General features: G+C 40.7%; 1 protein-coding gene across 1 annotated transcript; it reads right to left on the bottom strand.

Moving 5' to 3' along the window:
* Positions 1–21,017: 21,017 nt before the first annotated feature.
* Ptgs2 (prostaglandin-endoperoxide synthase 2) lies at positions 21,018–29,242 on the bottom strand. The gene is made up of 10 exons (XM_048431009.3): positions 29,045–29,242; positions 28,178–28,294; positions 27,941–28,084; positions 27,185–27,328; positions 26,456–26,637; positions 25,460–25,543; positions 25,091–25,337; positions 24,626–24,912; positions 24,104–24,251; positions 21,018–23,856 (listed from the first exon to the last, which is right to left on the bottom strand). The coding sequence occupies exons 1-10, from the start codon at positions 29,094–29,096 to the stop codon at positions 23,447–23,449; spliced, it is 1,815 nt and encodes a 604-aa protein (XP_048286966.1). The 5' UTR covers positions 29,097–29,242; the 3' UTR covers positions 21,018–23,446.
* Positions 29,243–72,089: the final 42,847 nt, after the last annotated feature.

Consider the following 72,089-nt stretch of genomic DNA (forward strand, 5'->3'; position numbering starts at 1 on the left):
TAAAAGTGGACATTCAGGCTCTGTCTTTCTCTCTCTCGTACCCTGCTGTTTTCAGACAGGCCTGTACACTGCTCTCTTTCCCCTTTCCCATTCCTTCTGTTAATAAACCTTTTACAGTGGGTTTTTTTATGTATCTTGTGATCCATTCTCACCATGCTCCTGGAAATAACACTTCCACCTTTCCTTCCTTCATTCCTTCCTCTCTCTCTTTCTCCTTCCTTCCTTCCTTCCTTCCTTCTTTCCTTCTTTCCTTCCTTTTATTCTTTCTTTCAAGACAGTATCTTCCTATATAGACTCTGTTGGTCTGGAATTTATTATATATACCAGGTTGGCCTTGAATTCACAGAAATCTGCCTGCCTCTGCCTCTTGGGTGCTGGGCTAAAGGCCCAATGGTTTGACTTCTTAATAGATTTATAGGATCAGGGCAGATGTATTAAATTGTATAGAATCAGGTCAGATTTTATTAAATTGGTGCCTAAAAAATGCAATTCTTAAAGGTCAGACAGAGTTCTACTCTACCCCAGAGCTGTGTAACAATATTGTAGACAGCTTGACACAGTTTTATTGGTTGGGTCCCCTCTATATTAGCACCACACTATAAATAACTTGACTAACTGGTCAGATAAAAATTACCTCTTTCTTAGCAACATGATGTATATTCTCTAAGGTAACATAATCTCATTGATATTTTAGAAGCAACATTTAAGCTGTAGCTTTCTTTCACATTTACTCTTATTTTTAAGGTTTCTAGACCCTTCATTTCTTATCCCTTAATTGACTTCTTCAGGTAAGTATGGATGTTATAGCTGTATTCTATAGATAGGTAGGTATGTACTTCATTTTTACATTTTGGCATAAATTATCTGTAGAAGAAGAGAGCCGCTTGTTGGTTCCTGGCCACTCGGCTAGCTTAGACCCAAAATCATCACACAGAAACCATATTATTTAAATCACTTCTTGGCTCATTAGCTCTATCTTCTCACTGGCTAACTTTTGTATATTAATTTAACCCATATTTATTAATCTGTGTATCGCCACATAACAGTGGCTTACCAACTAAAGTTTCCAGCTTCTGTCTCTGGAGGCTTCATGGCTTCTCTCTGACTCTGCCTTTCTTGCTCCCAGCATTCCATTTAGTTTTCCCTGCCTACCTAAGTTCTGCCCTATCAACAGGCCAAGGCAATCTCTTTATTTCACCAATGGTATTCACAGCATACAGAGGGAAATCCCACATCAATTATCACTGTATGTGTTTTATGCTGATAACACCTTATACTCAACTAGCTCATTTAATTTCTCTAGTTGCTCATAAATTTTCAAGTCAGTATCACCTCAAGTTCTACAAAACAAAGTAAGTATTAGGAAATAGCCTTTGCTACTAACACCTAAATTCTCTCTCCCTTTCTCTCTCTCTCTCTCTCTCTCTCTCTCTCTCTCTCTCTCTCCCTCTCTCTCCACTCTCTCTTTGCCAGAATTAAACTCAGGAGTCTATGCAGTCTAAGGAAGTGTTCTTCCACTGAGCCATATCCCAGCACTCATAGTTAGATCTTTTCCCATTACTTGTCATTTCTCACAATGTGAGGGTGTTAGCTAACAATTTTGACTGACAAAATCTTAAATTATACTGTCATGTACTTGCTGCTATATGACTTCCTGTCTCTTGATCCTATGTCATGACACATTTGACTATCCTAACCCCATCCAAAGAAGACATCTGAAAAATTGTTGCACATGAGGTGGGTTTGTTCAATTTTTGATTCAAATTTTGTAGGTTCTTATAAATTTTGCAATATTTATTTTTATTATTATTGATAAAAACTATTGGTTCTAACTGTAGGCAATATCAACCAATCTTCTGAACCACGTTGGGTGATTGTGTGATACAATAAGAAATAATATAATATGGAACTTGTGCTATAGTTTGTGCTATACTTTTCACTTTGGAACCTCTGAAAATGTATGGTGACCAGCAGTTGCAGGGAAGGGGTTGTCTCAGGTAGTATCATGAATGGGCTGTGAGTCAGAAAGACCAATGCATGGACAGAGGCTAAGGACTCTTCATCTCATTTCTCAGGTTCTGGAATGCAAAGATGGATTGAAGCCTGGATTGGCCAGCAATGGCCAAGGATGTTACTAATTAGTATGACAAAGTGTCCATAAACTCCTGAAAGGACAGGGCTTGTAGAGCTTTTAGATTACTGGAAAACCCCAACCTCACAGAGTTTGTTCATCAAGACCTTTTCAAATTTCCCCCTACCTGTTATGCCTTATGCAAGACAGCAAGGTAGTGGTTTACCAGGGTTGCCTGTCTTACTTTCCTCAAAAGAGGACCAAATCAAAGCAAAAGTAAAATGTAAGCAAACAATAAACAACTTGTAACATGAGGGTCGGCTTGTTGGGGTTTCTGTCCCACTACCCCATAGCTGGCAAGCCCCAAAGAAAATCACACAGAGATCTCTATAAGTTATAAAGCTGATTGGCCCATTAGGTCAGGCTACATATTAGCTCTTGTAGCTTATATTAACCCATTGTTCTGATCTATGTTAGCCATGTGCCTCAGTACCTATTTCAGTGGGGCAGATCACATCCTGCTGCTTTGGTGATCTGGGCAGGAGTGGGAGGAATCAACTTCGTCCTTCCCAGAATTCTCCTTTCTCATTGCATCATTTCTACTTCCTGTCTGGTTTTCCCACCTATACTTCCTGCCTGGCCAATCAGCGTTTATTTAAAACATGATTGACAGAATATAGACAATTCTCCCGCACCAACAGCTAAACAATAGCATCACTAGGGCTGCGTCAGTAGCGTGTTTGTAGCAGCCAACTCAACCTTGGAGGGGATCTGACAGGCCATAGATTACACAAAGAGTGAAAAGAGAAGGCCTAAGAGCTGAAAGAACAGAACTGCTTGGCGTCTGTCAGCAGACATCTTACCTTACATGTGTAAAACTGAGCTGCAGTACTGTGGAGGGCTCAGTGTTCCTACTTAAGTTTCCAGGTCAACAACAACGAGAAAATTGGTTCTGCGCTCCCTGGCCAAGAAGGTATAAAATAGCTGGGTGTGCATACCTGAAGTCCCAGCACATGGCAGGTACAGGCAGGAATTATCAGGAATTCGGGGTCATTCTTAGCTACATGGTGAATTTGAGGTAAAACTCTATCCCTGTTACTGCTGATTTCCTTTCAGAGCTGGAGAATCCATTCTACCTTGCTTCTTAACAACAAAATAACACACACACACACACACATACACACACTATCCAGAAAGGAAAGAATGTCACTGAAAGTACCATAAAGGAAATGTATTTTCACAGCTAAAACACACACAACTGTTATTGACTTGGAACATTTTACTGTCCAAATGAGCCAGAATCCTGGAAAGCTGATATTATTTCGTGGTATTGTGTTAAAGTGAATACATTCTGCTCACGTAAGTAAACTTGTATATGCATCCATAGTTAGCATTTTGTTCATTCCTCAACTAAACTAGGAGTCAATAAGAGTTGTGCAGTTCTAGCTGAACAGGATTTGTGACAGTCCTGCTTCAGTGTCCTGAATGCTGGGCTTATCCCACCATGACGTGTTCCTTTTATAATCTTCAAATTTTTGTGTGTTGTTTTGACTAGAGAAGAATATTTTGTATTATTTACATATTTATGTTTATGAGTATTTTCAATTATTATTATGAAAACCATGTTCTTTTATGAAAATATATTCTATGTCTTATCCTATACGAAAACAAAAAGAGTCACCAGGCATGCTGGGACATGCCTTTAGTCCTAGCATTCAGGAGTCAGAGGCAGGGAATCTTTGTAAGTTTGACGGCATTGTGATCTATATAGTGAGTTCCAGGACAGTCGGGGTTATCCCATGGCGGGACTCGGTCTCAAAACAAAATAAAGCAATGGCAGTAGTTGTCCACATTTGAAATCTCAACACTTAGGAGGCTGACACAAGAGGATTTCCAGTTTTAGGTCATCATGGGCTACAGTGTGACTTTCCCATTCTCTCTCTCTCTCTCTCTCTCCCTCTCTCTCTCTCTCTCTCTCTCTCTCTCTCTCTCTCTGTGTGTGTGTGTGTGTAGGTGTGTGTGTATGTGTGAGAGAGAGAATGTTCTAGTTTGAGTGGTATAGCGTGTATAGAACATATGTAGAATATACAGATACACTTCAGGCTCACCGCTGGTTCAGAAAGCTAGACAGCTTAAAAGTATCTTTTGTTTTCATGTCTATTATCTCACAATGCAAACAGACAAAACACGATTTCTGTTGGCCTTGGTTGGTCTCGAACTCACAGAGATCTGCCTGTTTCTGCTTTCTAAGTGAGAAGAATTAAGGCATGCATCACCATGCCCAGCTGGAAACAAAAAGGACTTTTAAGACGCAGATCAGTGTGTCTAGAAATCATTCCATAAAAAAATGTTTGTTAAACTTACTCATTTCATCTTCCTCATGCATTTTTCTGTAAAAATAAACTTTTTTCCAGACATTTTAAGACTCTGGGTGTCTCATTCTAGCCCTGACATAGGAACACTGCCGCTCTTCAGCTTTTAGTCACAAATGCTGCGGCATCACGGTGACTCACATGACTGTATTTAGAACGCTGTTATAGCAGTGCCTTGAAAGGCAAGCCGAATGATGTTACTCCTTACCTACACTATACTCTTTATCCCAGCTGATTGCAGGCCTCTTCAAGAGTACACTAAGAATAGTAAAGGGTCCTGAAGCTGGAAAGCCCAGTGGTGTGCGAAGTACCAAGGAATCCTATTGCAGAGAAAGCAAAAGCCCATCTGTTATAGTCTCTCTCCCTAGGCTCAGCAAATCTGCGCTCTCCCTGCGTGTTCTCATGACCTCTTCTCTCTGGGTGTTTAGTTAAAGAAAGAGGAGGTAGAAGGAGAGCAATGTGTCGGGAGAGAAGATGAATGAACCAGGACTCTCTAGAGTCCCTGTGGGACTCTTATGATTACATCAAATATTTCCTTAGATGTCCAAATAGGCACAACACAGACTAGAATTTACACATAAGTTTTAGGAGTACATAAGCATTTATATAACCACATCACTTCGAGTTTTGTAAAATGAAAATAGAACGGTATTCCAGTGTAGTGGGAAAGACCTGTGATATTAGCTCTTAGAAGGTAGAGACTGGAGAAGACAAGATTCCATAGCATGTCTCAAAACAAACAACCATTCAACCAAAAAAACAGACAAAAACAGCAACAACAACAAAATAGGAAAACAAAACAAAACACCCCACCCCCCAAAGCAACCATACCAGCAGAAGAAAACTAGAGATGATTTTGACTTTTCATGCCTCTGACGTAGTTTGATTGAAACCATTCAAATCAAATGAAAATGATGGATTTATAGTAAACTTATGTAGTGACTTCTCGATTAAAAACTTTTTCTATGACATTCTTAATTTCTGTCTGTACATAATTCTTTTTTTTTTCTGTTATTGATCGCCTTTCAGTGCTGGGGCAGCCTTGTGGCCTTAGCTGCATCATGTGGACTATAATGAAGTCTCATGACAATATCCGAGCTGTTTGGCCAGATGTGTGCCTTCTAGCAGTTCTCATAGACTAAGACAGCAGAGGTTTGGTGGAGTGCTGGGCTTGCTCCTATCATACCAACCAATACCAGCGATTGAAGCAGAGGCGTTAGGACAGCCTCTGGACAAAGTCAAGGACAGCCAGGGCCACATGAAGAAAAGCTGTCTCAAAAGTTATCTCTGACCCTTACCCCCAGTCCACCCCTCCTCGCCTTCTGTATTCACTCAGAAAGGGCCAGGTCTCCCATGGGCATCAACAAAGCAAGGCACATAAAGCTGCTGTAAGACCAAGCGTCTCCACCTGTATTCAAGCTGGGCAAGGCAAGCCAGCATGAGGAAAAGGTTCTCAAGAGCCAGCCAAAGCACCAGGAACAGCCTTTTTCCCAATGCCAGAATCCCACAAATAGATCAAGTTATACAACTGTCACATATATGCAGAGGGCCTAGGTAGAGGAACAACTACAAATTCTCCTCTGTCCTCCACAAGTACACAAATGTTTGCACACATTCAAAATAGTAATTTTCACATTTTTTAAAAAAATATCAATTTGCCTTTGGTTATAGTTTGAAACAGAAAAAAAAAGAAAGAAAACAGCTGCCTTTAACGTGACAAAGCCTCTAGGATTACAGTCTGCATTATTATTTGCTCCCAACTTTTGTTTACCTTTTTCTAGTGCGATCAAATATTAGACAAACAATTCAACTCATTTAAGAAATTGGATTGAAATGGAATTGAAATAAAGATTTTTAGAAGTTGTCTGTTGTAGTTTCCTAACCACAGAAAAAGAACTTGCTTTTTTTTTTTTCACACCTCCTGCCCCAGCTTAGCCTTGAAAGAGCTCTGTAGCTGAGGATGACCTCAGGAAAATCAGCCTCTGATTTTCCTAGCTTCACTAGGATTGGGTCTTGGGTTACAGGTCTGCACCATACCAGCTTTTGAGCTGTGCTGACGATGAAACCCAGGGCTTGCTATGTGCTAAGGAAGACACTACCAACGGAGCTATGTCCCCATTTTGTATAAGATGGGGAGCATGGGTGTTATATTTACTGCTCTGCTGGTAATGCCTAGAAACCAGGGCAAACCAGGTTGTCTAACTGTGAAGTCCAAGAGCTGGGTGCCCAGTGTGCTGCCAGGTCTTGCTCATTTGAGTGATCGGGACCGTGCTTGCTTTAGAGTCTGAATTGCCCTAGAGACCCATGACTGCCTCATTATTACTATGTCTCTAGTGATTTCAAACAGTACTCCAAATTGCTAAACATAAATACTAGTTCCACTCTAAATTAACCTATTTATGGAAATTCATTTTAAGAATACTTATGGCATATATCACTCAATATGTGAATGAAGAGAATTAAAATAAAAAAAGAATATGCATGTCAATTGATATGGTTTAAAACTACCTCAATTTTTTTTTTTTTTTTGAGTCACGGTGCAGTCTGTCAACCTCTACCTAACCCCCCCTTCTGCTTCTACTGGCACCTGCACCAGACAGGATTGTTCAAACTGTCTCTTTCAAGCAGGATTTCCTCCAAACTGATTAGCATTTCAAAAATCTCAGCAGTGAAAGTATTATTTAGTATAGATAGATCAAGTCTAAATAAAATATGGCATGGTAATGTTAGAGAAATTTTGCATTTTGAGGAGGAGGTTTCAGGGTGTGGACGAAAGGAGCATTCTTGCCCCATGCATCATCACCACCTTTTTTCTCTGCTTTAGGAGCAAGATTGTTTACCCATTGGCCCCTTTTCTTAGCTTCTTTCAGAATACTACGTCAGTTCAAGACACTCCCTTGGGAGCGTGCAGAGCATCCCCCACCCTGTGTTTGTGAATGTCGTCATCATGAACAGCGTTATGGTCAACAGCCAGGGACTAGTCACGCAATAGTGCTACCACATCACAATAGGGAAGGTGAAAGACAAGGGAGCTCCATCCCCACAGAGGCCACGAGATGGGAAATCCTGAGGTAGGGAGGTGGCGCCGGAGGTTTGTGTGCCATGGCTGCCAAACGCTGGCTGTTTTTATTTGTGATAATCTAGGAAAGAAACTGGAATGTGAACTGGAGCTGGCTGGTTCCTCTTTCTTAATTTGCGAAACAATGATTCATTCCTGGAGTTCTTCCTGGGCATTTGACTTTTACATAATTTTAGCATTGATTTTTCAAAGCAAATGTACATGGAACTCTGCAATGAGTTGTACTTTGTTTAAAATACTGCCTGGGGATCCTAACGCGCAATTTCAATTCCAGTGTTTCGGAGACTGAGGCAGAATGATTGCCTTGAGGCGAAGGTCAGCATAGGCTACAAAGTGAGGTCCAGGACAGTCTGTGCTACTAAAAGCCTGTCTCAAAGAACAAGCCACAAGAGCTGGTAAGGCGGCTTGGAGGGCAGAGTGCTTTGAATGAAAATGGCACCCATTCGCTCATGGGGAGGAGCACTATTAGGAGGTGTTACCTTGTGGGTGTAAATGTGGCCTTGTCAAAAGTGTCATTGGGGGGTAGACTTTGGAGTTTCAAATACTCAAGCCAGGCCCAGTGTCTTTGTCTTCCTGCTGCCTGTGGATCCAGATGCAGAGCTCTGGTCTCCCTCTCCATCACCGTTTCTGCCTGTGCCCTGCCATGAGAATAATGGACTAAACCTCTGAACGTGAGCCAGTCCCAATTAAATGTTTTCCTTTATAAGAGATGTCATGATCATGGTGTCTCTTCACAGCAATAAAACCCTAACTAAGACATTGGGTAAGTACACTTGTCACCAATTCTGACAACCTGAATCCAACGTCCAGAACCCACATGAAAGAAGAAGAAAGAGAATCAACTCTGGCAAATTGCAGCACACACACACATACACACACACATACACACACACACACACACACCACAAACCACGCCATACACACACATGTGCACATACACATATACACACACAAACACATACACATCATACATATATACCACATACACATATACACACCACACACACATATACATACCGCACAATATACATATCACACACACACATATATACCATACACACATATACACACCACACACACACAACCACACACAGATAAAATGAAAACTTAAAAAATTAAGTGCAAATCAAAAAAAAACTAATGCAAGTTGCAAAATTTAATATAAAAAGCTTAGTAGCAAAATTTTTAATACAAAAATTAAGATAATAATGTTAACTATAGCAAAAACAAGTCTGATCTCTCCTAGGATCTGATTGAGTTTAATGAGGGGAGAGTCTTTCTAAAGTGATTCTAATTTCTTGGATTAAATGTCAGAGTGATGTATACTGTTGATCTTAAGCTCATTCCTTTTCCTGTATCTTTGACCTTTGGCTTAGTGCTGCAAAAGTCAGTCTTTCCATGAGAGGGAGGGAAAGATCTCTAAGGAGGGGCAGAGGAGAGAAATGAATCTGTGAGCAAAAGGAAGAACTACTTATGGGGAGAGGAAGGGACAAGAAAGAAAGATAAATACGGATGGGAGAAGGAAATATAGAAGGGTATGAGTTAAAGTATAGTGACATATGTAAAAAATGCTGTAATGAAACTCCTTGCTTTGTATGCTAACTTTAAAAAAATAATGAGGGGTAGGCGCATCCCGGCTGAAGGCAGTTCCTGGGTCTTAAAGGCCTCCCTGAGGACAGGTGGACCAGGGGCCAGCTCAGCCACATTCCTGACCAGCAGGGGCCCTGACTTCTAGCAGAGGGCCATCGGAGGGGTGAGTTTGCTTCGGGCCGTGGCAGGGTCCTGGTGAGGAGGAGCTTGGGCATTCCCCGACCCCATAGACGCCCAGGTCACCCTGCAGTACTGGCTCCCCCCTCCCGCCTGCCATCCCAGCTCCAATCCAGGTATGAATTCCTATATTTCTCCCTTCCCCCTGGGGCCATAAAATTTCCCCAGCTCAGCTGCCTTGCAAGCTGAGCCTGCATTGTAAGCGCATCCCGGAAAGAGGGAGTACCTGTACTTCAATAGCCTGCCTGAGGAAAGGTGGGCATTCTGTCAGTGAAGTCCCTGCCCAAGAAGGGAACCTGACCCAGTAACAGAAGTTCCAATAGAGAACATTTGAAGTAAGAGATGGGCAGACGCCAAGGCAAGACCTCATCCAACAATCTGAAAAACAACATGAAAACACCAGATCCCAAGGACCCTACAATAGAAGGACTTGAACACCTTAACCCAGAAGAAGTGGAAAAAAGTGCCATTATGAGAGCAATAGAGTCCCTTAAACAGGATATGAATAACTCCCTTAAAGAATTGGATGAGAAATATAACAAAAAGTTTGAAGAAATAAGTAAATCTGTGAATGAGACCCTGAGAAACCAAGAAAAAACAATCAAACAAGTAAAGGAAACAGTGCAAGAATTGAAAACTGAAATGGAGGCAATGAAGAAAACACAAACGGAGAACCGACTGGATATGGAAAACCTAGGTAAACGAACGGAGACTACAGAATCAAGCATAACCAATAGAATACAAGAGATAGAAGAACGAATCTCGGAATCTGAAGATACCATAGAGAAAATAAATGCTCTGGTCAAAGAAAACAGCAAATCCAACAAATTCTCTTCACAAAACATTCAGGAAATCTGGGACACAATAAAAAAACCAAATCTAAGAATAATAGGGATTGAAGAAGGAGAAGAACTGCAGATTAAAGGCCCAGAAAATATATTCAACAAAATTATAGAAGAAAACTTTCCCAACCTAAAGAACGATATTCCTATGAAGGTTCAAGAAGCATACAGAACACCGAATAGACTGGATCAGAAAAAAACATCCCCTCGCCATATAATAATCAAAACACAAAACATAAATATTAAAGAAAAAATTTTAAGAGCTGCAAAGGAAAAAGGTCAAGTAACTTATAAAGGTAAACCTATCAGGCTTACACCGGATTTCTCTATAGAAACCATGAAAGCCAGAAGATCCTGGATAGAGGTACTGCAGAAACTAAGAGACCATGGATGCAAACCTAGACTACTATACCCAGCCAAGCTATTGTTCACTATCAACGGAGAAAACAAAATATTCCAGGATAAAAACAAATTTAAACAATACGTAGCTACTAATCCAGCCTTACAGAGAATATTAGAAGGAAAATCACTACCGAAGGAATCCAACATTCCCAACACGGCCTACAATAACTCGAACATCTAGCGACCATTCACAAGCACAAATCAAAGAAGAAAAACACATACACTCTACTACCTAAAAAAAAAAAATGACCGGAGTCAACAACCACTGGTCATTAATATCACTTAATATCAATGGACTCAATTCACCTATAAAGAGGCACAGACTTAGAGATTGGATACGAAAACAGGATCCAACATTCTGCTGTTTACAAGAAACACACCTCAACCACAAAGACAGACACCTACTCAGAGTAAAGGGTTGGGAAAAGGTTTTCCAAGCAAATGGACCTAAGAAACAAGCAGGTGTGGCCATTCTAATATCTAACAAAATTGACTTCAAACTAAAATCAATCAGAAGAAATGGAGATGGACATTTCATACTCATAACTGGAACAATTCATCAGGAGGAAGTCTCAATCCTGAATATCTATGCTCCTAATATAAAGGCACCCACATATGTAAAAGAAACTCTTCTAGAACTCAAGGCAGTCATCAAACCACACACACTAATAGTAGGAGACTTCAACACTCCTCTCTCACCAATGGACAGGTCAATCAGACAGAAACCAAACAGAGAATTAAGAGATTTATTGGAGGTATTGAAACAAATGGACTTAACAGACATCTATAGAACACTCCACCCAAATAGGAAAGAATATACCTTTTTCTCTGCAGCTCATGGAACCTTCTCGAAAATTGACCACATACTTGGTAACAAAGCAAACTTCCACAGATACAAAAAAATATTAGTAGCCACCTGTGTCTTGTCAGATCACCACGAACTAAAATTAGAATTCAACAACAATGCTTCCCCCAGGAAGCCAACAAACTCATGGAAGTTGAACAGTCAACTACTAAATCACCCCTGGGTCAAGGAAGAAATAAAGAAAGAAATTAAACTCTTCCTTGAATTTAATGAAAACAAAGACACAACATACTCAAACCTATGGGACACTATGAAAGCAGTGCTACGAGGAAAGTTCATAGCACTAAGTGCCCAATTAAAGAAAACGGAGAAAACACCCATTGGAGACTTAACAGCACACTTGAAAGCTCTAGAAAAAAAAGAAGCTGATTCACCCAGGAGGTCTAGAAGACTGGAAGTAATCAAACTGAGGGCTGAAATCAACAAAATAGAAACACAGAAAACAATCCAAAGAATCAATGAATCAAAAAGCTGGTTCTTGGAGAAAATCAACAAGATTGACAAACCCCTATCCAAATTAATCAAACGGCAGAGAGAGAACATGCAAATTAATAAGATCAGAAATGAAAAGGGGGACATAACCACAGACACAGAGGAAATTCAGAGAATCATTAGATCTTACTATGGAAGTTTATATGCCTCAAAGTTGGAAAATGTAAAAGAAATGGACATTTTTTTTAGATAAGTACCATATACCAAAGTTTAACCAAGAACGGGTGAACAATCTAAATAGACCTGTTAGTCGCGAAGAATTAGAAGCTGTTATCAAAAATCTCCCTACCAAAAAAAGCCCAGGACCAGATGATTTCAATGCAGAATTCTACCAGAACTTTCAGGAAGAGCTAATACCTATACTCCTTAACGCATTCCACAATATAGAAACAGAAGAGTCATTGCCTAACTCCTTTTATGAAGTTACAGTTACCCTAATACCAAAACCACACAAAGACACAACCAAGAAAGAGAATTACAGGCCAATCTCACTCATGAACATCGACATGAAAATTCTCAATAAAATACTGGCAAACTGAATCCAACAACACATTAGAAAAATTATCCATTATGATCAAGTCGGCTTCATTCCAGAGATGCAGGGCTGGTCCAACATATGCAAATCTATCAATGTAATCCATCATATAAATAAACTGAAAGAAAAAAAACCATATGATCATCTCACTAGATGCTGAAAAAGCATTTGACAAAATTCAACACCCATTTATGATAAAGGTGTTGGAGAGACTGGGGATACAAGGATCATACATAAATATAATAAAAGCAATATACAGCAAGCCGACAGCTAACATCAAACTGAATGGAGAGAAACTCAAAGCCTTTCCACTAAAATCAGGAACGTGACAAGGCTGTCCACTCTCTCCATACCTCTTCAATATAGTGCTTGAAGTTCTAGCAATAGCAATAAGACAACATAAGGAGATCAAGGGGATTCGTATTGGAAAGGATGAAGTTAAACTTTCGTTATTTGCTGATGATATGATAGTATACATAAGTGACCCCAAAAACTCTACCAAAGAACTCCTACAGCTGATAAACACCTTTAGTAACGTGGCAGGATAGAAGATCAACTCCAAAAAATCAGTGGCCCTCCTATACACAAAGGATAAAGAAGCAGAGAGGGAAATCAGAGAAACATCACCTTTCATGATAGCCACAAATAGCATAAAATATCTTGGGGTTACTCTAACCAAGGAAGTGAAAGACCTATTTGACAAGAACTTTAAGTCTTTGAAGAAAGAAATTGAGGAGGATACCAGAAAATGGAAAGACCTTCCCTGCTCTTGGATTGGGAGAATCAACATAGTAAAAATGGCAATTCTACCAAAAGTAATCTATAGATTCAATGCAATCCCCATCAAAATCCCATCAAACTTCTTCACAGACCTTGAGAGAACAATAATCAAGTTTATATGGCAAAACAAAAAACCCAGGATAGCCATAACAATCTTATACAATAAAAGAACTTCTGGAGGCATTACCATCCCTGACTTCAAACTCTATTACAGAGCTACAGTATTGAAAACAGCTTGGTATTGGCATAAGAACAGAGAAGTCGACCTATGGAATCAAATAGAAGACCCAGATATTAACCCACAAACCTATGAACACCTAATTTTCGACAAGGGAGCTAAAGGTATACAATGGAAGAAGGAAAGCATCTTTAACAAATGGTGCTGGCATAAATGGATGTCAACCTGTAAAGGAATGAAAGTAGATCCATATCTATCACCATGCACAAAAATCAAGTCCAAATGGATTAAAGACATCAACATTAATCCGTCCACTTTGAACCTGATAGAAGAGAAAGTGGGAAGTAGTCTACAAGATATAGGCACAGGAGGCCTCTTCCTAAGTAGGACCCCAGTAGCACAGACAATAAGAGAAACAATGAAAAAATGGGATCTACTGAAACTGAGAAGCTTCTGTAAAGCAAAGGACACTGTCAGTAAGACAAAAAGGCTACCTTCTGACTGGGAGAAGATCTTCACCAACCCCTCATCAGACAAAGGTCTGATCTCCAAAATATACAAAGAACTCAAGAAACTAGACACTAAAACTCTAATTAACCCAGTTAAAAAATGGGGTACTGAACTGAACAGAGAATTCACAACAGATGAACTTCGAATCGCCAGAAGACACTTAAGGTCATTCTCAACCTCCTTAGCGATCAGGGAAATGCAAATCAAAACCACTTTGAGATACCATCTTACACCTGTCAGAAGAGCTAAAGTCAAAAACACCAACGATAGCCTATGCTGGAGATGATGTGGGGTGAGGGGAACACTCATCCATTGTTGGTGGGAATGCAAACTTGTGCAGCCACTGTGGAAATCAGTGTGGGTTTTCTCAGGAAACTGGGAGTCAACCTCCCTCAGGACCCAGCAATTCCACTCTTGGGAATATACCCTAGAGATTCCCTAACATACTACAAAAGCATTTGTTCTACTATGTTCATAGCAGCACTATTTGTAATTGCCAGAACCTGGAAACAGCCTAGGTGCCCCTCAATAGAAGAATGGTTAAAAAAGGTGTGGAACATATACACATTAGAGTTTTACTCAGCGGTAAAAAACAATGACATCTTGAATTTTGCATGCAAATGGATGGAAATAGAAAACGCTTTACTGAGTGAGGTAAGCCAGACCCAAAAAGAGGAACACGGTATGTATTCACTCATAAGTGGATTCTAACCATAGTTAAAGGTCTTTGAGCCTATTATTCGTGACCCTAGAGAAGCTAAATAAGAAGATGAACCTGATGAAGATTATTTAGCTATCCGCCAGGAGGTAGGAAATAGACAAGAGTCCCAGGTAACCTCGGGTGCATGGGGGGTGGGGTGGGAGGGTTGTTGGAAGGGGAGAGGGTTAGAGAGAAGGGAGTAGGGGAGGAATGGGGAAAGCTCGGTGGCCTGGGATGGGGGGGAGGGAGGAAGGATGAATATGGGATCAGGGAAGAATATATTTCAACTAAGGGAGTCATTTTAGGGTTTACAGGAGACTTGATTATATATGGGATCCCAGGTCCAAGGAGAGATCCCCAGATTGTTCTCTGGACAGAGGAGAGGGTGCCTGAACCGGCCTTGGCCCATAACCATACTGATGAATATTTTGCTTATCACCATAGATCCTTCATCTGGCGAAGGACGGCGATACAGACGGAGACCTACATTGGAGCACCGGACTGAGCCCCCCAAGGTCCAAATGAGGAGCAGAAGGAAAGAGAACGTGAGCAAGGAAGGCAAGAGCAGAGGGAACCTTCATCCGACGATGGATGGCTATACAGACGGAGACCCACATTGGAGCACTGGACTGAGCCCCCCAAGGTCCAAATGAGGAGCAGAAGGAGGAAGAACATGAAAAACGAAATCAGGAGTGCGAGGGGTGCGATCACCCACTGATACAGGGGGACGGATCTAATGAGAGTTTACCAAGGCCAGTTGGACTGGGACTGAACGAGAGCACGTGATCTAACCAGATTCTAGGAATTTGGCAGGATTCTCTGAATGTGGCTGGCCCGAAGTCTTTCTGAAAAGCCATTGACTATGACACTGGGACTTGTTTCCTCTGCATATACGGGATTTTGGGGATCCAGTGTGTTTGGATACCCACCTTCCTGGACCTGGAGGGAGGGGGGAGGAACTTGAACTTCCCACAGGGCAGGAAACCCTGACTGCCCTAAGGGAGGAAGAGGGAGGAGGAGAGGGAGTGGGGGGGGGGAGTGGGAGGGTGTTGGGAAGAGGGGCGGAAATGGAAACTTTTATAATTTAATAAAATTACTTTCAAAAAAAAATAATGAGGGATTGGGCAATGTAGCTCAGTTGGTGGCAGCTTGCCTACCATGCACTAAGCACTGGGTTCGATCCTTAGTTCTCAGTAAACCATTCAAAGTGCTGCTTGCCCATAATCTCAGCACACAGCAGATGGGGACAGGTAGATCAGAATTTCAACATGATCCTGGCTACTGAGTGGATCAAGGCCAGCCTGGATTCCTTGATATCTTGTTCCAAAAACAAAGAGGAAGAGGAGAGAGAGGAGGAGGGAGAAATAATTCTGAGTCTTTAATAGTATATTTGAATTCATTTCACTTCGGTGAACTAAAGAAACGGCTCAGCAGTTGAGTTCTTGCTGCTCAGTCATGAGTACTGGAGTTCAGATCCAAATTCCAATACAATGTGGTTGTTTTGCCAGAGCCAAGGGAGCTGAACTTTCTTCTGGCTTTTGGGGGCACATGCACACATATGTGCATATATGCTTACACACACACATAAATAAAATAAAAATAAATCTAAAAAAACCAACCAAAAGGAAAATGTTCTTTGGATACTCACCTTCCTGGACCTGGAGGGAGGGGGGAGGAACTTGAACTACCCACAGGGCAGGAAACCCTGACTGCTTTTAGGGATGGAGAGGGAGGAGGTGAGGGAGTAGGAGGAGTGGGAGGGTGTTGGGAGGGGGGCGTAAATGGAAACTTTTATAATTTAATAAACTTTGAAAATAAAATGGAAAATGTTCAAGGCTAGACAGATGGCTATGTGATGAAGAGCCTGTTCTACTCCTAAAGAGGACCTGAACTCAGTTCTCAGCACTCATGATGAGCAGTGCACAGCTGCCTGAAAGTCCAGCTCCAGGGAATCTAATACCTCTGGACTCTTGGGCCCCTACACTCACGGAAATTAAGTACACATATACACATAATTAAACATATTAAAAAGACCTTTCATATTGGTGCTGCATACCTGTAATCCTGGCGCTTTACTGCAGAGGCAAGAGGAACAGGACAAATGAGAGCCCAACCTGATGTAAACAGGGGCTTTCAGGGGCCAGCAGGGGATCATAATAAGACCCTACCTCAAAATAAAAGAAAGCAAAGGAGGGGCTGGAGAAATGGCTCCATGTTTAAGAGCACTTGTTCTTGCGGAGGACCTGGGTTCCATTCCCACAGTCCACATGGTGGCTCACAGCTGTCCGTAACTACAGTTGCTGGGGATCCAGTACACTCCTCTCTTCTCTGTGGGCACCAGGCATGCATGTATTACAAAGATATGCATGCTAGCAAAGTACTCACACACATAAAATAAAAGTTTTTTAAAAATGGGGCTGTAAAGACGACTGAGTGATTAAAAGTGTTCTTCGGTCTTTCGGAGGAGCTGGGTTCTCTTCTTAGCATCTATGTTAGGTAGTTTAGAATTCCAGCTCCAAGGCATCTGGTGCCCTGTCATGGCCTTCATGGAACCTGCCCTCTTTTGGCATTCATTCACACATATATACACACAAACACATAAACAAAACAATAAAAATAAATCTTTAAAAAATTAATTATTACCCTCTCCTTCCAAAATAAAAATGTACATAGTGGTCATCTCTGCACTTAGTAGGGACAGGCTAAAGAAAGAGGATTTCTGTGATTCTGAGGCCAGCCTGGGCTACATAATGAGAACCAGGCAAGCCAAGGTCAGACCAAAAGACCTTATCTCAAACAAACAAGCTCCTTACAATTTTGAAACAACAAAAGAAAACTATCCCTTCACAGGAAGTTACAAAGAAGTGAGTAGGGAGGGAGTGAATTTCACACCTCCTGAATGCTGACACCTTCATAATTACAGTACAATATCAAACCCAAGAAGCTGATGTTGACACAACCCACAGAGCTTACTCATATCTTCCACATTCACACGTGTTAGTCAGAAGATATGCTGATGCATTTTTTTGTTATAGAACAAAATGGCGGACCTTTCTACAGAGGATATCTCAGCTTGCAAGCATGTTACTATTTCTTCAAGAATCACCACACAATCTTTTCTTTTTTTAATAAAGTCTCTCTTTATTCATCCTTTATGTATTTTAATGACTTTTAAATGTATTTAGTATTCTGAAAGATATGGAACATATCAGACAAAATTATTTTTTTCATGGGTATAAACGTATAGAATGAGAACATAGGAAACACACAAAAATAACATCATGTAAGACAGCAATGGATGCTATTAAGAACATCAAACAGCCTGAGAAGTGTAGTCTAAGAAGTTCTTTTTAGTTTGGTTAGAGGAAGCCATTCTGAGGATGGGAAATTTGAGCTGAGATTGAATGATCAGAGAAGGCAGAGCCATATGAAAATCTTCCGAAAAAAAATCTAAAGAGTGGCAACATCTTAAGAATTATTGCTAATAAACAAATCATAAGAAGGCAATATGACAGATGTAAGAAACATGGGTGTGCCTGTGGTTCAGATGTGGCTTGTTACCAAAACTCATTCTGAAATATAATTATTTATATATATATACATATATGTATGTATGTATGTATATATATATATATATATATATATATATATATATATATATATATATATATATATATAAAGGTGGATGAGGGCTTATCAGGTCTCTGGATCCCAGGGCTCTACAGTAAAAAGGGATTACTGTACTTTCCCACTCCACCATGAATTAGCTTGACATAGTCATGTCCCTCCTCATTCCGCAGCCTGTTTGTCTTTGTGTAAGCCCATTTGCCCATTTTTCCTGCATCAGTTGATGTATATGGGGCAGAAGGACTTCCTAGCTTGAACTTCCGGAGCCAGGAGCAAATTACCAGTCTCAAGCATTCTGTTACAACACAGATAATGAAATACAAGAAGCAAGGGAAGCATAGCGGATGAGTTCAGATAGGTAGACAGGGAATGGATGATTGAGGGCCCCATAGGAGAGGATAAGAAACTCCTATTCATTGTATAGGAAGAAGTCACTGGAAAATCTCAGACATAGGAGAGCTATGGCTAGATTGAGTTTAAAAATACATACTCTCATTACCGTAAGAAGAATGCTTTGAACAAAAGGAAGAATAAAAGAGGGTTTGCTCATTAAAAGTCTGTTGCAATGAATAGGTAGATACTGGTGGGGTTGGGGAGGAAAGTGACAGAATTTTGGTTTGTTTGTACAATGTCATCAACAGGGTTGCCACTAGGGCAGGTATGAGAGAGAAGAAAAGGCTTTTGTTTAAAACTAGAAAATGGTAATTATCTAATTAACTTTAAATAATTATTGTTTGGCCTATATGGTGCATGTATTGTTGAAGCAGAAATGGAAAATAAATGATTATATTTGTAGATTTGAGTGGATGGTTGCTAACTGCTGATAAGAAGCTAATCCTGAAAATGTAAACATGAGAGTGACTACTATTTGAACTTAAGAGTTTGAGTGCTATTGACATGAAAGATATTATGGTAGGCCAACTTATAGATGCAACAGAGGAAGAGGGGTGCTCTTTGCAGATGAGATAAACCAGAAGAACATCAAACTGTGTCACAGTGTGTGTGTGTGTGTGTGTGTGTGTGTGTGTGTGTGCGTGCACACACACACACACACACACACACACGCTAAAGACAGATCTTGAGTTGAATGCTACTGAAGAGCCAAATATAGGAGAAGTTAAGTCAGGCACTGGAGCTCATACCTGTAAAACCAACACTTGGGAAGCTGAGGTGGGATTGCCATGAGTTGGTTGTCACCCTGGGCTGCAACATGAGACCTCGTCTTGGAAAAAAGAAAAACACTACAAAACAAACAACATGAAAAGAAGTATGTACCTGGGCATGATAGTTCATGCCTTTGACTCCAATACTCAGAGGTGGAGATAGGTAGATCTCTGTGAGCAACAAGCCTGACCTACTTAGAGAGGCTTTAGTGCCAGCCAAAGCTACACAGTGAGATTCTACACACACACACACACACACACACACAGAGAGAGAGAGAGAGAGAGAGAGAGAGAGAGAGAGAGAGAGAGAGAAGGAAGGAAGGAAGGAAAGAAGGAAAGAAGAAAATAGTCATTGAATGACTGAAAGTAAGCAAAATGTTCCAATTAAGTAGAATAGGAAAGTACAGTAGAAGACTGAACTGATGGAAAGTGATTTTGAGCTATAGACTATGCTAGATGCAGAGGAGAGTAAGGATATAAGTGGGTGGTAGATAGTGACGCGGTGACGTAAGGGGGTCAGCAGTGGGGTCAATGCGTGTCTAAATCAGATGTGAGACTCTGAAGCTTAATGACCAACCTGGACTATAGGTAAGTCAAGGAGCAGGATGAAAATCAAGGCCTTTGAAATGGTACAGCAAGTAATGGTGATGAGGTCAAGATGAAGGGGCACAGGAAAATGATGGGAAAATGTATTGCTGGGAAAGAGAACACCAAGGGTCAGAAAAATCAGCAAAGGTACGAAATATATGGCCCATGGAGTTATAGAAATTATTAAGATGTCAAAAAATAGGGAACACAGGAAGTCATGTATAGTGTTTTAATGGTTTGCCCAGCTGAATCAAATCTGTTCCTGTTTGAACGTCTATCATTTTTATATATTTGTTCACTTGTGTGTGTTTTTTGTTGTTGTTTGGTGTTTTGCTTTATTTTGATAAAGTCTCACTGTGTAGCTGTAGCTGGCCTGAAGCTCACAGAGAGCCACTTGCCTTTTGTCTTTTAATTGCTGGAATTAAAGGGTGCACCAGCCTGCTGGACTGACTTCTACTTCCTTTCTATTCTCTCCTCTTTCCTTTTCTTTTCCTTCCCTCCATCTCTCTTTCATTTGAACTTCCTTTTCATATTTTGTACCTCCTTTGTAACACAAATCTTTATCTTTTTTAAAAAATTAAATTACATTTATATTTATTGGTTTGTGTGTGTGGGGGTATCAGAGAACAACTCATAAGTGTCAATCTTCTTCCACCATAGGGATTTCCGGAATTCAATGCACCTTTACACACTGACCCGTCTCACCTGCCCAGTCTGCCTTTTATATATCACATTTACGTCTAGATTAGGCAATGAAAGAAAGCCCATTGGTATCTCCTATAGCACAAAGCGCCTATTTTAACAGTTCTTCAGCAAATGAGATAATAAGTAGTGACTCTTGGAAGAGTCCATGGGACCAAAGGCAGAGCCATTTCATTAAGGGGCAGTGTAGATTTTTCTTCTTTGGTGTGGAAGACAGAACCCAGGGCGTCCTAAATGTTAGGCAGTCGCTCTGCCGCTAAAACTGCATTTTACTCCTATCATAAATGGAAGAACACAAAATGATGGTTTAAGGATCATCATCCAGAGAAATCAATGCACAAATATAAAGAAACAATCAAATTTTATTTTCAGAAGTTTTCAATTCTTAAATAGTATAAAAATAAACAAGCATTTGTTCTAAGACTTCTTTTTCACATAAGTTAATTTAAACACATGCTTCTTTCAGGCGCTGTGACAGTCACACTCTTAACCTAGATTTTCAGGTTCAGTCATCAGGTTCATGCTCACAACAATCAAGTCGGCTTGCTTAAAACAGAATCAATGACATTAACAGTTTTTATACATCTTTTTTCTAAAGTCGATTATCTTTTCGTCTTAAACGTTTTAAGCATATAATCTTTAAAATATTTTGTGATTTCCTTGTAATAAAAGAAATTTCTCCTTTCTCTTAGTAGGACACATTTTTTAGTTATTTACATAAATATTATCTGCAATCAGTTCTTGATTTGTGAATATTAATGCCTGTAGTGCTTTGAAGACAGTTTCTTAGTAAGGTAAGTTTTAACTAATTAATAAAGCAACTACAGGGCCTTCCTAATGTCTAAAATGACAGTCTTTATTACACACGTAGGTGAGACAATGTTCTCTGCAGTCTGCTATAGGGGTAGATTCAAACTTTAAACTTCGCAATATACCAGACTAGTCTTCTTAAAATTTACTCATGAACATTAATCTCATCATTTTGCTTGATTGTTTACACAGGAATTTAGAGAGGTAATCATAAAAACAAGGTACATTGATTCTGACACAATGCAAAAACAAACACGTGTAGGCTTAAACATAGTTTATAACAATAATGTCTAAAAGACATAATTATCCTCAATAAATTAAGTAATATACAGTACCTCAGCTGACAATGAGATGTAGGATGATCATCATTATTGTTTCATATTTATTACTATTGCCCAGAACTACTCACTAACTGACTTATTTGCAAGTAAGAAAACCATTCTTCACAACAAGAATGTAACTATCTTGTCACGGACCCCCTGCATTTCCATGTAAGGTACTGGCATCTTGGTTGGATCCTTCAGTAAAGCTAATTATAAGTAAAAACGTCCGCCTTGTGCCTAAAATAGATTTATTCCTCCAAAGGGAGCTACCTAGCAGTCCTGAGCTGAGGTTTTCCTGAACGTAAAACTTCAAGTAGAGAAAATATTAACAGAGGCTATAGAGAATAGACCTGATATTAAAAACCCGGAAAGTAGCAACAAAAACAAAAACCTGGAAAACTGCAAAGAAAAACATATCAGCAGTTTCTCATAAAAAACAAACAAACAAACAAACGAAAAACTGGCAACAAGAAAAAGAAATAAGAGGAGCAGGATGCTGGCATCCAGGCTGGACTCACACAGTGTATGAGTCTACTGCACTTCAGGTAGCACGAAAAGGAACAGATTTCAACGTTTTGAAGAAACTCACATGGGCACTGATATGTTTTGCATTGTGAGAGTGACTGTTACATCATACTGTGCAGGAGAAAAACTGTGTAAGCCCAGCTTGGTAAGTCATTAACCACACAGCAAAAACCTGTTAGTACCAGGCCAGCATCACATAAGGATCAAAAAATGTCCTTCAGAATTGTAATCCCAAATGTGATCTTTAATTTGGAATCCTTTCCTGTTCTTGGTTGTTTTTTATTGCTAAAGATTTTGCTTGCTACTATTCTTATAAACCAACTCTTTCAAGAACATGCTCTTAAGACAGGACAGCAGGAGCCCAGCACCTTCCTATGCTGGCATCTTGACTCACGAGGAAGGTCTTACCACTGCAGTAAGTTGCTGAGAAAAGAAAAATCCCTGCCATAGTGGTTTAACCATCAATCACAATGTAATTTCTTCTAGCTTTAGAGACTTGTGTTTATGATAGCTGTTTTCTGGTGTGGGTCCAAGTTTAACAGCTTAAGAAAGTAAGAACATTCAAAAGCGATCCAAACTCTCAATTTAGAAATTGCAAAGGATTCGCTTTAAGGCTGTTTGTAAAATTGAACGCATTGGCAGGATCTGTCTTAAATATTCATTGAAAACTGAACCTGTACCCTTTTGCTTTCTGAGATAAAGATACACAAGATTTCTTTAAAATTCCACATTAGCTGCTCCCCATGTAGCAAGGAAGATACAGTCCTAAACAACAGTGTAGATACTTGCAGCATGTTTCATCTTGTAACAGCATCTAAGTACTCAAACGTCTTTCCTTTGTTCTTAGTAAGAGAGACTATGAGCTGAAATTCAAGTAAAAAGATACCAAAACTCACTTCCCACTGGTTTATGTAAAAGAATGAAAACTGTTTCTCTCTTTCACTTGAGGGCAACACATATTTAAAGTACAAACACAGGAACCGTCACAAATGTAACATTGTTCATGACATTGCCTTCTGTTATAGAAGATGTTAAGTGAAAAGGGCATTCAGTATAAATATTAAATAATTAAATTAAATTGTTCATATAAATAAATAAATATGACCAGTAGACTTCTACAGCTCAGTTGAGCGCCCTTTGATTAGCACTGTGGGGTTGAGGTCATCTAGTCTGGAATGGGAGGCACTGGCATTGATGGTGGCTGTCTTGGCAGGCTGCAGATCTTGTACATTGAAGGAGGTGAAGGGACAGCCCTTCACATTGTTACAGATGAGAGACTGAATGGAGGCGGTGTTGATAATCTTAAAACCCACTTCTCCTCCAAAAGTGCTTGGCTTCCAGTACTGAGGAGAACAGATGGGATTACCCATAAGTCCTTTCAAGGAGAATGGCGCTCCAAGTTCTACCATGGTCTCCCCAAAGATAGCATCTGGACGGGGCTTTTCCACCAGCAGGGCAGGATAGAGCTCCATGGCATCGATGTCACTGTAGAGGGCTTCCAACTCTGCGGCCATTTCCTTCTCTCCTGGAAGGTAAAGAAGACAGATACAGACTATGTCAAACTAGGAAAAGGAGAAAATAGTTCTGGTTGTTGAACAGAGGTTTTTGTCTCCTGCTCCCTAGCCCATTCCTATTCCCACCCCTCCTTCTCAATAAACTGAATCCTTAAAAGGGAGAAAAGAAGGAGGAGGAGGTTCATCCCGTACCAAACTCTCTCCTCTTTTCCCATTTCATTCTTGATCCTTTCAGGGATTTCAGAAACCAGCTCTCACCTGTAAGTTCTTCAAATGATGTGTACGGTTTCAGGGAGAAGCGTTTGCGGTACTCATTGAGGGACTGGTACTTCATCTCTCTGCTCTGGTCAATGGAGGCCTTTGCCACTGCTTTTACTGCAACGGGAACATTCCTTCCTCCGGCCACCTGAGGAAAATGAAGAGGACAATGCACTTCTTAGGCATATTCCTGTTGTCCTACACCTTGCCCTCAACACCTCTAGTCCGTAATGAACTTGCCTTTTACAGTTACAAAAAGCAAGCTGATAGACACATCTGAATATTCACTTCTGTAATCTACCAGACGATTGCAAGCTTTTTCAAGTACTAGTTTTAAGATAATGTGTTGTCATCTGCTTGATAATTGTAGACCAAAACTATAGCCTGTCGAAAATCTAGGTTTCATGTTTCAAAAACCAGTAGAACATCTAGTTATTCTCTTAGTAAAAGGAAAATGATCTCTAGACAGAAATCCTAAAGCTCCTGACCAGCTTGTTCTTGCTTTTCAGGAACGATGCTTACCCGGCCAGCGATCTGTCTGGTAAATGACTCAACGAAGTGGGTGAGGCCGTGCTCGATGAGGATGGAGTTGTTGTAGAGGAACTGCTTGTAGTTGTACTCCTGGTCTTCGATCTGGAAGCTGTCAGGCAGCAGGGGGTGCCAGTGATAGAGTGTGTTGAATTCGGCTGCGATGCGGTTCTGGTACTGGAACTGCTGATTGAAAAGTAGTTCCGGGTCGAACTTGAGTTTGAAGTGGTAGCCACTCAGGTGCTGCACGTAGTCTTCGATCACAATCTTGATCGTCTCCCCTGTGGCACAACACAAGAGTTTATTTTCCTCACTATCAGACAGTAGGTATGTTCCCAGTCATGTTCATTCTCACTCTTCACAACAGAGAGTCAAAACATAGCAAAGGTAACACGTGAGTTTTTCTTTTTTGGGAGAGGGGGGGACGGGAGATGGTCTTATTGATTTTCTCTTGCTCACCTATCAGTATGAGCCTGGTCGTCTGGAAGAGCCGTTCATCGTCCCACTCAGGATGCTCCCGTTTAAGCACATCACACACTCTGTTGTGCTCCCGCAGCCAGATGGTGGCATACATCATCAGACCAGGCACCAGACCAAAGACCTCCTGCCCCACTGCAAACCGAAGATGCTCAGGGGTGTGAGGGGGGTAGATCATCTCTACCTGAGTGTCTTTAACTGTGGGAGGATACATCTCTCCACCAATGACCTAAACCACCGCAATAATAATACAGAGAGTTAAAACAATGAACAAACCAACAAACACAAGTAGCAGGTTTAAAATGTAAGTGCAAATGGCAGGTGATAATTCCTAAAACATAAGGAAAATACCTGATATTTCAACTTTCCATCCTTGAAAAGGCGCAGTTTATGTTGTCTGTCTAGAGTTTCGCCATAAATGTGATTTAAGTCCACCTAGAAAATGATGGAGAAATGTCAATTTATTGATGTCTTACTATCATTTGTTATTAAACTTTAATGATTTAGTTGTCCTTAAAATTCAACAAATGTTTTTTAGATTTATTTGTATATGTATGATTGATTATGTACATGCCTTATGTCTATAAAGGTCAGAAGGGGGCATTAAACCCCCCAGAACCAGAGTTATAGTTGGTTGTGAACTACCATATGGGTGTTGGGAACTTAAGCCAGGTTTTCTAGTGTTCTTAAACACTGAGTTATTCCAAGTTCAACAAATGACTTTTTCATAGCCACAAAATACAAAAATAATTTGTTTTCCAGAGTTCCAAGCCTTTATGTCTCTTTTTTATTAATTAGCTCATTTATTTTACGAATTGACTGTAGCCTCCCCTTCCTCCTTTCCTCTCCTCTGCTCTTCTTAATTCACCCCTGTATATCTCTTTATGTTGAATGATAATGGTATCTTATATTAAATATGGCACATGCCTCATTATAGCCATGATAGTTACTTTTATATTATTTAAAGCATAATCAGGGTGCAGGTTTTTTATTTTTTTTTCCGGACGACTAGGCCTCTACCTCAGTGGCAGATGCCAGTGCCTAGCAATCACAAAGTTCTAAGTTCTACTTCCCAGTTTACCAATCATTAACTAATTAAGTTTTGGAAGATGTAGCATTTTTTTTTGTAGACCAAAATTTTAAACTAAAAATTTAAGGACAACTTACATTATATATTTCAGTGTATGTCTGTTTATTTTTACTAAACTAGTGAATGAAAAGAGAACACTCTACTGTGGTTTTAGTAGATGTGGCAGTTATATAAAAAATGGGCGTGATTTGTTTGGCATGGCAAGATGTCAGCATTTCCTAAGGATCTGCTTTAATTCGGAGTTAAGCCCATCTTACCCCATGGCCCAGGCCTCGGGTGAACCCAGGTCCTCGCTTCTGATCTGTCTTGAAAAACTGATGAGTGAAGTGCTGGGCAAAGAATGCAAACATCATATTCGAGCCTTGGGGATCAGGGATGAACTTTCTCCTTAGAAGAACTTTGTCCAGAACTTCTTTTGAGTCAGGAAGCTCCTTATTCCCTAAAACATGGAAATTCTAGAGTCAAAACCCATTCAAAGATTTGCTCAGGCAAACTGATGACTGTCTGATTCATGAGAGCTATAAACATAATCTCAAGGAGGATCATAACGCCAATAAAATTGTTTTGATTTGAGGCATAGTTTTATGCTTGTATCCCAGGTTGGACTTAAACTCACTCTCTGTCCCAGGCTGGCCTTGAATTTATTAGTGAACCTCTGCCTGAAGTCTATCTAGTACTGAGATTACAGGCAATGAGCTAGCTTGCCATAACTACGAATTAACTTCTAAGATACTGGGAACAACTTACTGACTAGTTTTTACCAATTTCAGCTAATACCAATTCTATGTAGCACAACAGACTAATATTAAGACATTATATCAAAATGAAGATTTACTTTTATGGACGAGGCACTTAAATATCCTCTGTGGATAACCATACTAAAGCCAAAAGCATCTCCGTTTTAAATAAGTGACGATCCCAGGTCAGCTCTAAGTACACACACAAGCGTCACTGCAATTGCTACATCTCTAGTGCTTTTCACACACCTTTCACACCCATGGGAGTCGGGCAGTCGTCAGCAACAGGCGGAAGTGCTCTGGTGTAGTAGGAGAGGTTGGAGAAGGCTTCCCAGTTTTTGTAACCATAGTGCACGTTGTAAGTTGGCGGACTGTCAATCAAATGTGATCTGGCTAGAATTTTAAAGAAAAGAAAATGATTGGCCGTCATATGAAAAAGCAAGTGGATGTTAATTATCGCTGTACAATGTGGGAAGCATGGAGACTGGATTTCATTCAGACAAGGATACCCTGCTTTACAATGACTGCACTTTCACGGGCAGCTACTGCAAAAGCATCTTTTATAAAGCTAGGGCTTTACACAGGACACTATGCTCCAGTAGTCTTGGTTTCTCAGGTCCCACCCACTCCCTGCTCCATAGCTGATGACCAATACAGTTAGGCATGGCACTCAGAACTATAGAGAGTTAATTTCTCTTCTGACCCAAACCTGAATCAACCATTTGTCTTAAAGGGTGCTGCACGTTCTGAACAGTTCTGGGAGTCGTAGGTACTCAATAAACAAATGAAGCACATTTCCTCCACGGGATTGAAGGTTGGAGGTCATAAACAGGAGCCTGACTACAGGATCACATATCAGTATTTTGGGCATTTCCGGGGAGGGGGTGGGAATTGAAGAGGTGTGTTTCAAGCTGTTTTGAAAAGGTTGGGAATATTTCTTTGGGTTGGATTTCTAGCGCATATTTTTGTTGGCGGATGCTAGAAGCAAGGCAGGTTCGGACTTACATGTCAACACATATCTCATGATTGAACTTCGCAGAAAGGGAATGTTATTCACAATGTTCCAGACTCCCTTGAAGTGGGTCAGGATGTAGTGGACTGTGTTTGGGGTGGGCTTCAGCAGCAACTTGATTCTTGTCAGAAACTCAGCTGGAGAGCGCAAGCACAGGGGAGAAATGAGTGGGCCTCCCCCACAGGACACAAATATACAAAATGATGAATAAACCCCCAGGAGAAACTTACGTATAGTGCAGTTTTCTCCGTAGAATCCTGTTCGAGTGCAGTCACATTTATACTGGTCAAATCCTACGCTCATACATTCACCACGGTTTTGACAGGGGTTGGAACAGCAAGGATTTGCTACAGTAAATAAATAAATAAATAAATAAATAAATAAATAAATACATAAATAAATAAAAAGTCACTCTTGGTCGTCCTTGTCTTAAGGATTTAATTGTGTTACTGTGGGTCTACTTTACAATGGTAAGTTAGAAATGCACATGTAGTCCCAGAAAAGGCAAAAAGACTATTTTAATTCAGTCTGTCTCATCACGGGGCTGTAATGTAGAAAGAAGGGCAGAAAACTAACTTCACGTCTCACATTGCTAACGTTTTCACAGTAACGTCTTGGATGTTCAGATTAGACTTGTTAATGAACACTTTAAAAATTAAAATAGATTGAGCTAGTACATTAGTCAAAATTTAGTGTAAAGAAAACCAAAGTAAAACAGTTTCCTTTTAACATTTTGAATAATTTTTTGTTAAAATAAAAATGTATTCTGGACATTTCTGGGGGCAGAAAAGCACTGGCAGGTACTTAAATCAGTCGTTCCTGTTCAGTTGCCCCCACACGTGCACTTTACATGTATTCATCATATCTTGTCTTCCTATAATGACAACCTGTAAACTATTACGGCTATTTTTTTTTTTTTTGCAAACGAGAGTGGCTCTCTGCTCGGTTGAGTAATTGGCCCATAACGTGAAAACCTGTGCCAAAAGCAAGCCATCCTTGCAGTTCCTCTGTACCCAAGTGGTCCAGGCTCTTTGCCCCTTCGTAGCACCCCTGCACTAGGAAAAGAGTTCTCTGAGCTGGAGCGCAGGACCACTTACCTGCGTGGCTGAGCGCCAGGGCGGCCAAGAGCAGCACAATTCGGAGGAGCATCGTTGAGGTCGCGGCGGCGGCGGTAGTGGCAGAGCTGACCGGATGCAATGCGGAGTTATTTCGTGGGCAGATTTCTGAGACTCCTGAAGCTCTTGCTCGCAGTTTGACAACTGGCTGCTAACGGGGAGAACCTTGCTTTTAAGCCTGAAAAGCGGCCCCCACGTGATCTTGTGGTGACTGGTTCTTTCCGCCCCCGCCCAGTCTTTTCCCAACCCCCGACTTCTTTTTACCCCTCCGGGAGTTGCGCAAGGCGGGTGGGGGCCGGACTTTTACCACGCAAATGGAATCGAGGGAAACCGGGAAGCCGCCCTCCTGCACCCCTCCTGTCGCCCCGAGTGGTTACTGTGCCGGCGCTCACGCTGGCTCTCTTTGGGGTTCCCGGCTTCCTCTCAGTCCGGTATCCAATGCTCCAGGTTGGATCCAACACTGGATCCAACGGGGATCCAACGCTCCCCGAGGAGCGCGGGGATGCCACAGGTTTCCTTCCTGGGATCTGAGGTACCAACACAGGGAATCCCCGCGCCACCCCCCCGCTGGGGTGCAGTGTGACGCGCGTGCTGCTCTGAACGCGCACACAGCTATCGTTTTTATTTCATGAATTAAAGAAGTTTTTAATGAAGTGAGAGAGCTGCTGCCAGGGTCTACATCTGTCCTGGCGGGAGTAGGGTCAAGTTTCTCACAGAACTGCCCCTGAGGCTCCGCAGTCCTAGCCGGCCCCTAGAACCGGCTTTTCCAAGGGACAGAGTTTGAACTTCACTTCATCGGAATGCTAAGTGCCCAGGGCATTGCTTTAAGGTATTTCTTTCCGCCCTGCTGTTGTGCTTTTATCATTTTGGTTGACAACTCTTTTCACAGGATATATCACTAGAAAGGAATTCTTAAGATGTACTATTTTGACTTTTTCTGTCCACGTTTTTGAAGAAGGCCTGTTTTGGAAATGGATCAAAAGCTAATACTTATTTTCTGATAACTGGCCTTATTCTGACTAAACTTAAAAGCCCAATTCATTCTGAAACATTGTTTGATAAGAAATTAATTGCGTAGAAGGGTGATCTGGACAGTTTTCAATGTCATTCTGCTGTTTGGTAGTGGCCAGGGAGGGGTATGTGAGGATGGGATAGTGAAAAACAAGCAAAATAAAAAAGTTAGGAAACTAAAAATTCAATTAAATGTTATGTTCTTAACATGAACGGAGGAAAAGATGACATACAATCTGAAATTAAACTATATTTTCAGGAAAATTAAGTCAACAAAATGGTTTGAGGCAGACTGGGCAGCACAGCAAGACCCTGGCTCAAAACAAAACAAAACAATTTAAGGAGAGAAAATAAAACAATGGGGGTGGGGCACGAGAAACAACACTTCAAAAATATACCAAGTGCCTCGATCTGTGGAAGTCTTTCAGCAACAACAAAAAAAATACTCATGGAATTTTTTTTAACTGTTTGCTTCATGTGCATGCTAATTTGATTGTCCATGAGCCATGGTGACTAAAGCCCCAGCTCCTTTGTTCCAGTCGTGTTTAATCATTCCATTTCTGGCACTCCCAACCCTTTACACCGATTCCTGCATGAAATTTCAACTGAATATGCAGACTATACTAATTTTGTGTGCTTCCTTTCAATAGTCCTTGGTTTCTGTTTTATTTTCCGTGGGTGGACTGCATGTGCTCAAAATGCAAGTTTATTAGAGCTGCTGATTCTGACTCCTGGCGATGTACTCCGATCTTACAGTGGACTCTTGAGTTGATTTTGAATACTCCCATCCTCTTCTGATGCTAGCTGTATACCTACTATGTAGAGAAGTAGAGTCTGATGCTTCTAAGGAGATTATGGCCCAGCGGGGGAAATGCAGTGTGTTGTGGTGTTGAACTTTATTCCCAGGACTCGGGAGATACAGGGAGGCAGATCTCTGAGGCTTGCTTAGTCTACAGAGCAAGTTTCAGGATGGCCGGCTCTACACAGAGAAATTATGTCCCTAAAAAAATAAAACTAAGAAAGATTATGACTTCAAAAGTGAGGGGGGAAACAGGGCATAGAGAATAATCACATTAAGGCCATTTAAAACAAAAAGACATTGGAACAGAATCATAGCGGAAATCTGTTTTTAAACATCTGTATGGTTCAATTACTTGATTGAATCTACAGCTTCAAATGCCAGGTAAAGAGAGCTCTGTGTACCTGAGTTACACAAGAACTCAGGAAGAAACTTGGACTGTGAGGACAAGAGCAGTTTTGAAAGGAAGTCCAAATAAGGATGTAGGGGAAAACATCCTGTAATTGTTTGCTTTTGACCCACCAGGGATGCTAGAGTAAAATACAGAGATTTATTTTGGATGCTGATTACAGGAGGATAGTAAATGCCCCCAAATCAAGATGGTTTAACCTGCTTTCTACAGCAGAGCATAATGATAATGGTGTAACTTAGTAAGATTTTTACTGTGTAGCAACTATAGCTGTAAGTTGTGCAGAAATTTAGTGTTTCTCTGTTCGTTTGGGTACATATATGTGTCTGTTAGGCAAAATACATTTTGTTAGCGCCTGGAATTTTTTTTTTGAGAAATTCTATAAGAGGAAAAGAAGAAAATGTATTTACATCTTCGAGAGCTTTCTGTTGAGTTTTACTGCCCTCTTCTGCTACTTGAATTTTCATCAACTTTTCCCTCCACAGAATGCTGGGTAGATGAGATTATTAGGTAGATTTTGGTTCTCATTTTATAACGTTCTTATGGTAATCATACATGTAGTGTTCATATTGGATTTAAAGTTCATGCATGTACTCGAAATGAATGATGTTTTGTTTAATTGTTTTCTTCTTCTGTTGTTGTTGTTGTTGTTTGAGACAGGAAGAAAGAAGAAGAAGAAGAGGAGGAGGAGGAGGAGGAAGAGGAAGAAGGAGAAGAAGAAAGTAAAAGTAAAAGGGGAAAAGAAAATAGTAAAACAAATCACTGAATCACTGATTCCTGGAAAATCCCCAAATAGTTGGAGATCACAAGATACATTTTAATAACTTAGGGTTCAGAGAGGAAGCTCAACGGATATTAAAAAATATTTTTGAGTCAAATGAAAGCAGAACTTGAAATGTTTGAAATTCAGGAAAAGCAGTGCTGAGAGTTCTTGCACTAAATGCATGGGTGAGAAAAGACGTCTGGAAATCAAGCCTCAAGACTCCCACTTTAGCAGACTAGAAAGAAAGAGCAATTACATCTAAGGTAAGCAGAAGAACAGAAACAACAGAAATTTGGACAAATATCAGTGAGAGTAAAGTCAGGAAGTTAATAGAGAAAGTCAATAAAAACAGAGGCTACTCTTGAAAGGCCAATAAAATTGATGTCTCTAGCCAGTCCAACTAAGAAAAAAAAAAGACAGAAATGAACCTAATCACAAAGACCTCAGGAAGCTGAATCCATCAATACAGAAATCATGGACATTAGGACCATAATAAAAGTATGGTATGAACAAGAGAGACAGAGACAGAGGGTTGCTGCAAGTTAGAGGCCAGCCCGGTCTACATAGGGAGTACAGACCAGCCAAAGTTACATAGCAAGACAAGCAGCAACAAAATAGATATACTATTAAAAACTACTGTTCCCGGCCTTTATTCTTTCAATTGAATGTACCAATTTCTTCTTCCCTTTTCCTTTCTCTCTCTCTCTCTCTCTCTCTCTCTCTCTCTCTCTCTCTCTCTCTCTCTGTGTGTGTGTGTGTGTGTATGTGCATGTATGTATGTATGGTGTATGTATATAGTGCCTAAAGATGAGTGTGTAGGTCACTCCTGCATACATTTGGAGGTCAGAGCACATTATAATTGTCTTCCTCTTTTGGAGGTCAGAGCAGGATACAATGATTCAATGTCTCCCCTCATTGTTCTTCCCCTGAGTTTCTTGACATGGTATTTTACTGAACAAAAAACATGCTTTCTGGGCTAGGCTAACTGGCCAGTGAGCTCTTGGGTTCTCCTGTCTCTGCCAGTCAGTTGCTAGGGTTACTGATACTTACAGCCATGTCCAGTTTTATTTGTGGGTGCTGGAGATTCATGCTTGCAAAACAAGCATTCTTATCTACCAAGTCACCTTCCCAGCCCCTGTACTAATTTTTTTTGTAACACACACACACACACACACACACACACACACACACACACACACTTATTTATTTATTTGTTTAATGTATATCCCTGTATCCTACATGCAGTATTGTTGCCCATGGAGACCAGAAGATGGCATCATAACCCCTATAACTGAAGTTACAGAAGGTTGTGACCTACCATGTGTGTAGGGAATTGAACTAGGGTCCACTGGAAGAGCATTTTAACCATTGAGCCACTTCTGTAGCCTCACCTACCAACTTTTGGAAAGTAAATTCTATAAGACTTCATGTAAGAAACAAACAGTCTTTATCAGAAAATAGAAATAGAGGTGCTGCCTCCTAGCTCTGTCTATGAGGCCAGTGTGTCACACCGAAGTCAACAGAGGCATTACAAAGAAAACTACAGCATAATATTTATCATGAATATCCAAGCAAGGCTGTTAAACACAGGAGGTGGAGAGGTGGCTTAAAGACGGTTAAAAGCACTGACTGCTCTTCTGGATGACCCGGTTTTGATTTTCAACACCTATGAGACTTTTTACAGCCGTCTGTAACTCCAGCTCCAGGGGCTTCAACGTCCTTCTTAGACCTCTGAAACCATTAAGCACACACATAGTGCCAAACAAAACATAGGCAGAAACAAAATGCAGGCAAAATACCCATACACATTAAATAAATAAACTTTTAAACACAAACATTAAAAGAAATCAACTCAAACAATGTGTAGCGAGGAACTGCAGGCAGGCCTGCTTTGTATTTTGTTAATCATATTTTAATAAAACACTGATTGGCCAGGCAGACACTATAGGCGGGAAAACCAGACAAGAAGTAGAGGTGATGCAATGAGAACAGGAGAATTCTGGGAAGCAGGGAGGTTCCTCTGCCATTCCTGCCCAGATCACCAAAGAGGCAACATGTGAGCTGTCACACTGAGAAAGGTACTGAGCCGTGTGGCTAACATAGATAATGATAATGGATTAATATAAGTTACAAGGACAAATAGGAAGCCTGACCTAATGGGCCAATCAGCTTTATAATCTTATGGAGTCCTCTGTGTGATCTTTTGAGGGGTTTGCTGGTTGTGGGGTACTGGGCAGGAACAGATACCCCAACAAGCCGGCCCTCATGTTACAACAATGTGCAAATATAATTAGGCATACATCATGACCAAGTGGAAATTTTATCATATACCTTTTTATTTAAAAATGTTTTAATATGTAATATATAAGAAATATGTATGTATATATTTCTCTTAATTTTTTTCTCATACATTACATCCTGACTGCAGTTTCTCCTTCCTCCAGTCCTTCCCACACCTCCTTTCTTTCCATATCCACTCAACTTCTGTTTCTCTTCAAAAAAAGAAGAAAAGAAAGAGAAAAGAGCAGGCCTCCCAGGGATATTAACTGAACACAGTATAATGAGTTACAGTAAAGACCAGGCACATACCTCAAGTGGGCAAAACAGTCAGACATTCCCCCTTTGTTGACAGTACCACAAAAAGATCCAGCTATACAACCGTAACATAGATGCACAGGACCTAACTCAACCCATACAGGATCTCTGTGTGTTGCCTCAGTTTCTGTGAGCCCCTATGAACCCTGCTTAGTTGATTCTGTGGACTGTGTTCTTGTGGTGTCCTTGACCCCACTAGTTCCTTCCATTTTTTCCCCTCCTCTTCGGCAGGGTTCTCCTGACACTGCCTTGTGTTTGGCTATGGGTGTGCATCTGCTCCCATCAGATGCTGGCTGATGCCTCTCTGGTGACAACTGGTCAAGGCCCTGATCTGTGAGCACAGCAGAATATCAGTCCTCATTTTATTGATTTTTTTTCCAAGTCACGTTTGAGTCTTTCCTAGATCTCTGAACTATCCAGCTTCTGGGTTCTGGGTTCTGACCAGATGTGGTCTCCCTCTCATGGCATGGGTCTCAAACTGGAGAAGTCATTGGTTTGCCACTCTTGGTCACCTTTACCCTAGCATGTCTTGGAGGCAGGACAAATGGTGGTCAAAGGTTTTGTGGCTGGGTTGGTGTCCCAGTCCCAGTCATAGAAACCTTGTCTGGTTACAGAAGATGGTCAGTTCAGGCCTCATGTCCTCCATTATTACCAGTCTGTGCTAGGGGCACTCTTGAAGATTGGAGGGAGTTTCTGCTTCCCGAGGTTTCTACATTGGCCCCTAAATTCTAGTCATCTCTCCCAATACTCTTTCCTTCCTACTCTCCTACCCCTACTTGATCCCTTCTGTCCCCAGTCCACCCACAAAATGTCTTCTATTTCCCTTCCCAGTGAGATCTTTTCCTCCCCTCCCCACTTGAACTCTCCTTGTTACTTAGCCTTTCTGGTTCTGTGGATTGTAGAATGATTATCTTTCCTTAACATCTAATATCCACTTATAAGTGAATACATGCCATGTTTGTTCTTCTGGGTCTGGGTTACCTCACTTAGGATGATGTTTTTCTAGTTCCATTTATTTGCCTTCAAATTTCATGCCATTTTTTTAACAGCTGAGTAATACTCCATTGTGTGAATGTACCACATTTTCTTTATCCATTCTTCAGGGGAAGGACAGCTAGGTTGTTTCCAGTTTTTGACTATTATGAATAAAGCCACTGTGAACACAGTTGAGCAAGTATCCTTATGGTAGGATGGTGTGTTCTTTGGGTATATTCCCAAGAGTGGTATAATTGAGTCTTGAGGTACATGAATTGCCAATTTTCTGAGGAACTATCACATTGATTTCCTTAGTGGTTGTACAGATTTGCACTCCCACCAGCAATGGAGAAGTAGTCCTCTTGCTACACATCCTCACCAGTATGAACTGTCATTTTTTTTCTCTTAGTCATCCTAACAGGTATAAGATGGAATCTCAAAGTTGTTTTGATTTGCAGTTCCCTGATTGCCCAGGGAACTTTAACTGTTCTTTAACTGTTTCTCCGTCATTTGAGATTCTTATGTTGAGAATTCTGTTTACATCTGTATCCCATTTTTCAATTAGATTATTTGGTTTGTTGATGTTTAGTTTCTTGAGTTCTCTCTCTATATATATATTGGAGGACAGCCCGCTGTCAGATGTGGAGTACCTTTCCCATTCTGCAGGCTGCCATTTTGTCCTATTCACAGTGTCTTTGTCTTACAGAAGCTTCTCAGTTTCATGAGGTCCCATTTACTGATTTTCAATCTTAGTGTCTGCAGTATTGGTGCACTGTTCAGGAAGTTGCCTCCTGTGCCAATGAGTTCAAGGCTATTATGCACTTTTTCTTCTATTAGGTTTAGTGTTCCTGGTTTTAGGTTGAGGTTTTTGATCCACTTAAACTTGAGTTTTGTGCAAGGGATCTATTTGCATTTTTCTACATATGAACATACAGTTATGCCAACACCATTTGTTGATGATGCTGGTTTATTTTTCCAGGGTTATTCTGGCTTCTTTGTGTCTGGGCCCTCGATTTAATTCTATTGAACTACCTGTCTGCTTTTTTTGTTTATTTTCTTTTGTTTTTGTTTTGTTGTTGTTGTTTTGGTTTTGTGTGTGTGTGTGTTTTGTTTGTTTGTTTGTTTGTTTTTGAGAAGGGGTTTCTCTGTGTAGCTTTGGTGCCTGTCTTATGGATGTGTGAATGTACTTGCAGGCACCCATGTAATCCCCCAGACTAGAAGAAGGTGTCACGATGCCCAACTTGTTATTTGGATTCTGGGATCTGACTTCCCTTCACAATCGAACAGAAAACATTTGTAAACACTGGGCCCCGTCTTCAGACCCCTTCCCTTTAAACTGCATGCTGTCCAGGTGTGGTGCTGCACATTTGTAATCCAAGCACTGGGAGTAGAGGTGGAATAATCAGGAATTCAGTAATTTAGGAATTGTTACAAGCTAAGGCTCATAACAAGTTCAAGACCAGCTTGCTCAACATATCTCATCTCAAAAACAGAAATAAAAAGTATGTATGAGTGTTTTCTTGGTAATGGAATAAGAGAAAAAGAAATAGAATACAAATTATTATCAAGGAAGAAATAAAATCATCTTTATAGATTATTCTGCTTTTGCATGGGAGGTCTATAAGAATAGCTAACAAGAACTTCCTGAAACTAGATAGGAAGACCTATTCTCCTCAAGACGTCTATATTTCCGAAACCAAGCTTTTTTTTAAAAAAAAAATCACATTTTTGTTTTTAATGCATTTTTAATTAAAATAGCATTGCAAAACTTCCCCCTTTCCTTTACTGCCTCCAGGCCTACCAGGTGTCCTACCTCTAATCCCTCCTGTGTCCCCCAACTCTCAAATCTCTTTTTCTATTTTATTATTGTTACATGCATATATTATGTGCAGATATATAAATGCAACATGCTGAGTTTGTTTTTGTTGTCTGTGTATGTATTTCGGGGCTGAGTACCTTGTATCAAATAGCCAGTAAGGGACTCATCTCTGGAAGAGGCTATATCTTCCTTTCCCAGGATGTCATCAGTTGCCTATATGATACAAGATACCCTTAGTCAAATTTCAAGCATGTTATATTGTAGATTGTACACACAAGATAATTCAAAACTGAAAGACTAGAACACTGTTGGAGGGCTTATACTATCTTACTCAAAACTTACACTGAAGCTAAAGTAATCAAGACAGTATGTATTAGCAAAAAGAGTAGATACGTAGATCAATAGAAAAGCTCAGAGGGAGTTGGTAGGTTGAACTTATATTTTTTACAAACGGGCAATGTAAAAACAAGGATAATCATTTAAAATTTTACTGATGATGGTGGTGGTGACAGTAGTGGTGGTGGTGGTGGTGGTGGTGTATGTGTGTGTGTGTGTAAATGCATGATGTGTGTGGATGAGTACACCATGGAATGCAAGCGTGGAGCTCATAGGACAACACTGTGGAGTCAGTTCTACTATGAAATAAAGACATCAAGCAGATATCTGTATGAACAACATTCTTAACAAACTATGACAGAAACTCTCATGTTAACTCATGTTAACATCATAACTCTTGTTTCTGCAATTGGTCACATGACCTTAGCTGGTATTTGTATCTGCTTTCCTCGACTACCTAGTCTGTTTTTCCTCCGGAGGTGCAATAATGTTTCCACAATTTTCCCTTGCAGCAACAGCTCTGAAATCTTCCATTGGGTCTTTCCAACCATAACAACCCTCACTCCAAGTCAGGGCGCCAATGTGAGAATTCTGCCAGCTTCTAAATATATCTATCCCAATTCTATATTCCAGGACTGGGAAAATAACCACTGGACAAGTTCAGGGACCGACTGAACTTACTCTGAGGCAGATATCAGCCAAAACTTGCTTAATTCAAAGACCCTCATAAGCCCCTGTTTTAACTGGAGGGCCACAATGTTTATTGAAGTCTCCTGGAATCAGGGTCAGTTCAGAATCATTATCCAATAGATCCCAGAAAATTGGATTGTTTTTTTCCCCCAGTGTACAGTTACCATTGTAAAATGTGTCTCTGGGGATGGACTGGAGAAAGGCTAACAGTAATACCTCCTAGGTGTTTTATCTAGATTCTTCCTCAGGGGAAAAGGCCAATCTCCTCATTCAAAGGGTTTTGGATCTACAAACTGGCTCTAGTCTTGAAATTTATAAATGGGCTAAGATTTCTCTTTTTTTTGCCACAATCTAATGGAGTCTTTCTTTCATTTGGGATTTATTTCCACTTACACAGATCAAACAAAAATGCACTGGGCGTCTTATCTATTTCATGTCTGAAAACACCATGATTAGTTAGCTAGTTCTCAAAGGTCTACACAAATTGTCCCACAATAGAAATCACTTTGCTTGTGCTGATCATTATAGTCAGGCCATTATAGACATTGCTGTGTCTACTGCCCATTATGATAGCTGCTATTATCTTGCTTTTGGCAATTCAGGGCTACCACTAGACCCCTGCTATTTCCTGCGCCAATACAACAGCCAAGACATTCTTGAGACGTGCAACTGATAGGCTATGATTCTGAGGTATCATTCAGTCACAATAGGAATTGAGGTCTCTTCCACAAAGGGAGAATGAGGAATCTAAATGCATATTCCTAAGTGAATGCGGATGTAAGATCGCTCTTACCATAAAAGGGGAGAGTTTATTCTGAGCCCAATATGAGTCACCTGGCCCTAGAGGAACAGGGATTCAGATTGACCTTAATGGCCTATTCAATGGGGGCAGTAACATGTAACTTTTACTTCCAGGACAAAGAAAGTCACAAATCAAGGCTCTTCCCTAATTTTGAGGGCCCAAAGGTAGGTGGTGGCTAAAGGCAAAGGAGGCAAATTCTAATTATAAGTTTTAGATGCTATCTGATGATGTTCTTAACTTTTGGGTTAGTGGAATCTGGTGGTCCGCTGAGAAAACATTTTAACTGGTTATTTTAACTAGTTTTACATGATAGTCAAAAGGATGCTAGGTCCACAGGGGTGGATAATGAATGGCTATTCAAGGGACAGAAAGTAGCCCAGATAACCGGGAAGAATCTGACTGCACACTTGGGAGGTTCTAATCTGCCATCCAGCCTTGTAGAATCTAACAAGGCATGTTGCTTTTGTTTACTGAGACCTTTAGACACCAATATTAACAAGCAAATTTCAGCAAGTGGGTGGGGAAATCACCCACTTTGTCCAACGGTACCTTCAACTGTAGAATAAACCCTAGTGTGTATATGAATTTGAAAACTTGTGTGTGTTCATTGCCTGCAACACTAGTGTAACTCAGGGGAAATGTGGGCTCATGTGGGCATGTAGGTACTAGGGCTATATAAGCACTCTTTACTTCCAGACCCCAAATAAGATTTATTTTAAAATTCACCTCACTTTATAAACACTGACTTCTGAGTCTGGCTGTTCTCTGTTATTTCTCCCACCTCTGCATCTGCATTGCTGTAAGTAAGCAGGCTTTGCTAAAGGCATTGCGTGTTTGTTGGCTGGCCCTTCGCAATCACTGGAGAAAATCTTCAAGGCTGAATGCCGAAGTTTTAAATAGTCCAGATGCTCGGGCTCTCAGCACAGATGGGAAGTCCATTTCCTTTTCCACTGGATCCTCACTCTATCCTGAGGGCAAACAGTGAGGAATCTGGGCCTGCGGGTCCTCTCCTCACATCCTCGAAGAAGAACTTACCGGTAGAGTCCCTTCCCCCTTCTTCTTGAAGCAACCTTCCTGCCTCACAGTCCCCATCCATGACTTCAGGAATACAGTCACGTCTGTCCTCTCACATGAATCACGATAGTCACGTGTAGAATATTCCCACAGATCTGTTCATATCACCATACTAAAAACCTAACTTGTCTTCTTTACATAAGGAAAAAAGCCAAAAGTATTTTCCAGCCAAAATTAGTGGGACTTTGTCAAAACAAACACACATAGGAAATAATACGAGAACCTACAAGTCTGGAATGGTGGCGCACACCTTTGAGCCTAGCAGAAGCCGGTGGATCTCTGTGAGTTTGAGGCCAGCCTAGCCTACATACTGAGACCTTTCACCAGTCTCTGTGAAAATGAACAATGTGTGATCCATGCAGAACCATTGTTTGTGTCTATTTTCTGTGAAATCAACTTTAAAAAGAAAATGTATTCATTTTATCATAGAGTAATTTCAAATGCAAAGAATCAACGTTAAATGCTTTTTTTACCCCTAAATGTCACTGGTAGTTGCTGCAGAAGCTGTCAGAGCTATCCCGTGGTGGCCAGAACTCTGGCTGACATTTTGTGCTGAGCGTTCTACGAGATGAAATGTTCAAAATCTTTGACAGTACTCTTCAGATCTTTGACTGTCCTGAACCACTTCCCTGGAAACTTGCCTCATTATTGATTTCTTGATTAATGAATCCTAAGAGCTACACACACCAATCGTTTCCCTGGGCATGGTAGCCTATCGCTGTAGTCCCAGCATTTGAGAGTTGAAGGCAAGAAGATCAGGAGTTCACGGCCATCCTCAACTACAAAGTAAATTCAAGGCCAGTCTAGGTTACAGGAAACCCTCATTAAAGCAACCTGCCCCAAGAAAGGGAATCGACTGAACAGACTGTAAAGGTCCTGGAGACTTGTGGAAGAGGAACAGGATCTCATCTTCCTGAGTGATGGAAGGAGGTGGTGTTAGACACATCTCCACTTCTTAGTGAACACAATAAACATAAACAAAAGGCAAATTAAAGTGGGGGCAAGTAATTAAATAATGTAATGGGATACCTGCAGAGAAAATCTCTCAAGAGGCCTGAATGGGTCAAATGGAGTCTCTATTAACCACTGACAGGATGTCCTGATCAGATTAGCCAGGAGCGGCCCAGCCCCCAGCTGGAGTTTTTAAGGAGAAAATGCGGTTGTGACAGACACAGAAAGGCAGCACTGGAAACCTGCAACACGCAAGCCTTGCGTGCAGAAATGGAGAGATAACAGGGTCAGACAGTCAGCCTGTAGCTCAGAAGCACACTGTCTAGGCGACAGTTTTATCTCCTAGACAATGCCCAGAAACCAGTTTTATCCAAGATTGTTTTAGCCTTAAAAACACTTTTATGAGATGGCAAAACTATAGTTCCATAGTCTACTATATTAAAATTTGTAAATGAACAAAAATAAGTTTATCAATCTATAAATCTAAGTGTCGAGGGATGAGTTCTAGTTTGTACTAAAAGTGGGCCAGTGAGATGGTGGAGGTGTTTTCCATCAACCTGGCGACTTGAGTTTGATTTTGGAACCCACATGGGGGAAGTTGAGCACCAACTCCCACAAGGTACACTGCCTCCATAGCCAGGCACACAAATAAGTCACAAACATAAAACAAATTACTAAATTTAGTTGCTAAGAATGCCTAGTACTCACCTGTGAGAGAGAATATTTTCCCTCCCTTTAAGGATTTCTTACCTGCATACCTTTGTTTGTTGCTGTTTTGTTTAGTGATAGCATCGGAATTCCTGATTCCCCTGCCTCAGCCACCTAGGTGCTGGGCTGTGCGGCTACCTCTGTTGTCCTTAATTTGGTTTTTATGTAAAAGATTTCGCTCCGGCTTCTCTCAGGGACCCATTTCTAGGTGTACGTGCTTTACAGAAGGTGGTGTTTAACCTGAAGCACACTCATGCCTTGGACAAGGAAGTGCATGACGTGATACCCTTGGTCAAGCGCTGACGCAGGTTATGTATGCCTCAGTTTCCTCGTCTGTTCGACATTCCTGTAAAGGTACGTAACTCCTGACGACTGCTTTGAAGTATGGATAGAAACCTAAATCTACCGTGGGCCTCTACTTCTGGGTATGTCCTCTTAGGCACAAGCGTTCAGGCCACCACTGTGTTTTGCTACACTAATTTCACTAATCTTTTCCTTTCTGCCCCTCTGTTACCATCTTTTACATTTTATTTTATTGTTTTAAACCACATTCTAAACAGTTTATTCAGTAGTAGGATACTTCAGGCTGCTTTTGGCCCTTAAATCCAGTTCACTTGCTCCAGGTATGGGGTCATGCAGTCTGATGGAGCCAGCCAGCACCCAGCAGCCGGTGACCACAGTGACGACAGGTATAACCTCTTAGTCTGCCACACCTCCCGTTGACTTCTTTCTCATTGTCCTCCAGTGCTGGGACTCTGCTGTCATTGTGAGCTGAAGGTCCAGCACTGTCCAATCACCCAACAGGAGATAAAGGGCTCAGCCTGGAACCAGAAGCCAGAAGGACTGGGTGTAGAGGGAGAAACAGATGAGACCTGGATGGTGACTGTCAGGAGGACCGCATCCTTCAGGTGCTGTGCCGTGCTCTGCTCCATGCTGCGGACCAGGTAATCATTCATCAAAGACCCATCCTCAGTGAAGGATGTCTTTGCCTTTGACCTCACAGAGTGGTAATTGGCCATCTGTGCTGCCCTACTAAACTGGAGGGGCATCCAGGCCCCAAATGAGGCAGGTAGACAGAAAAACATTACGGTTATAAGGCAGTAAATGGCATTGCCCCCAGTGAGATCCACAGGGAAACCCTCAAGGGTTTCTTCATTTCCTTCAAATATCTACTTCTTCCCTCCTTTACCCAGTTTCCCCTAGGCAGCACAGTGCTAAACAAATCCTCAGCTACAAAACAGGGTGAGCGACGGGAACTGCAGTTAGTAGACACCACTTGCACTTCGGGATCCTTAAGTGCTTGCAGATCAATATTTGGGCTGCTGGTTATTAGAAAATAATCACCTTCTTCGGAGATGATCATTGGTTGACACAACATCGGGTGGCCACAACACGGCTCCTTTTGGTGGTGTGCCATGACTTCATCCTGGTACGTTACGCTTTCAAATTCAGGTTCCTCCATTGCCCTTTCAGTCAAAGCCAGCGCTGCACATCAGCTGTTTCTACTTATAAGTGTTGAATGTCATTTATTTTAGCAACAAATGGAAAAAGTCTATTTAGAGAAGATGTCAACCTCTAACTTTTAAGTTTCTTATCAAATATTTTCACTTCAGAAATAATTTTAAAGCCTGGTGTGCTGACGTATGTTTGGCATCCCAGCCCTTAGGGGTTGGAGGAGGCAGGAAGATCAGAAGTTCTAGGTCATTCTCAACTACATTTAACTAGTTCCAGGACAGCCTGGCTGTAAGAGACCTTGCCTCAAAAAACAAAAAAAAAAAAAAAGAATTTTAAGAATGAAAAGTTATAAAAATAACTTAATAGGCACATTTAATGCATTTAACTTTGGAACTATGTAGAGATTAGAATTATTTCCAAAATTTAATCTAATGCAATTCCCATACACTTAGCTAAACCTTTTGTATGGTTTATATTTCTTTGTTAACTGCTGTTATTATGAGGGACCTTGGAGCGTCTGCCATGGCCTGCGTGTGGAGGCAGGAGGGCGACTTCTGTGGAGTCACCTGTTCTCTCCTTTCTCCTTTATATGGGCTTTGAGACGGGAACTCAGGTTGTCAGAATTTACCATAAGTGCTTTTACTCACTGAGCCATCTTTCTGGACCTGCGTGTGTGTGTGTGTATGTGTGTGTGTGTGTGTCTATGTGATATGAATGGCACATGTGTGCAGGTACCAGCTCTCATGTGTATCATTCACAGGCCAAAGGAGTCCTCCTCTACTTCTCTGCACCATATCTTTTTGTAACTGCCAGGTGTTAAATGAATTAGTGGTTAAACACGAACAGCAGTTGAAAGTATTTGGTGTGTGACTCCTGTGTGAGGCAGCCCCCTTCACTTAGTATTTTAAGGGACACGACGACCACAACTGTTCCATTTTTATTTCTTTACTTTTTTATTTTTTCTGTGGTAATGAGGACCAAACCCATTTACTAGCAAGCACTATACAAGTGAGTTGTATTTCCTGTCCCCATGTGTTTTAATGGCCTTCATGTTATTGCTTTGGGAATCATAGTAGGCTTCTATGAAGCCTCTCTGCATATTGAACATGCAAGTACATATTACATGTACAGTGGTAGGTTGTAAAGACTCTGAGGCTTCAACTTTATGCTGGAAAGGATGCGTAGCCATCTTCCTGTCTTGGCCATTCAAGTGCTGGGATTATAGGAACGAGTCAGAGAGGACTCTTTTGAAGAAAATGAATGTTAAATATCAAACTAAGCAGGAGAATGTATTTATATTAAGAATATGGAGTGGATGGGAATGCTCTGTGTATCCAGGCACGTGCCACCAAGTCTGATGATTAATCTCTGGGACGCAGAGGGATGAAGGAGAGAACCAACTCTCATGAGAGCGTGAGAGCACATGCATATGTATACACACACACACACACACACACACACGTTTAAAATGGAAAAGGTCAGGTGTGTTGGTATAGACCTTTAATCCCAGCTCTTGGGTGGCAAAGCAGGCAGATTTCAGGCCAGGCAGTGGTCTACAAGATGATATATATTGTCTCAATGCTGTGGGAGCACATTCTGCAGCTTCAGCCAATAGCCTTTAAGATACCAGCCCACTTGGGCATGGTCTCTTATACTATAAAAGCAGAGGTAACCATATGCCCTGCTCTCTTGCTTCTGGCTCCCACTTTTTCCAGCTGCTAGACTCTGTTCCTGTTTGCTCAGAGGACTGTTGTCTAGGACAGTGATCTGTAAGTTTCCCCTTTAAATAAATAACCCTATTATTATTCATAATTCTGAACTGGTGTGGGATTGTTTTGGGACTTACGTCATCAACTCAAGGAAAAAAAGGAAGAAAATGAAAGACCAAAACAGGTGAATGTAAGTCACATAAAAATACAAAACTTAAAAATCAAGAAGTATCATAAGTACAGATTACTAATTAATGAGTTACATGTCATATGATTTTCTCACAGATTTTGTTTCATATTATACATTTTAAACATGTCTTTTTCCTCTTAAAATATTTTAGGTTAACAATAACACTTTCTCTTGATTTTTTTTTTGAGACTGGGTTTCTTAATGTATATAGCCCAGGTGCTGATCCTGAACTCTTTGATCCCCCTGCCTCATCTTCCACAGTGCTGGGAGCATGCGCATACACGACTATCTGTCTAGAATTGTGTTTTGTACAGACAGGACCTCACCATGTAGTATGCTGACTTACAGGTCGACAAAGTTGATCTTGAACTCCAGAGAGCCACCAGTCTGCTTCTGAATGCTAGGAATCAAGGCACGCACTACTATTACAAGCCATTTTCTTTCTTCTTTTTGAGGCACAGTTTCCCGTAGTGCAGGCTGGCCTTGAACTTGCTGTATAACTGATGATGACCTCAAATTCCCCATTCTGATAAGGTTACAAGCCGACTCCAAGATGAGCAGCTCTCAATAATATTATTGTCAATGATCAGAAATTCTCCCCGCCCCTCCCTTCCTCCATCCCTCGCTCCCTAAACTGAGGCAGTCTCCTGTAGACTTGGACTCACCAAGCAGCCTAGTATGACCTTGAATTCCACATTCTTCTGACTCTCCCTACCAAGGAGAGAAGTCACAGTCTTTCTCTCAACATTCACGACGCGTCCTGAACTTTACAGATAAGGACACAAAGGCACAGAAAGGTTATACAAGTTGCCTAAAAGTCAAACTGAAATTTGAAGTAAATAAGTCTGAAGCCTTCATCAAGTCTGAGCTAAAACCAAAGGACAGGCTCCAGAGTGTAGGGATGACAAGTGTGAGCCACCATCACACTTTAGCTGTCCCTTTTCCTTCCCTCCCTCTCTCCTGTCTCCTTTCCTCCCTTCCTTCCTTATTCCCTCCCCCACCTTTCTTTCACTTTTTTTTTTTGAGTAGGGGTATCACGTACCAGGCTAGCCTTGAACTCCCACATAGTAGAGAATGACCGTGAACCCTGACCCTGTCTTTACTTCTTAAGTGCTGAGAATAGAGACATAAGCCCAGTTTAGTCTTCATTTTTTTTATTCTCTTAATTATTCAATTCTTGAGGAACTACAGTAGTTGAAGTTGAAGTAGTGGGTATGTGTGCTTTTCTTATTCTTGTTGTCTTTTTTGATGTTAGTGGCAGTGTCTCTGCAGCATCCCTATGAGGATGGTGCAGTTTGAATTTACAAAGGGCTATCTGCTTTTTCATCCAGCTGTCTGGAAGTGTTATTGACTCACTAGTGGACAGTTAGTGTTATTTTTTTTTTGGCATTTCTTCTGATTAAATGGCTTATTTCCTTTGACCTTTTAATTAAGTTCATTATACCAATAGATTTCCTAATGCTGAAAGTTCTTCTTTGGCAAAACCCTTATGAATCATTGAGAATTAATTTTTCTAATGTCTCCCTATACTACGAAGGAATTGTTCATTAACATTGATACTTTTGGGGAAGATGGATCTCTCCTGGGTTTTATGTGGATATTTTTGTTTGTTTGAGACAAGGTTTTGCTATATAGTCCACATTTACTTGATTCTTTGCAGATCGCTGTGGCCTTGGACTCTTTGTAATCCTCCTGCCTCCTTCTTGGGACTGTATTTTAGATTATCTCTGTGTTGACATTTGCTGCTGCAGTTTGATTTTGTGTGAGTTGCTTGGATTCTCCTTTGGAGGAAGCAGGAACATATCCCAGCTGATGGAAACAGATTCACACCAAGGGTGTGTCTTAGTTAGAATTACTGCTACTGGGTTGAAACACTGTGACCAAAGCAAAGTTGGAAAGGAAAAGGTTTATTTGGCTTATGTTTTCACTGTTCATCATTGGAGGAAGTAAGGACAGGAACTCAAATGGGGCAGGAACCTGGAGTCAGAAGCTGATGCAGAGGTTGTGGAAGGGTGCTGCTTACTGACTTGCTCCTCATGACTTCCTCAGCCTGCTTTCTCATAGAATCCTGGACCACCAGACCAGGGATGACACCACCCAGAGTGGTCTAGGTCCTTCCCCATCAATTACTAGTAAAGACAATGCCCTACAGGCTTGTCTATAACCTGATCTTATGGATACATTTTCTCAACTGAGGCTCCCTCCTCTATGATGACTCTAGATTATGTCAGGTTAAAATAAAACTAGCCAGGGCAGGTGATGGCACTCACCTAGAATTCAAGCACTCTGGGAACTAAACGATTACCAGAAATTTGAGACTGGTCTGGGCTATGTAGCGAGCTGAAGGCTAGCCAAGATTACACTGTAAGCCTGTCTGAAAGAAAAAAAAATGAAAGAAAGAAAGAAAAGAAGAAAGAAAGAAAGAGAGTAAGAAAGAAAAGAAAAGAAGGAAGGGAAAGAAGGCGGGAGGGATGGAAGGACAGAGGGAGAAAGAAGGCAAGGGGAGTGGCAGGGGGGGCAGGAGAAAGAAAGACAGGTATTCATGAGGACATTTGGAAGTTTCCGGGTATATGGAAAACTAAACAGGAAGGAGACTACACACTCAAGCTCCCTTCGTTACCTCTCCTCTCTCTCCATCCTGACTGTCCCCTATTCTAGCCCAAGCAATTTTTTGAGCAGAAGGTTGATAAACCATCTCTGACTTAAAACTCTTTAGTGCTTACAGATGCTCTTAGGATACCAGGACGAGCAGTTCTATAACCATAGTATTAGGTGACTGAGTTAGAAGGATTATCGGGAGCCCAGGTCAGTCCTGGCTATAGGGTGAGAACCTGGCTTAGAAAGAAAAGCGAAGGCCTCAACAGACGGCCCAAGAGTTACGAGTGCATGTCGCTCTTGTAGAGGATCTTGTGTCTCCCAGGATCCACATGGTAGCTCGCAATCTTCTGTAACTCTAGTGCTGTGAACTGAACCCAGGTCCTTCTGCAAGATCAGCAAGTGTTCTTAACCTCTCAGCAAGCTTCCAGCCTTTATTCTTACCCTCTTTTACCCAACAAAGAATTGCCATCCTTCAAGTATAGTATAAACAAGCAAGAAAACACGGAACTCCCATGTCATTGTATACTTTTCATTTTTTAAAAGAATATTCTTATTTTTATGTGTGTATGTAGGTGCACCTACATGTAAGTACATATACCGTGTGTTTGTCTGCTAGAGAGAATGTCAGATCCCCTGGAACTGGAATTACAAGCAATTGTGCCTCAGTGTAGTTGCTGCGAATTGAATCCAGGTCCTCTGCAAGAACAGTCAGCACTCTTAATGGCTGAGCCATCTGTCTAGCCCTGTATACTTTCTCTAATGGCCCCATGGCAGTTGTGTTTTACATTTACTACCTGAATACCTATGTAAGTGACGTATCTACAACTACAATGCATGCTTCATCAAAAAGATCCTTCTCAGGCTAATACAAATTCTGTAGGTATTCAAAGTTGGTCTCAAATTCATCGCTGTCCCCCCTGCCTTAGCCTCCTCAGTGCCAGGTTTGTAGGACTCCCCATGCTCATTCTTACCATTTTATTGTTAATATAATGCTTTTACCATGTTTATACGAGTGAATGCAAAATAATGGATACTCTGCAACGTGAGTTGTCCATAATTACTACACACTTCCGTGATTACGTGTGGCAAACTTTCCCTGCACAGAGATAAAATCTCACTGAAAGACGCTGAGCTGTAGAAGCTTACGTTTGGAAACTACATCTGCAGTAAGATCATCGGAAAAGACATGATTCACTTCATTTTAAATGGTCTATATTTGGAAGTCCGGACTTGAGAAATAAGTAAACAACGGTGGCCCTTAAAAAAGATATCAAGTGTTTTCTGCAATGCTGTGTATTTCCACTCTATTCACCGCATGTAGCATTAATCAGAGCCAACGATTTTATGGTTCCGAAGCACATCCTTGCCAAAATTGTTTTAACTGCGACGACAGTTTCAGTGACACCATGCCACTGTTGCAGACAAAGTGAGTGTGTAGATGTAACGTGAAGATTGAAAAGCTTCAGGCAGATTTAAGATTGGAGTCTGTCACTCTGGTAGTCATCTTTAGCTTAGGAAGAATATCTATCATTGCGCTGAGGACTTGTTATCAGTGTTGACTGAGCTCCCTTCCCATCACTCAGGGTTACAGAAACCAAGTTTGAAATTCTGTATGTGATGCTGGTGGTACTGAGCCAGGGTTGTCCACCTCTGCCCTTTCTTCATTTCCCTCGTTAATGAGCATCTGGGCTGAGACAGTTTCTTCACTCCTCATCAGTTCTGTTGTATACAGAGGTCCTAGAAGTAGTGGGTTTGGGGAAACATGGTAAAAATCAGTTTTTTTAAAAAAAATAAATCTTGAAGGTCTTTTTGATCTAACATCTCTATCTCCAGTCATTAGAATGCATCTACTTGATTATTTTGCTCCAGTTCTTTTTCTAGGATAATATCTGGCCTCCAGTATCACCCCGGCAGTCAGGGACTAAAGTTCGCCTGTGTGAAGTTAGCATCTCTGGCTCCTGGGTAGAGAGTAGGTGCCCACATTCTGGCTTCACAGCTCTGGGACACACTGGTTTTGGGTCTGGATTTTAGCTTTCTCCCTTGTAAAGCATAGATGATACATGAGATAAGAGGTTTTTTTTTTAATAAGAGGCCTATAATGACAATTAGAGCATGTGACATGAAAAATACTGTGAATATAAGTTGGCTGGAGCTACATGGATCTGTAATGCCATGAAATCTACATTTGGTTAATTCTCATTCATTTGGGAATTAGTGAGTAAGACATTGCCATTACATTGCATTGCACTGAGCAAAATGATAAACCCAAACAACAGGCTGTGAATACACAAATCCAGTTGTGCAGGCACCACTCTAGTACAAGAACAGAAACAAGAGCTGAGGATGTAGCTCAGTAGTTAGTGTCTGCCCCATGTACACTGTGGCACCATCAAAATCATACCTGGTGGTACACTCCTGTCATCCTTGCCTTCAGGCATAGAGGCGGAGAAATCAGAAGATCAAAATCAACTCCAGCATCACAGGGTGGTCAAGGCCAGTTAGTTAAGACCCCGTATAAACAAATCAAAATAAAATAGAAAACGAAAATACTTATGTGTGTGCACACACATTTCAGTTTAATTTCAGTTAAGTTCAGAGTTTCCCATTCTTTGACCAACACACATTTCTGAGGATGTTAGTGAGAAGCAGGTGTAGTGAGGGGCTGCGGGCAGGCCTGTTTTTCATCCCACACGGCTCCTGCATGGCTAGCTGAGCCCCGGAAATAATAACACACAAATTGTATTCATTTAAGCACTGCCTGGCCCATTATCTCTAGAGAGTTAGTTACTGGCTAACTCTCACATCTTGATTAACCCATTTCTAATGATCTGTGTAGCACCACGAGATGGTGGCTTACCGGGAAGTATTCAGCATGTCTGACCTGGTGGCTGGTTCCATGGCGTCTGCCTCACAGCCCTCTTCCCTGCATTTTGTTCTGTTTACTCAGCCTACCTAATTTTCTGTCCTATCAAGGGGCCAAGGCAGTCTCTTTATTGACCAATGAAAATAACACAATAGACAGATAACCCTCCTCCATCAAGCAGGCAGATTAAATGAATGTTTAAGTCGATCATTAAAGTTCACCATTCACTGGTCAACTAGCCAGGCAAGACAGTGAACACCTGTAATCCCAGAATGTAGGAAGATGGGTCGAGAGGACCACTCCGAGTTCTAAGCCATTCTGGGCAACAGTGGCAAGACCTGCGGTTAAAATGTAGTGCAAATAGAAACGACAGCAACAAAACCAACAAATCACCATAAATCATTCACTTCCAAAGGGCTAAACACTATCTAAGACATAATGCAAAATGATAATTTAAAATTCCTGTTGTGTGCTGAAATAAGGAGAGGCAAGGGTGTTTTATCTGTGACAACATTTGCTGCCAGTTAAAAGCAGAAACCACATCCTTCCTAGATAGTGAATGCAGAAGGAAGTGAGCTGGGAAGGGAACGGTCAGTAAATATTTTGTATTAGTTGTTAAAGTTACAACACTATGACATCTGATGGAGGGGCATCCTTCATTAAGCTTACTATTTATTGGTTGGTTGAGAGTGCTTGGTGCTCTTCCAAACGATGCAATTTCGGTTCCCAGTACCCATCTCGGCTGGCACACAACTACCTGTGACTCCAGTGCAGGCACACACATGCGCATTTCTGCACACACACACACACACACACACACACACACACACACACACACTCTGTAGTAAATCTTATAAAGAAAATGTCTGATATGGTGGCATCCCCCTTCAGTTCTAGCACTCAACAGGCAGATCTCTGCGAGTTCCAGACCAGTTAGGACTAAACAGTGGGACTCTCTTTCAAAGAACAAAGAAGAGATTCATATTTTGAACTGTTCTATTAAAGGACCAGTTTAATCATCATAAATGATTTCTATCCCCCATAAAGAAAGCTGGGTTTGTTACCATTCCAAAGAATCCAATATGCTCATGAAGTTTACAGCTCTGAAATGTGTGAAGAAACTTCTCCTTTAAGGACCAAATCTTCTTAGCAACTGTATCAGGCAGGGTTCTCTTGAGGAACAGAATTGGTAGAACACACACACACACACACACACACACACACACACACACACACACACACACACAAGGGGATGTGCCTCGCTAGTCCAGCAATGCCTGTCTACCAATGGAAGACCCACAAATCCAGCAGTTGTTCAGTTCACAAGACTGGATGTCTCAGTTGTTCTTTGGTATACAACAGGGACCCCAAAGAAGGAGGCTCTAATGCCAGTGAAGGAATGAACTTGCCAGCAAGAGCAAGGGCAAGTAGGCAAAGAGCAAAAGTTTCTTTCTTCCAAATTCTTTATATCGGCTGCCACCAGAAGGTGTGGCTCCAAAGTTGGAGCTTCTCACCTTGAAAGATCTGAATTAAAAGCGGGTTTTCCCACTCCAGCGTGTGCCCAGCGTCTTGGGTTTTAGTTATCTCCATATGTAATCAAGTTGACATCCAATAATAGCCATCCCACCCACAGAGTATACAAACTTCTGTAACCATCTGCAACTCCAGCTCCAGGGGATTTGATGCCTCTGTCATTTGTGATCACCCTGCACTCAGGTACACATACTTAAAGAGCCGCACACTCTTTTTAAAAAGACCTATATGACATAGGAAAATTAATTTTTAAACTAGTAGTTTTGAGATGCTCACTGTGGCATACACCTGCATGGAATTCCAGCACTTGAAGATTATAAAAATGTGGAGACAGCCTGGTCGACAGAGAGCTGAAGGCTAGCCAAAGCTATCTAGTGATTGCGCTTAAAAACACGAAATCAGAACAAAAAGTGATTTTTACTGTGTATGAAGTTCATTTAATAACACATTAATGCATTGGTACAAAATCCGGCCATGCCCTATGATTGTTTAGTATGGTGAGAATTATTTTTTCCAGGCTACGAAGCTGAGATAGGGTCTTACTGGCAAGCCTGAAACGCACCAGGTATTCTGAGTTGACCTTAAACTTTTGGTGCTTTTTCTGTCCCTCCATATTCTGAAGTGGGACTGTAGGAGGGCACAAACCATCGCACCTTGTAAAGGGGCTGGCTTTGCCTTGGCTCTACCAGGTCATTAGCTGGTTATTTCTGATAAGTAGTGTATGCATTTTCATTTGGGTTTTTCATAGTTCTCTTACTTTGGTGCATGTTGGTGGGGACAAACACTGCGTGGCCCTGACTGGCTTGAAATTCACATTGAATTCACAGGGATCCACCTGCCTCTGCTTCCTGAGTGCTGAGATGAAAGATGAATGTCGCCCCCTCCCACGCTGTACTGTAATCTTAAAGAGATGAAGAAAGAAGTAACTCGTCATCATACTCAGCCTGTTTTGTTAAATGCTCACTATTCTAAAAGAACGCTTTGAACATTAGCTCACATGAAATCTACCTGGTGCATAACAGGAAGTCAGTCACTAGAAACATCTGTTCTCTTTGCTCAAACACTGACCTGGCCAGTTGGTACTGGTGAATGGACAGTGGGAAGAAAGACTTTGCAACATTGAAGATTCCTCAAGGCTTTATTTCAGAGCATGAAATATAAAACAAGGAATGCTTCAGAAGGTATTCTGAAGCAAAATGAACTGCTTCAGTACAGCGTTACCAGCACACAACCTCGTTACCCCAGATGTCCACAGTCTCACTGTTCATCTTGGTTCATACTTCTATGCAGACGGCTTAAGCTCCATCCTGCATGTTGAAGGGGATAAAGAATGGAGCCCTTAGGAGGTAATTTCATGAATCCTTTGCTGATATTAGAGCTCTTACGGGAGAAACACAGAGGTCAGTGAACCACCTCAACTGATAAAGACACTTGCCACCAAGTCTGACAACCCAGAGCTTGACACCCACAACCAGCGTGGTGGAAAGAGAGAACTGATTCCTGAAAGTTATCCTCTCACAATGTGTGTGTGCACACAAACACTAGCAATGCATGTATGCTTCACGAGTGCATTCATGCACCTACACACACACACACACACACACACAATTTAAAAAGGAGAGAAAGGGAGGAAGAAACCCAATGAAATTACTTGACGTGAGTGAGAAGGAAACATGGAACACAACAAACCCACTTAGAAGTTTATTAGAGGGGGTACGTACAGGCCTGGGGATTGGTATGCAGAAAGAAAGAGAGAGAGAGAGAGAGAGAGAGAGAGAGAGAGAGAGAGAGAGAAAGGGAGAGGGCTCTACCAGCTTTTAAAAGCTGCCTAGCACATGCGCACAGGGGTTGGCATGACTACGTCACACTCTGATGGTGATGATGACGACGACGATGACAGTCAACTCATGCAAGCATGCAAGGGTTTAGCTGAGTCATACGCACACACACGTGGGTCATGCGGGGTCCCTTTAACATTTAGGCATCTTGTCCGAGGGCCCATCTGCACGTGCACTCGCCTTTAGAACCCGGAAATGCAGTCTTATCTGTGACTAAATAATTACACCCAAGATACCCTTGTCCTTTTTTCTCACAAAGAAGACATCATTTACAACTAGGAAACAGGCACTCTAGACTCAGAATCTTGATCATGGACTTCTCCACTTCTCCAGAAGTAAAAGATGTAAATTGCTATCTCTCCTGGTTTGTTTTTGTCAACTTGGCACACACTAGAGTCATCTGAGAAGAAAAATATTAATTGGAAAATGCTTCTATCAGATGGCTCATAGAAAAGTCTGTGGAAGAATTTTCTTGATTAATGATTGGTGAGTGTAGTGCCATGCTTGGGCCCGTGGTCCTGGGGCGTATAAGAAAGCAGGCTGAGCAAGCTAAGGGGAACAAACCAACAAGCATTTTTCTCCAGGGCCTCTGATTCAGTTCCTGTCGCCAGGTTCCTGTCTTGAATCTCTGCCCTGACTTCCCTTCATGATGGACTATAAACTGTTAAGTTGAAATAAACCTTTTCCTCCCCAAGTCGCTTTGGTCATGTTTATCACGTCACTAGACACCAAAGTAAGCTAAGAGCCTGCTGTTTCCTAGCTTTTCTGTGATACTGTTATAACAACTCAAGTGGACTATGAAATACACCAAGGACCCGGGTTTATGTCTTCATATCTTCACTTCACTGAACTGGTTTTAGCATTTGGCCTATCTATCTCCAATTTTAACTCATTTATCTTTTTGATATACATACCTCTTGCCTCCATATCACAAAGTGGAAGTTGACAGAGTGAGTAAAAACTTTGATATACACCTCTTATCTACAGGAAAAATCCTCCATATGTTGTTGGTTTTGTTGTTGGCTGGAGATATACATGTTCTCACTCTGGAGCCCAGGTTTGCCACAAACTCATGGAAATTCTCTTGCCTCACGGTCCCGAGTGCTAGGATGACAGATGTGAGCCAGCACATTTATCCGTTTGCTGAATTTCTGAATGTGGAAAGGATTCCCTCCTTCTTCCTTCCTTCCCTCTTGGTCTGTCTGTCTGTCTGTCTTCCTTTCTATTTTCCAGAGATAATCTACCACTCTGTAGCCCAGGCTGGTCTTGAATGCCCAAATCTCCTTTCTCAGTTTTACGTTTACAGGCATGTTACATGGTATCTGGTGGAGAATATTTCTTTTAGGATGACATTCATTCCTTCTAAGACAAAGCGCCATCCGGAAAATTGATTTATTATGAAGTTATAAAACAGGAAATCCCCAAGCACTGTTATGTTCTTTCCACTTGACAACAAAAGACCTGAAATGTACACTAACCCCTTTGTCCTGTTTGTCAATAATCCAATGTGAACTAGAAAATACGTGAATTTCATGACTGCGTTACTTAGGTTCTTGATTTTGGTGTTTTGATTTTTATTCTTTGGAGAAGGCTGTCATACCCATATGTAGGCTCCTAAACAGCTTTACCCCACTTAGTTCCGGCATCAGAGGCACACACTACAATATCAGTTCAGGTTCCTGAAATGGCATTGTGCTGAATTCATATATATCAGAATCTTATTTGCAAATTATATGGAGATGTTATACTTTTATTACCAGTTAGTTTTCCTGACAGTTCTTTGATCTGATCCCATGGAATATTATTCATTAGAGTGGTTATTTTGGATGCATTCCTTACAAGGCTTCCTGTCCATTTTAAGCCTCTCTTTACAGTGTCAGAATTATTCATTACAAGTAACTATGAAGGAGTGGTTGTCATTTATGATGACAAAGTGGTCCAACATTGGAAAATGCAGATCTTGCCTTTCATTTGTTTATCTAAGCTATTGAATAGCCTCTGTGTGCCAGGCTCTTCTCTTAGGGGTGATATGTAGACATAATGGGAGATTGGAAGTATTGTCAGAACTTCCAGAACAGTATGACTGACACTCTTGTAGACAAAAGCCATAAATTTAGGACAAGAGCATTCGGGGGCTGATTTGAACATCAATGTGAATAGGATTAGTCAATTTGCCTGTGACAGCAGGTTCCTTAATGCCTAGCAGCAAAACCTAGCCTTCGATCGAGTACTGTTTGTCTCATATAGAAGAATACATGATGAAAATTATTAGTATTCATAATATATAAAGAATTTCCAAGTGCCAAGAAGATTATCAACAATGAAATCAATCTATGGGTGATATAAACAAGACATTTCACGGAAAAAAACATAAGATTATACATAAAATTATTCTAATTTATAAACTTAATGCTCTCATTTCATATTCACCTGTTTGTTAAAAGTGCAAAAGTTAAAATACTTTGAGGGCAAAGGTCTAGTATAAACCTATTTTTTGTTAAGTATCTTGTTTCTTTAATTTAGTAATGGTTTGTTTATGAGTCTGTTTTGTAGCCTAGGCTGACTTCAACCTTACTGTGTAGCCTAGGATGACCTTGAACTCTTGATTTTCCTGCCTCTACCTCCCAAGTACTGGGACTATAGGTTTGTTCTATATACCCAGCCCTTGCTCTTTTTAATGTCAGTAAAAGATACTGAAACTTTGAGAGGCAATGCAGACTTATGCTTAAGCTTATGAAAATACTCTCACTGGGAGGTGTGCCATTCACTAGACTTTTCCACAAGAGCAAGCTCTATCCCTGTTTTTCAGATTTTATCCTTAAGATTTGGTGCTATTCTTATAAACACGGAATGATTACCCTTTGCTGAACGTGTAATTCACAAACATCAACTGTGGGTGAAAGTAATAAAATTTTACACATTTTGGATGACAATTCATTATCTCAGTGAAGAGGCTCATCTGTATTTTTCCGTCCTTATTTGAATATGGTGAAAGCTTGTAAAATGGAAAATTCCAGATCTTAAGAATGTGTTTATTTAAAGATCATTTCACTAATAGAATCATGTGCTTTTAGTAATGTTAGTTATAAATTTATTCTACTGGCATCTTCTACTTCTTAATTTGTTAATGGTGGTGAGTAAGTTAGAGATTTAAACTCTGAATGGCACCATACATCATATCCCAGCAAGCACTGGGAAGGTTGAGACAGGAAGATATTGAATTTGAGGTCAGCCCGGGCCTTCATCACTCTGTCTCAATAAAAGAAATCCAAAACCAGATTAGCAGTGAATGTGGCGGTAACTGACTAATACAGATCCCCATGGTCTCACTCATTATACTCTTGATTTCCTCACTGTGGGAGAGTTGCTTCAGCATTGGGTTCTGTCTCACTTCCTGCCTTGCCTCAGCTCCAGCAGAACTTTGCTTAAGGTTTATTGGTCTTTTCTTTCTTGCATTTATGAATCTTTTTGTTTGCTTGATTTTGAGACGTTCAAGCTAGTTTGGTACTCACTCCTTAACCCAGCCTCAGACTCTTGGCAATCCTCCTGTCTCAGCCTCCTGAATGTTGGGATTATAGGAGTTTTCTACCACTTCAAGCAGTTCCAGGTAGGAATCTATGACTTCTCAAGTCTCTACAAACACACAAACCAGCTTATTTAAACGATGCTGATTATGAAAAGAGCTTGGTTATTGAATGTTTATCATTTTAGTTTTTTGGAGGCAAGATCCTTGGTGTATTTTCGTGGATGCCAGCAGATTTACTCTGGGGACCAGCCTGGCCTTGAACTAGCAGCAATACTCCTGCATCTGCCTCCTGAGGGCTGGGAAAACAGTAGGACACCATCATACTTTGCTTACTAGGGGTATGAAATTGCTTTTGAAGCCCTGAAGAAGTCACTGCAAGCAATAACTTAAATTATCCCCAAACCTAAGTGGAAATTTGCCTGTATTATTTCTCTTTTCAGTGTCCTTCCCCCAAGTTAGTGTTTCAGATCTCTTGGGGAAATTGGCCAAGAACTAAAGGGATTTTATCCCCTAGTTTTTCCTTGACATTAAAAAAAAACCAAAAACAAACAAAACCATGTAATAAAAGTCTTACGGGAGTCAAATGTAAATTTCCAGTTTGTTCACTGGTCTATGATGCATCTATGAGACATTTGTTGACGTTATCCAGTGCCCTTTCATCTGCCCCCAACTAGTTCAACTATCTTCATTCTTTAAAATTCAATTAAAATGTCAATTTTTTTTGTTCTCTTAGCATGTTCCCCCTTCTTTTGACACCCTTTTTCAAGACTGTCTCAGGCTATCCTCAAACTTGCTAGTCAAGAATGGCTTTGAACTTCCTGATTCTTCTGTCTTCATGTCATTAATGCTCCTGTGTTGGGGACTGAGTGCAGAGTTTGGCAAGTACCATACCAACTAAGATATATCCCTAGTCCATCAATAGATTATTGTTAAATGTTTTGTTGGAGTTTTATTTTTTGTGACAAGATCATGCTATATAGCCTGGAATTTTATATGTAGCCTCAGTGGGTCTCTACTAAACACTCCCTTGATCCTCCTATGCCAACCTCCTAAGTGCTGAGATTCGCAACTCTTTCCCATCACGTATGGTTAATATTCTGTATTAGAGACCAATATAAAGCTGTATTGTGGCAATTAACTTTGTGGCAGAGACCGAGATGAATTGAAAGACAGCACTAGGGCTGGGAAATTGATACCCAAACTGTATAAACATAGACTGCATTGATAGTGAATTTGCAGGAGTAGAGATGAGAAATTAAGGAAGGTTCTAGGATGACATGAGTAGGAAATGTTGTTCTGTGTAACTTACCCATTACTCAATAGACTAGACTGCAGGAGAAAAACTCACTTTCAGTTTGTGGAAAACTTTGAAGAAGTTTCAAAACATATGCTACCTGTGTGAAGTAACATAAGTTATAATGTACATACCATATGTTCTCTGTGTGTTATGGACATATGTATACTGTGTGGGGATGTGTTGCTGTGATTTATGCAGAAAAAACTGAATGGTTAATAGCTAGACAGGAGGCCTAGCCTGGACTTCCCGACAGAGAGAGAACTCTGGGAAGAAGGAAGGTAGGATTTGTCAGTTAGATATGGAGGGAAAACAGCAGGCATAGGATGGAAGAAAGATAATGCCATGTTGCAGAACATAGATTAATATAAATGGGTTAAATTATAAGAGCTGCTAGTGGAACAAGCCCAAACTGGGCCAAACCTCATAATTAATAATGTCTCCTGTTGTTATTTGTGGGCTGGTGGTGCCAATGGAAATGTACGACTACAGCTACTTCTTTAAGTAAGATATATAAAGCTTATTTTGTTCATACACTGCATTTCATTTTACACTTATTTCTTTGGTTGGTTTTGTTTTTGGAGACAATGTTTTACACGGCGAGTCAGGCTATCCGCAAACACTCCATGAAGCCCATGCTGGCCTTGAGCCCGCAGTGGTCCTCTTGTTTCAGACCTCCTGAGTGCTTGGGCTGTAGGAATGAGCTCTCATGCTTGACTATATAATGTTTCTTAATTTTAGAGAGTTTCCTTTCTACAAGAACATGTAACCATTACATCAGTCATTTCACCAAGTATCCCAAATAAAAGACAGAGAACAATATACTGAGTAAAATTGTACATAGGCTCCATTATGTACTACTTATAATAGAAATGATTATGACAGCTAATAATCATTTCTGTTTGTGTGTAATTCCATTGCTCAATGGTGGCATGAGGTTCAGGAGTTCAAGTTTATTCTTGGTTGTACAGAAAATTCAAGGCTTTTCTCAATTGTCCTATCAAACAAAATTCCCCCAAAATTAAATTTGAATGTTCTTAGTAACATACTTTATAATGTACAAAGCAAAAATTTCCAAAGGCTTATGGGTAAATATGCAATAGAAAGAAAATCTAAGGTAACTGCAATAACAAAAAATAGAGATAATTTTAAAAGATACAGAAGATTTGAAGATTAAAATCAAATTTTACTCTGGAACTCAGTGACAACCACCTGTAACCCACAAGCTGGGAGTCTGAGACAAGAGGAGCTGAACTTCTAAGCAATCCTGGGCTACAAAATGAGAACTACCTCATGACAAGATGTCTCTCAGTTTTGACATGTACAATACATCACGTAATATTTGAAGCACACACACTTTTCTAATAACGAGGGAGCTATTTTATCTTGTTTTCAGACAGGGTCTTGCCATGTATGTCAGTCTAGTTTGGAACTTACTGTGGCTGGCCTCAAACTCAAAATGCCTGTTTTAGCCTAGTAGGATCTAGAATCACAGTCATATTTCACTACACCTGGCCTGGTTTGGATTTAAATCTCTGAGGACAGACTCCAGGGTCCTACATATGTGAGACACCGTACTTCTCCACTGGGCTATAACCCAGTCCTTTTTTATGTTTTGTTTTGCAACAAGTTGTCATAAAGTATCTACTCTGGCCTTGAACTCGGTAGCCCAAGCTGGTACTGAACTTGTATCCTCTTGCATTAACTTATCTGTTTATTTGCTTTAGAGACAACTTCTCCATCTTTATTTGAAAAGAATGTTAGAAAAAAGCAAACATCAACAATGAAACCAGACATTTTGCATTCAAGTAATTAAAAACACATAGTGCTTTGGATGTAAACATTTGAGTTATCTGCTACTGAATTCTGTTTTGGTAGCATTTGGGGACATAAAAGATATAATGATGAGCCACAGAGATTTTAACAGAGTCAGCTCCAGACTGGACAAACATCTAAAACTGGTGGTGGAGTGCTGGGTGTGGTAGCACAGGCTGGAATCCTGGCATCTTGGAGCTGGAGGCAGGAGGATTGGGAAGTTAAGGACAACCTTGGGTTATAAGTAAACTGAAGGTCAATTTGGCATGCATGAGACCCTCTTTCAAAAGACCCAGTCTGAACCAAACAGCAATAAGGAGAAGAGAAACCACTTCACACTCCTTGGTTGGGGATTATCTTTTTATTTTCCCCTGTTTAAAAAGCAATAAAACAAAAATGAGATGATAGGAGTAGGATGTGATGGGGACCGAGAGTGTTAACACAGGGAAACACGAGCAGGTAATAAGCTCTCAAGAACTCATTCTGAGTATTTTTTTTTTTTTGCCTGTTTTACCATGTAGAAATTAACCCCAGTCAACCTGTAAAAGTTTAAATCATTTTCTGTGCCTGCATGAGAGACCACGGCATGGATGCACATTGTACAGAATACCCTGTGCTGATGGAAATATTAAATTATTCACATTGTAGCACTGCTCATGCCAAGGGTTACCATGATGCATAGACTGAATCATGGAGACGAGTTTTGTCATGTAGGTACAGCATGATTTAGAATAATTGGAGTATGAATGTATTTTTGGCAAGCCAAGGAAATTTTGGAAGCTCTCAACCACACCTAACATGGCACATTTTGAATGATTTTTTTTTTGACAGTCCCTTTATTTCTGGTTTGCATGGCGTAAAACCAGTGGGTGGTGGGCTGGGGTGGGAAGGGTGGGTTATATTTATTGGACTAGAGACTTTCATGTCCAGCTATGTCTAGATTTCTTTGGTTGAATTTGGGGTAGGAAGCTTTTTTTCTCTTATTTATTTATTTATTAATTATTTTTTATCTATTGCTTAGATTTAAAATATGATTATCTGGTATTTAGATAATTGATTCCTGGCCCAAGCATGTCTTCCAGATCTCTCTATAATATTCTTGCCAACATGGACTGCTTAATCGTTTCACAATATCCTTGTCCTGGCTTATGTTGTTCTTTCTCCCATATCTGCTTATGCTTAGCTCCAGGCCCTGCTGGATACCACCGTCCTCATAGCTTCATTGTTTTCCTGGTACTCTCAGTAGCAATCTCAACTCACTCTATACACCATAACTGTATTTCTTCCACGTTTTCACTCGCATGACACATGGATTTTGAGGTAGAATCCTATGTTGGGCATAAGCTTGTTTAAGCAAAGCCTCTCCAGCATCCTGCCTTGATGCGTGAGTGTTTGGTGATGTTGTTTAAACAAGTGAATGAGGCTAATGAAGTAAGAAGACAAGGCGATTGTGCTGTAAGTTCATGAGAACTCAGGTAGGAAGAACAAGACTGTCCTTCAGGTGATGAACTCACAGCTAATTAGCTGTGGACACTGGTAACCATGGAAAGTGTGAGTGGTTATTGGAATTTCAGAAGCATAAAAACCCTTAAGTTAATCATATTGGTCAGAGTTCATGAAATAAACAGAGCCCTGTGTGTGTGTGTGTGTGTGTGTGTGTGTGTGTGTGTGTGTGTGTGTGTATGAGTGTTTTAAGATATTTATGTGTAGGCTATGGTTATCCAATGATGCCTGTCTCCTGACAGAAAAGCCATGAGACTGGCATTGTCTCATTTGTTCCACTCCACTGTTGGAGTCCTGGAGGTTCCTTAAAGAGCAGCTGTTCTTCCGTTTTCATTGGAATCCTGAAGAAGTGGGTTATAATAGCAGTGAAGGAATGGCTCAGCAGCAGAATAGATAACCTGCCAGGGAGAGCGAAGGCAAGCATGCCCAAAGCAAGGTTTCCTTCTTCCACGACCTTTGATGTGGACTGCCACCAAAAAGAAGATGAGGATCAAGTTTCCAGTGTGTCTTCCAACCTCAAATGTGCCAGTCAGGAAAGTACCTCAAAACCGGGCACAGCTGCACAGCTGCTTAGGTACAGCTGATTACAGATGTAGTAAAACTGATAACCAACCCAGATTAGCCATCATATTAATTTAGCTTAGAAAAGAAGATGTTAAGTGTGTGCGTTTAACATATATTAACTATTCTACACAAATACCCTTTCATATTTAAGAGGAAAAAATTTAGAGGTAAACTAGTCTACGAAGGTGTTGTGAAATCATTCTTCAATTCTTGAATCTGCCTAAGATCATTCATTTAGTGTTTTTGCATATTTTTCTGTTGGTCATGGATCTTATTTACAATGATACTTGCTGCATATCTGAAGCATTTGGTGAGTACTGTCTCCATTTTGGTGTATGCCCTTGTCTGTCCACTTTTCGTTCATTCTCTCCTCCCTTCTCACCCTCCTTCTCTCTCTCTTTGTGATCTTCCAGCATGATCTCGCAGTGTGACCTAGGCTGGTCTTCACCCTGCAATGCCTCTGCTTCTGAGTGCTAGGATTACAGGTGTGTGCCGCTGTGTCGATGTATTTCTTTTATAAAATAGTAATGTAATGTCTACTTAATTATATAAATATTGGAAGAAGACCTCTGTACTAAAACAAGTGTTTTGAATTTGCCTTTTTAAAGCTGATTTCTATATAAAGGTGAAAAGAACAGAAAATTGGGAGGCTTTTATTAATTGCACAAACTCAGAGGAATAAATCTTTTGGTAGCAATGATTAATTTGATGGATGCCATCCAATTAAAGTCATTCACACTGAAGTATAAAGTGTCATGCCAGGTTGTAAAGTACTTGAACAAAGATGCCCACATCCATCTGAATTCTTGGCTCCAGGTATGAAATTGGCATTCAGGTTGAATCAGTGAAGCATGAGTAAAGAAAAAGAAAGAACAGATTCTTAGAATTCCTACTGATTCTCGAATTGGAAGGGGCATGCCTGGTAACTATACACAACAACAAGCCCTTTGACCGGAGTCTCAGTTCAGGATGTAACAGGGTCTGCTTCAGTGAATTTCCCAGGGACCTTTTATGGGTCATGACTTGTCTTCAATAGACAGAAGCTTCACTTTTGCTGTTTCTCTACCATCCACTCTCACCTCACCTCTCTAGTTGCTTAGAGACTGTTGTTTCTACCCAGGTGTAATGTGACTTTAGGTCAGTGATGACTTATATGGCCACCCCAAGGTGATTCACAGCAATGTGCTGCAGCTGGGTGATCCCTCCCACAGAACCCTTCTCTAGCTGGGACGCCTGTAAATGGAGATTGAGTTTTTCTCTCCCAGGCGCCTAGACATGAATAATTGCACAAAACTACATTAATTACAACATTGTTTGACCAGCGGCTCAGGAACATTTCTAGCTAACTCTTACATCTTAAATTGACCTATTTATATTATTTTATATTTTACCACGAGACTCATGGTTTGTTACCTCACATCTTGCATTTTGGGTGGTTACATGACATCTGCTTGACTCCACCTTCTTTCCCTCTGCATTTAGTTTAGTTTTCCTACTGAGCTATATTCTGTTCTGCCATAGGCCAAAGCAGCTTCTTTATTAACCAATGGTAATAAAACATATTCATAGCATAGAGAAGGGAAGCTCACATTAGATTTTCACTTTTGTCTAGAATGTGAACCTCCTTTAAAAACAGGCATTATGACAATTGAACAGAACAATTTATTTATTGCATATGAAAATTAGCTTTAAAATATTCACCTTAATATGGAAGTTTCCTAAGTTTTGCTAAAAATTATTAGAATCATTAGGGAACGGCTATCATCTGTTGTTTGACATTATTGGCCACCTGTTGTTCACACAGTAAATCCTGTATTGTGCCGGAGGAAATTCTGTACTTAAAGAATTCAAGAAAATGATGTAACATATTTAAAAGAAACAAATTTATTTTTTAAACTTGTTTCCTTTTTCTTTTTTTTTTCCTTTGAGACAGATCTTAGTACACAGCATTGGCTTATCATTCACTACCTAGACCTCTCTGACTTCCAACTCCTGTGTGATCAACCTCAGAAGTGCCCCTTGTACTAACACATTTATCTTTACATTAAGTGATACATAAATATTTCTACAGAATAAATCTGTGATAAAACAGCCACTGAGATCTGAGTCGCTGCGTTCACTTAGGGTCAGCATTACAAGAACTCAGGGCATTTTCGGGAGGGGCATGTACCACAGTCATCTGGTTGGCTTGGAGTTCTAGGTTTGTTCATCTTCATTGTTGGGACTACAGTATGTACCACCACACCCACATTCTGGAGAGTTTTATGAGCAGTATTAAGCTTTCAGGTTATTGATTTTTGGACCAAGTGTGGGAAATGCCCTGCCACCTTGACAACTTCTGCCTGCTCTCAGGTAGTCATTCCGATACAAGCCAACTCAAACTACTAATGTATTTATACGCTTTATTAATCATAAGTTTTCCTCTTCTATCACTAGAATAGGTAACTACCCAATGTTTCCAGTGTTCTTGAGTTCCTGCCTCTCTGCCTTTGCAGGAAGCTCACTTCCTTCTCCCAGCTCTCATCTATCTACAGCTGCAGATACTCAAACCAGTTTCTCGTGGAACAGAAGAGCATTCCCTTCCCTGTCCCATTTATCTTCTGCTTTTGTTTCTTTCCAGCTCCGTGGCACAGGATTGTGTCGTTGGTCTTCTATCCTCTTCTCTTGAAATAGTCTAAGCAGAGAAGTGCCCTGTAACTGTTACTAACAGACCCCTAGGGTTTGTTTACCACCTAAACTAAACAATAGCCTATTTATTCTTATGACAAAAGGTTGCACTTTATGTCACCTCTTCGTTCTGAAGCATTGTCTTCTTGAGGTTTTCAAAGTGGAGCTATCACCTCAAGTGTGTTAGGTTGCCCTTACCTGTAATCTTTATGTTTGGGAGGCTAAGGCAAGAGGATGATTATGAGTTAGAAGCCAGACTGGGCTACATAATAAGTTTAAGGCCAGTCTTGCAAAAACTACAGAGATATGAATACTTGGTTTTTACACAATACCATAACCTAAACAAGGTCTACCTTAAAATAAAATCCAAACTTTTTCTTTTCAAATATTAATTGATATCATAAACAAGAAAAGTTACTCCACTTTTTTTTTTGTCCTAGTGAACACTCACTCTTTCCAGGTGAAGTTTAAAAGGAAGCATAGCAGGACTAGGTAGTCATGCCAGCATCATTGATTCATCCCTCAAAGACAAAGAACAAATCAGGAGATCAATTTGGGAGAGGATTATGACCAGTCACAGGGAAAACACTGATTGGGAACTGCCCTTCACCCTTGAAGGAGTTGTATGAAGAACTGTTGTCTAAAACTCAGACCTATTTCTAGTGTAAAGGGCAGACAGTAGGGCAGTGATTTACAGCATGGTTCTGGAATCTAATGCTCAAGACTGTCTTTCCAAGACTGTCATGTGTGGTTGGTTGAAGTACTGAAGGCAGGGACCACATATGAAGAATGTTGTCTTTCTCCTGGTTCATAAGAGGTTCATATATATGCTACTGAGTTATGTACATCTCTATCTTTTGTTTCATATTCCGTTACTAAGTAGTGATGGTTCTACGATGCAAATGCACAGCAGAGACATCCTACTGAGCTCCAAATTCATGTCAATGGGTTGTTGCATAAATGTGTCAGAAACTACAATTCAACACTTTCATGACTATGTTCATTGGCTCTTGTCCTGTTGACTACAAAGCAAATCATCATCTGTGCTCTTTTTTAATGAATGTTCCACCATTGGCCCAAGTTACAAATTTAGGCATCTTCTCTCCTTCACCCACCCAAAACCAAACCAAATGCTTGATCTTGTCAAGTTTGAAGAGCATCCTAGAGACCATGCTAACTGAAACAGAGTGGACAAAGGAGACAGTGTGGAAAGTGTTTACATTGAGGCACAAGATGGGGCCATATCATAAGCCCTCCTAGTCTTTGTGGTTTTTTTCCTGGTGAAGTGGGAAGCCATAGCAATGGGACACAGATCACCAAACATGTGATCTGTCAGCCAAAGAGAGTGAGAAGGACAGAAGAGAGTAGACAAATTAAGAAGCCATCAGAATAATGCAGAAGAGCTGTAAAATGCCTCTGCTTGTTTGTAGTGGAGCAAACCTTTAAGCCCAGTATCAGGAAACAGAGGCAGGAACTTTGTGAAGGAGGCCAGAGTGGTCTACAGGGAATTCCGGGCCAGCCAGGGTTACACGGTAAGACTTTGTCTCAGAAGAAAGAAAAGGAAGAAAAAGAGGAAAAGGAAGAGGAAGAAGGAGGAGAAGGAGGAAGAGGAGAAGGAGAGAAAGGAAAAAATGACCCTGGTAAGCAGTGATGGTATTAGGAACTCCCCTGAGTAACCTGAAATATGGAGTTACCTTGTGAACAGAGATTGAAAAGAAATACACATAGAGGACAGATATTACTCTTGACTATACGAACTTAACTTTTGTGGGACTGGAAGATTGAGACACAGTCTACAAAGTCAGAGATATCCTTGAACTCATTATTCTCCTGCTTCCTTCTTCCAAGTGCTAGGATTATATGGCAGACCATGATACCTGGTCAGAGTTTACTTTTGAATATGCTGAGATTGCAGTGTCTACTAGTACTTGAAGTGGGGAGTTTGAATATGCCTTTAATGGATAGTTCTGGATGTGTAGAGACGGGGCCAGAAATACAGTTGGGAAAATAATATATGGATCAGATAGAAGACCACAAAACTGGATGCAAAGTAAAGGATGGAGAGTTGAAAAAAAAGTAAACAGTTCAAAGACTGGGCCTCTCAGTACAACACTGTTCCTTCTAGCAAATGAAACTGGGTGACATACATGGAGAGAAAACCCAGGAAATGTGTTTGCCAGAAACACTGGGAGGGCTGACCACTCAGGGGTTTGAAGATTAAACACTGGCTGACCTAGCCCTGGGAAGGAAAACACTGGTGTTATATGCTGCTTAAAATCGCTTGACTTTAGGGGCAGAGCTTAGGATCTGCTTCCTTCTGACTGCTGTCCCGATCACACAGTTCGGGAGTGAAAAGCTGTCAAGATTCATAGTGTAAAACCTATCATTTTATGTTCATCCTCTTGTTTTGAAATAGTTTTTCTACCTACCTGACGCTATCTTATATATGCCTTAAGGATCAGTTGGAGTTTGATTGCTGTTGTCTCTTGCATAATATCTGGCAAAGAGTAGCAGAGTAGGGACAATATCTACCAAACAGAATTTAATTGAATCAAGTATCATTTGTGCCAGGTTAAACACACACACATACACACACACACACACACACACACACACACACACACACACACACACACTTTCTCTCTCACAGAAAGGGTGGAAAATATCAGGGAGTAGCCAGGTCTAACAAGTATCTGTGACTCATCCATCGATGACAAAACTTCAGTTTTTGCCTCATTTGGTTACTTCCGCTTCAGAGCAGCTTGTCGGAACACTCCAAAATAAATGCCTTCCTAGTGGAATATCTAGGTGTGCCAGTCTCCTGAGGGCAAAGAACAGCCCAAAGCCAGCTAAGCAAATTAGTGGGAAGCTGCCATTAGTCAGCTATGCCCACTCCAATGAGACTGTATCAACTGATAGCTTGCAATCGCCCTACACTTTTCAAGGGGATGTGCATAGCTCAATTCTCTCCATCTGCAGAAATTGGATTGAGAATACCAAGATCTTCGTTAAATCAAAGACTGATTGCTTGATTATTTCTAAAAAATGCATAATTTTCATATTTCCTTTATAGTGAAATGATTTGAAAAATCATTGTAAGATAACATTGAGTAAATTAGTAATTATAAAATAATGCAACTGATAATTACATGGTTAAATAATCATAGGTCACTATCTTAGTGTCTCTGTTACTGTGAAGAGACACCAAGACCCTGACAACTTTTATAAAAGAAACATTTAATTGGGGCTGGATTACAGTTCCGATGTTGAGTCCATTGTCATCGTGGTAGGAAATGTGGTGGCACACAGGCAGATGTGGTGATAGAGAAGGAGCCAAGAGTTCTCTATCAGGCAGCAGGAAGAGAGAATGACACAGGGAGCATCTGAAACCTTAAAGCCTGCCACCAGTGAGATGCTTCCTCCTAATAGTGAGATGCACACCTCCTAATAGTGCCATGCCCTAAGAGCTTATGCGGGACATTTTTTCTCTCTATTCTTTTTTAAAGAATTATTTATTTATGTACATGAGTGCTCTGTGTACATGTATGTGTACATGACAGAAGAGGGTATCAGATCCTACCGTAGATGGTTGCTAACTATCATGCAGTCACTGAGAATTGAACTCAAGACCTCTGGAAGAATAGCCAATGCTCTTAACCGCTGAATCATCTCTTCAGCCCCAGGTCCACTTTCATTTAAACCACCACAATCACTTTATTACATTTTATTTATTTATATTGTATATGTTTATTTTTACATATGTGCTAGAGCACATATATGGAGGTTACAGGACTCTTCATAGGAGTTAATTCTCTCATTCCACCTCGTGGGTTCTGAGGTACCAGAACTTAGATCACCTGGTTCAGTAGCAAATGTCTTTACCAGATGAACCATTCAACCAGTCTGGGTCATTTTATTTTTGATTTAAGTAAGTGGCAATATCACTAATGTAAACTAATCCTATAACCTTTGTTAACAGACCATATTAGGTCTAGTTAAATTAAATTTTCTCTGTGTATGTGAGTGTACATGTGTATACTGTGTTTGCGTGTAGTGTATGCTCATGTGTGGGTGGGTAACCATCTGGATATTCTGCTGTATCATTCTTTACCTTATTTCTTTGTGATAGAGTCACCACTGACCGTGGAGCTAGGTTAGTGACTAACAAATCCCAGTGATCCTTCTGCCTTGAATCCTCATAACACTGGAATCACAGGCATGCGTGGCCACACCCAGGGTTTTCCATGCATGTTGAGATTTGAACTCAAGATCTCATGATTGTGGAACAAGAGCTCTTATCCAAAGATCCATTTCTATAACCCTTATCCACACATCTCTTTAGCCTGGGTCTACCACTATAGCCCATCTCTACTGTCTCTTACCCCTGGTTCTATCTCTACAGACCATCTCTACCCAACTCTTACCCATGGATCCATCCATCTCTATACCCCCCTTTGCTTCTCTATAGATGAGAGTAAATCTCTGCTTTTGAGATTTTATGTAAGAAGTTAATTTCATGTAAGTAACAAGCCACTATCATACCAATTACAAAATCGAACTCCTTAAAAAAAGTATCTTCAGGCCCAACAGATGGCTTACCTAGGTAAAGGAATGCATCAAACAAGACTCTTGTTTATTTCATGTGCCCAGGAAAATGCCTGCATGTTCAGTCAGTATGAACTGAATAGACAAGGAAACAAATGAATACATGCTCAAGTGATATGCAAAAAGGAAGTTTATAGACGTTAGTATTTCTTCCAAAATGTGATTGTAGTTTCCAGAATGACACGAAATGGGGATGAAGAGATAGCTCAGTGGTTGATAGGACTTGCACAGGATCTGTTCTCCGAATACAGAGAGAGGCTCACAACCAACTATAACTTTGGTTTCAGGGGGGTTGACACTCTCCACTTCCCTTGGAGGGCACCAAGCACACAAGTAGTACCCATACACATGTAGGCAAAACACTCATATAAATTTTTACAAAGTAAAAATAGATAAAATGAAATACTAGAGAGTAATGGCTTTTTATAGTCACTAAAATTTAAAGAAAACATTTACAGAGTTTTAATTTACATCATCTGTTGCTTACTTTTTCCTCTGTCTCACTCCAAAGTATCTCCTTAATTTCATTTTGTATTCTATTTTACTTCTTTATCCCTGGGACAGGGCTAACCTGTGAACTGTCTATATGTGTCACAGGCTGGCTCTGAAGTTACAGTCACCTGACTTCAGCCTTCTGAGTGTTAGGATGATAGACCTGAGTCATTATGCTTACCAAAACATCGTCAAAGTCTTTAGCTAGGAGTGGTGGCTCACAAACATGGTCGCAGTGCTGTGGCAGGAGGATCACTAAGAGTTTGAGGCCATCCTGGGGTACATGAGACCCAACTGAAAACAATAGATAAATACCTAACCCTTCCGTGCCCCTTCCTTTTTAGTCTTACTCTTCTCTTGAGTCAAATTGTTCCTCTATGTTGTTGACTGCGAATAAAGAAATGTCCTGCCAGGTTAGAGGAAATGAGCTTGAGAAATAACTTCATAACTTGAGACAAAATTTGGTAACTTGTTTTCTACTGCCAATCCCTGCTACAGGAAACTTAGGCAAGCCTTTCTGGGGAGGATTTTCAAGAGTATGGGAAGGCCGAAAGGTTACTCTAGGGCATGGGGATGGGGCAGATGACTTGCAAGCACCAATTTAATCAAACGGTCAGTGTTTTTTTTACTGGTGACATATTTCTAATCGTACAGGATGATAAGCACTTTGTCTTTGGGATCTTTTCCTCAAACCCACCCCTGTTTAAGGGATAAAAAGGATCTGAGAAACCCAGAATGGAACACATAATAAAATGTTTGATCATTGCTTTTTTTTTGGTCTATTAAAAAATTTATTGAGCAGCTAAAAGATACAAAGACATTAACACATGGTCAGAGATGAGGCACATACATAAGTATAGAAGTCAGATCTAGATCTCTACATCACAAGAGCAAAAGAAAAATGCTTTAGGAAAACAAGAGATTGCTTCAAGCCTGCAAGGGCAAAATGAGTGGCCATTCAGGAAAGGGGATGGAGGTGAAAATAGAAGACTTTGGTCTCAGCTGTGAACGGTATTCTGTATGGACTATATTTGTTTCTCCCTTTCCTCGTGCCTAGTATGTGTGCTAAGGGTGCTTTTTCTATATATGCTTGCTTTTTCTTTTTCTTTTTTTCCTTTTGCCTTAACATCTTCTACAGAGATAGGTCCTTTTGGTGTTTTAGGAGTTTTTTTTTCTTTCTTTCTTTTTTATTTTTTAAAGCTCTTGACCTTTTGATCTTGGTACTGAAGAAGAGCTCTACTGAAGACCAGGACCTTTCAAACTGGTAAGGCTATTGCAAACAAGGGGAGAAGGAACTTTGATAAACCAGATAAGACTGAAGAGACCTTGGTTTGTGTGTGTGTGTGTGGGTGTGAGAGAGAGAGAGAGAGAGAGAGAGAGAGAGAGAGAGAGAGAGAGAGAAAGAAACAGAGAGGAAATATCTCGTGTAGTCCACCTGATAAA

This window comes from Myodes glareolus, chromosome 5 (genome assembly GCF_982192425.1).
Source record: "Myodes glareolus chromosome 5, mMyoGla1.1, whole genome shotgun sequence".
Lineage (NCBI taxonomy): Eukaryota > Metazoa > Chordata > Mammalia > Rodentia > Cricetidae > Myodes > Myodes glareolus.

What these genes read in the sequence shown, in the direction of transcription:
- Ptgs2 (XM_048431009.3), bottom strand. Translation starts at nt 29,096, where the DNA reads ATGCTCCTCCGAATTGTGCTGCTCTTGGCCGCCCTGGCGCTCAGCCAC. An exon ending in CCTGGCGCTCAGCCACGCAG is followed by an intron (nt 28,295 to 29,044) that starts GTAAGTGGTCCT and finishes TATTTACTGTAG; the next exon opens with CAAATCCTTGCTGTTCCAAC. An exon ending in ATGGAAAGTTGAAATATCAG is followed by an intron (nt 25,338 to 25,459) that starts GTATTTTCCTTA and finishes GCGGTGGTTTAG; the next exon opens with GTCATTGGTGGAGAGATGTA.